At 40.7% G+C, this 72,089-nt stretch overlaps 1 long non-coding RNA gene and 5 pseudogenes across 1 annotated transcript; 1 reads left to right on the forward strand and 5 right to left on the reverse strand.

The window, feature by feature from the left end:
* Window positions 1-12,284: 12,284 nt before the first annotated feature.
* On the reverse strand, window positions 12,285-39,265 carry LOC140513488 (transcription initiation factor TFIID subunit 4 pseudogene; annotated as a pseudogene).
* Window positions 39,266-43,576: 4,311 nt separating this feature from the next.
* On the forward strand, window positions 43,577-50,324 carry LOC140517111 (uncharacterized). The gene is made up of 3 exons (XR_011971475.1): window positions 43,577-43,722; window positions 46,417-46,453; window positions 50,278-50,324. It is a non-coding gene; the product is annotated as an uncharacterized lncRNA (long non-coding RNA).
* Window positions 50,325-56,646: 6,322 nt separating this feature from the next.
* LOC140513565 (eukaryotic translation initiation factor 2-alpha kinase 1 pseudogene) lies at window positions 56,647-62,364 on the reverse strand (annotated as a pseudogene).
* A 447-nt stretch (window positions 62,365-62,811) lies between these two features.
* Window positions 62,812-64,727, reverse strand: LOC140513614 (pre-mRNA-splicing factor SLU7 pseudogene; annotated as a pseudogene).
* A 323-nt stretch (window positions 64,728-65,050) lies between these two features.
* Window positions 65,051-65,931, reverse strand: LOC140517110 (uncharacterized protein NKAPD1 pseudogene; annotated as a pseudogene).
* A 2,635-nt stretch (window positions 65,932-68,566) lies between these two features.
* LOC140513674 (uncharacterized) lies at window positions 68,567-69,311 on the reverse strand (annotated as a pseudogene).
* Window positions 69,312-72,089: the final 2,778 nt, after the last annotated feature.

The raw sequence follows: 72,089 nt of genomic DNA on the forward strand, positions 1-72,089 counted from the left end.
TTACTGCCTTATCTTCTTAAATTCTATAAGTTGTTATTGAATATTATTAAACATTTGATTCAAGTATTTAATTCAAATTCATTATTGATAGTAAACTGATAGGTACTTAGTACAGTATTATGCTGGGCCATTTTTGTTAAACCATAGTTATATCAATATTTGCATTTTTTTATTTCTTTTCATTAGTTGAAGCCATACCAATCTATGCAGAAACTGAAAATTGTTCATCTCGTCTGATTGTTCCCAAAGCTGCCATTTTCCAAACACAGACTTATTTGGCCAGTGGAAAGACCAAGACTTTTCATGAAATGGTTGCCAATGTTCAAGGAAACCATATTGCTTCTGGAAGCACAGATACATGGCATGACAAGACTCTGAAATTTTCATCTGTTATTCCATCCATCCTTGTTGTTGTTTATCAGAGTAGATTATTCTTTAGCTGTGAGTATAATTTTAAATGAGAATTAAAATAAATACATAGAATAGACTAATAAGTAAGGCTATATTAATGTAAATTTGTTCTGAAATTAGTTTCTGTGTAAAAGAAAACTTACTTTTGTTCCAATTTTACAGTAAATTATAAAGTGTACAGGTATGAATTTTACTATTAGGTGTTCACAGATTTTGAATTATAGGCAAAGGTGAAGGATAAGGGAGGTACTCAATAGGCATGTGGAAAACCAATGCATTTCAACTGATAATTTTCTATTGACTTAAAATCCATAACAAAGGTAAGAAGGAAAAAGTAAAGCTTACTCCCACCACACTTGGCTTAAGGAGGGAATAACATGAGCACTCAATTTGGTATGAAAATGTATCTTACAGTACAGGAAAGCAGGGGAGAAGGGGATAAGTGGAGTGTGGGGGGGGGGGATGAGAGAAGGGAAGGCAAATGAGAGGAGGGGGGTAATTAGAAGTAAACACTTTTGGTGAGGGATAAGGTCAAAAGAGAGAACAGAATAAATGGGGGGCAGGATAGGATGGAGGGAAATACAGTTAGTCTTTCATAAAATGACTATTATGAAAGTCTTTGGCAAAGCTACACATGTATAGTCTATGCTGAATTGCTTGCCTTCCCAGTGTGGATGGGTGGGGAGGGAGGAAGGGAGGGAAGTTGGAACTCAAAGTTTTAGGAACAAATGTTGAAAATTGTTTTTGCATGTAACTGGGAAATAAGAAATACAGGTAATGGGGTATAGAAATCTATCCTGCCCTACAAGAAAAGAGAGAAGATGGGGATAAGGGAAGCAAAGTTAATTTTTCCATTTACAATGAAACCCAGCAAGATCAGATAGAGAAATTCCATTAAAATATCTTCAAAATGTATAAAATATTAAGTAGTATACCTGCAAAGATTCACTCGACTATAAAACACTCTACAGAAATGAAGATAGAGAAACAATTGGAGAAATATGAATTTGTTGTGCACAGGCCAAGAAAATGTAATTTTGAAAAAGTTAACAGAATTCAAATTAATTGGCTCATTCCGTGCCATAACAATCAAATTATCCAAAGATAACTTTATAAAACTGAAGAAAAATTGAGAAAACTTACCTGGAGAAAGAAGTGGCAGTCTCAAACGGGGAAAAAGAAAATTAAGCTCCAATATCAGCTCTTGACTTAAAACATAAAACAAAAAAATAATCATAAAAATTATGTAATTCAAGATGAGAAAGAGGAAATTCAGAAACAGAACTCCACAACCCAATGTCTGATAAAGTGGGAAACACATTGCCTAGGAAAAAGCTCCCTATTTCATAAAAACTTCTGGGAAAACTACACAACAGTCTGGCAGAAATTAGGTGTAGAACAACATCTTAAACCACACACCTTAATATTAAAGAAGATAAAAAAATATCTAGAAGAGAAACAGATCTTACCTTTTAGAGCTTTAGGTAGGAGAAGGATTATTAACCAAACATGCAAATGAGGCAATTACATAGGATAAAATAAATAACTGAATACTTAAAACTGAAAAGCTTCTACACAGACAACGTTAAGATATCTAGGATAAGAAGGAAAGTGGTGGAATGGAGAAAAAATCTTTGCATCAAATTTTTCTAATAAGGGCTCGGTATCAAAAATGTATGAATAATTAACAAAAACACATAAGGTAAAGCCATTCCCCAATCAGTAGCATACGAACAGACAGTTCTCAAGGGAACTGCAATAAACACAACCACACAACCACAACGAAGAGTCTTCTGAATAAGCAAATAAGGACAAATAAGCAAAGCAAATGAACACACTAGCCATGTGTGATAGCCTCTGTGTCCTTTGGGGGTAAACCACCAAAAAAGAGAGAAGCAGACATGTTCATAAGTGTTCTCGATCCAATATTAATCATAGCCTTGTTCTGAGTTGTGATGTCTTCATGTTTTCCCAAGTTTCTCTGTATTCTTTACAATATTGAATCATTACATTCATATGCTACAAATTCTTCATACACTTCCCCATTGACAGCCTTTGTTTCAAAGGATCACAAGTTTGAGCTAAAATGGAAACCTGAGTCAATCTAGCCTAACTTCTTCGTGTAATAGAGAAGGACACTGGGGCTTGGTCATCATAATTATACAGGGTTGAATTGGCCCTTTGCCCCTCCCTTTTTCTGTTGTGATTCTTGACATTGTTATAGCAGGAATCATGGATACAATGAGAACTATGATTCCAGCTGAGGGCAATCTTTCTGCCAATGCACAATCATTGCAATCATTCTGCAAATAGCAGTCTGAGAGTTGCTTTAGAATGAAAAAGTTGTGACTTTCTCTGGGTTCCTCAGATCCTGGGGTATGAGATCAGACTTCAAGCCAAGTTGAGTTGGCTTCCAAAATGCCTCTCTAGCCATGAGAACAAGCTGAGTCTTGAATGGTCACAGAGTAGCTGTCTTTTTTTTTTCTGGGCCCACTTCTTTCACTCTGCATTACTTTATGCAAGTCTTCACATTCTTCTCTGAATTTTTCCTGTTCAGCATTTCTTAGGGTAAAGGAATATTCCACCACAGTCATGTTCCTCAAAGGTCTTTCATTATTCTCTTATTGATTGACATCTCCCTCCTTTCCCTTTCTTTGCTGGCACAAAGGTGTTAAGTAAATATTTGGATCTATGTGATCTTAGTCTCTGAGGCAACTCCCAGATTGATAGCTGTCCCACTCCCTGTTCACTTCATTATTTTGTTTCTTTTTATTTTTTATTCAGAACTTAAATACCAAAAAATGGGAAAATATGAATATTGGACATGATCAGATCTCTTAGTACAGCTTGGTCTTCTTTAAAAATATCCTAAATTCCACCTGTAGCTTTCACAGTGCCAGTGATTCTGCTTCTTACCAGTCTTCCTTCTCTTCTCCGTCATTTTTCTTTGAAAATTCCTCCATGACTTTTCTTTTTCACGTTGTCTCCTCTGTCACAAAACTCTCCCATTACCCCATCCCACTCTTCCCCCAAAGGGGAAGGCAAAAAGAAAAATCAGGACCTTAAAACACATGTAAATAATGAAGCCACACTAATTCCCTGCTTATCCCTGGCTGAAAAATGTCTGGCTTATTCTGCACCTTGCATTGATCAATGTGTCCAGAAGGGGGCAGCATGCTCCATCAGTCCTCGAATCCTAAAATCACAGTGATCTGAGCCTCTGAGCCTTTCAAAGTGATTTTCCCATATGTGTTTGTAGCAGTGCTTCTGGTTCTGGTCTCTTCACTCTGCATCATTTCACAAAGGTCATCTCAGGGTTTTCAGAATTGGCCCAGTTTGTCATTTCTAGGTGTACAAGTAGGATTTCATTCCATTTACATATCATCATTTGAGCAACCATTTTCCATGTGATGTATCCCCTTCAGTGCCTAAATTTGGGATACTACAAATAGAGCTGCTGTAAATGTTATTGGGGCAGCTGGGTGGCCAAGTGGCTAGAGCACTGCACTTCTTATTTCTTTCTTTGATTTCTCTGGGGCTTAGGACTAGTAGTAGTGCTGCTGGATACAGGGGTGTGCACTCTGGGGCATAGTTACAAATTGTTTTCCAGAATGACTGGCCCCAATCACACCCTGAGCAGTTCATTAGTGGACCTGCTTTCCAGTACCGGCTCCAACATTTCTCGTTTTCCTTTCTTATCTCTGTGTGTGTGTGTTAAGGGTTGTTTTAGTTTACACTTTTCTAACTATTAGTGATTTGGAGAATTTTTCAGACTAACCCCTACAGAATATAGACACCTCAGGTCACAGATATGAGGCTGCTCTGGGATAGTTGTCAAAGGCTGAAAAAGGTCAAAAGTTGGCTGGTGGAGAAACGCAGTCAGATGATCATCCTGTAGATCTTCCTCTCTCTGAGGGGAATTTCGCCTTTGCTTGGGCTGGTGTAGCGTGATCCCCATTTATGGTTGCATTGGCTCTTGCAAACAACCTATCACAGTATTTCAGATTCTCAAAAACCCCAAATTTCTAGACCTTTCTTTTTGTTTCATGTATAGTTTCCTTTCATGTCCACAGAAGCAATAAGATAGATTGTATCAAGTCTTCCTCTTGGAATCACTTGGTATGTTCCCATTCCAGTGGGATGCTCCCAGTAGGTTATAAGCTACTCCTTTTACCATTTTTTCAAAATATCCTTTTTTTGTGATTTCCACAGTGTCTTCTATTGAACAGATCTAGGGTCAAAAATAAAAACACTGGCAAATAGTTTTTACATTAAGAATAGCTGTAGCTGAGAATCCATGAGGATTTTGGCAGCAGAGTAGGGGATTCTTTGAAGGTACTACTCTGTGAGGAATTCAGTTCCTGCATTACTTTATTGCAGTTGAAGACATAATCAATCTATTGGAATCACACATTCATTTCTACTGTTTAAAGAAAATTAAAGTTTGAACATAATCAACAGATCTTTTAGAGCTATTTTTATTATTGCCCTCATTAACAAACATGAACACTTTCCTGTACAAAGAAGAACAGAAAACCAGGATTGTATCTAAAACACAAAACTAGGATTGTATCTAAAACTCCACCATGCACAATACTTATATTTTCTAGGCACATTTCTGACTTAACAAACAACCTCCAATACTAGCTTGCTCTGCTGTTTCCTCTTCTGAAATTCCTTCTCCTCTTGTCTGTTTTTTAATGATTCATCAATATTTTCTTTGTGAGAAATAATTTTTTGGAAGGGGAGAGAAGCTACAAGGCAACGAAAGACCAATTCTGGATGTTCGGGCAAACACTGAGGTTGGTGAATTTGCTTTTGGAAGATTGTGAGGATATATAATGGAGAGGCCTGACTGCCCACTTAAAGCAGGGCTCACCAAACCCTAGTGTTAGCACATGCTCGAAGGACTGATCTCCTCTTTTTCTGTCACAACTGTCCTTCCTTCTTCCCCCTGAGGTTCAAAGCCTTCTCTCACAAATGAGTGTGATCACCCAAAGCAGATCCACATATAATCCTCCTCTGAAAATCCATTTGTCACCCCTCATTTTTGTGCCAAGAGGTGAGAAACATCATTCTTCTGCAGAGAGAGGTTGGTCATTCGTTTCATCATGGTCCTTGATCATCCACAGATGATTTCCTTTCCAGTGTTGCATTCCTGGTTCTCCTCAGTTCACTCAGCCTCATCTTCTCTAAGTTATCCCAGATTGTTCAAAATACTCCCTCCTTCTGACATTTCTTATGGTACAAGAATAGTTAAGTATGCTCCTATACCATACTATCTTCAACCATTCACCAGTTAATGAATATCTACTTTGTTTCCAGGACTTTGTTACAACAAAACTTACATATTTTTTATGGGTGTTCCTATTATTTTTCTTTGATGTTTGGGGTCTGTGTCTAGTAGTGATCCTGCAGGGTCAGAACAGTGGCAGTTTGGGAGTGTGGAGGTTAATAATCCACACTTTTTAAAGAGTAGCTATTTCTACCTCCCAACCTACAGAGCACTTTGTCGTAATACCAGACTTAGCAGTATTTATTAGGAAGCTATCGTGTCATAGTGTATAGTCCTGGGGATACAAGCAAAGTCAAATCAGAGATGATTGATAGTCCTTGAATCCATCCATCTCAGCTTGCTTATCTGGGCCATGTGGACAGCTAGCTGCTCCTCAAGCAGGAGAAGCTACTTGTGCAGTATGACCTAAAGTGAGGACTCCCCTGTTATAGCTGTCCCTCACATTCTTTCCCTACTTATAGATTTACTTGTTTAAAAAGTCACAGATGGTGTCTTTGGGCTCGTTGATGTACACTCCAGCTTCCAGACTACTTCTTGATGACTGGGAAGGATTCAGCAGTTCACCCAGGTCCTAATCTCCTCTCCAAGGATACTGAACTGAGCCTTTTTTAAAAATATTTTTTATTTCATTAAATATTTCCCGTTCACATAAAATAGTGTTTCAACACTCATTTCTTTGTAAAATGAAATTCCTAAATACATTCCAATGACATGTAAAAATGTTTTAAGTCATCATTTAAAAAAATTTGAGTTTCAAATGCTGTCTGACTCCTTCACTTTCACCTTCTTCAAAAAGAAATCAATATAATATGGATTACACAGATGAAAAAATAAATTTGTTTTTCCATGCACATTTTTCATATTCTCTCCATTTCTCTTTCTTAGTACCCTGATAGAATCCTTGACTCTCAGGAATTAAGAGATGACTCTCACTCTGGAATTTTATTGGTTGGTGAATGAATGCTTCTGAGGAACTCCCACTTCCGAAAGCAGCTCAGTACCATCTCTGAAACTAGTCTGAGAATGTTGTCCGGTGCTTCTGCGGGTAGTAATCCTGGGGGGCTTTTTTGTTTGCTGAATGCCCAGCCTATCTCTTAAGTGAAAACTGCTCCTGGTTGGTTGTTTGTTGTCCTTCATCTTCGAAGAGGACCAAAATGACATCACCATGATAAAGTGAAATTTCAGTGTGTCCACCTGTGGCTAATCAGATCAATAGGAGCTCAGAATGATCTACCACAGGTTGGGCACAGAGAGTCCATGTGAATATTTGTGGTGGATATCCCAAATTTGCACATCCTACATTTACTTTGTACTGTCTCAATTCTGCTTTGTTCAAAGAGCACAGAACCCTTTCTGATGTGGGTCTGCCATGCTGAGTGGTCCTGTGCCAGTGTCTCCCATGTTGCACAGTCAAATCCAAAGTTCTTGAGAGAGACTTTGAGAGTGTCCTTGTGTTGTTTCTTCTGGCCACCATGTGATTGCCTGCCCCATGAGAGTTCTCCCTAAAAATAGCTTTTTTGGCAAGTGAACATTTTGTATTTGAACAACGTGGCCACCTCATCAGAGTTGTGCTCTCTGAAGCATAGTTTGAATGCTTGCCAGTATAACTCGAGCAAGGACATCAGTGTCTGGTACCTCATACTGCCAAGTGATCCTCAGAATCTTCCTAAGACAGTTGAAATGGAAACGATTCAGTTTCCTGGCATGGCACTGGTAGACTATCCATGTTTCACAAGAATATAACAATGAGGTCAGCACAATGGCTCTGTAGACCTTCAGTTTGGTCGTCAGTCTAATACCTCTTCTCTCTCAAACTTTTCTTCGGAGCCTCCCAAACACTGAGCTAGCTCTGGCAATATGTGCATCAACCTCATTGTCAACGTGCACATCCTTAGAAAGTACACTACCAAGGTAAGTGAACTTATCCACAGCATTCAAAACTTTTCCATTTGTTGTAACCGATGGTACCATGTATAGATGGTATGGTGGTGTCTGATGGAGCATCTGTGTTACCTTGGTGTTAATTATTAGGCCAAAATTAGCAGAGGCAGCAGAGAATTATCCATACTTTGCTGCATCTGACCTTCAGAGGCTGCACTGAGTGCGCAATCATCTGCAAAGGGAAAATCATGCCCCAACACTCCCTCCACTTTGGTCTTGGCTTGTAGCCTTTTTCAAATCGAAGAACTTGCTGTCAGTACAGCAGTTGACCTTGATGCTGTTTTCATCCTCATTGAAAGCATTTGTCTGCTCCTACAGAATGGAAAACAAACAAACAAAAATCAAAACAAATGAAAAACCTATCCCACCACTCAGTTTGACCTTGGAAATATTCTAGCACTCACATTCTACACTGCCCCTTTAAAAGGGGGATAGAGCTGTGGGCCTAGAGTCAGCATTACCCCAGTTCAAATATGACCTTGTACACTTACTAACTGTGTGACCCTGGGCAAGTCTCTTACTCTCTGCATGCCTCAGTTTCCTTATCTGAAAGCTGAAGAAAGGATTTGCTCTTACTTCCAAGTGTGGGAGTCAAATGAGATGATAATTGTAAAGTGTTTAGTGCAGGACTTGGCCAAGAGTAAGCCTTAATGTAAGTGTTAGCTATGACTACTCCTGAAAATAAACACGAATGTTACATCATGGCAAAAAAAAAAATCCCTACTTGAGAATTCATCTTTTAAGGCAGCCAATAAGACATCTAGACAGTTCCTCTGATCAGAGGGATCTGCTGTCTCTCTCACATCTCCCAGGAGATTAACCAGATTTCCCTGGTGGGCAATAGAAGTCCCTGGGAAGCAGCTAGATCTCTTAGGCGGACATCTAGATGTTCCTGGGAGGAAGCCAGATCTCTCAGGGTGCAGTCACACCTGCATCAGGCAAAAGCATTGTAGACCCAAGTCCAATCTTGGATAGATTGCTGGGCTGCAGTTGCGCTTTCTGGTTAAAAGAAACAGTTCCCATGGTGCTCTTCTCCCTTCAGCCAGGGCTGTATCTGGCATTGATGCACCTGTGTTGACTAATGGGGAGAAGAGCTGAGCTGCTGTGCCTAGGAGGTGTGGGGGCTGGGGCACTGAGGGAAGCAGGGCTCCTGCAGCTGAGGTGGGGGCAGGTGCGTACACTGCAAAGTAGTGAGTGATGGTTTGAATACAATTGTCTCTTTACCCTGCCTTACTCCTGATCATGCAGCGGTGGCTTCCCTCCTCCATAAAAGGAGGCATGTGTGTGTGTGTGTGTGTGTGTGTGTGTGTGTGTGTGTATCTGCCATGATTTTCTAGACCTTTTGTTCCCCATAGGGCTCAGGAGAATGCCCACTGGCTTCCCTGGAACACTGGCCTGGGGAGGACACGAAGCTGAAGTGGAGTGAACAGTGTGGTGGTTTGGAGGAGCCCGTGATGACTTTGGGACAGGCCGTATCCACATGAGCCAGCAGGCGCAGCGGTTGAAGCTCAACCCCTTGATGTAATTTTTTTACATTGTTGTACACATTTTGATTTAAAATTCTGAATTCCAAATTCTATCCCTCTTTTCCTTCCCCCCTCCCTTAAATGGTAAGCAACTATATATAGGTTATGCATGTGCAATTATGTAAACCATTTTCATATTAGTGACTTTGTACAAGAAGATGAGTAAAAGAAAAAATGAAAGTGAAAAAAAGCCTGCTTCAGTCTGCATTCAAACATTATCAATTCTTTCTCTGAAGGTCGATAGCATGCTTCATAATGAGTCCTTTGGAATTGTCTGGGATCTTTGTATTGCTGAGAAATAGCCAAGTCATTCACTGTTCTTCGCTGAACAATGTTGCTTTTACTGTGTACAGTGTTCTCCTGGTTCTGCTCACTTCACTTTGCATCAGTTCACGAATGTCTTTCTGGTTTTTCTGAAATTATCCTGCTTGCCATTTCTTATAGCATATTTAAACTACTGAAACCATCAATTAACTTGACTAGTCACTTTATCTAATTTTGAAATTCTTCCACATGAAAAGAAAATTGAATCAGTGTTCCTTAGACTCTCCAATGATGTTTCTCGTGTTTTGTTTAACACGGAGGGAATGGTCGGCCACAATTCAGGAAACATTCATTAAATGCCTGCAATGTACCAGACAAGGTGTATTGTCTTATCCCTTAAGTTCAAGGGATCCAAAGACAAACAGTCCCTGCCCAGAAGGCGCTTCTAGGCTACAGAGCAGAAACAACACATGCAAGAGAGAAAATAGCTGCCTAATAGCTCCTCCCCAGGCTGTTCTCCATCTGAGGTTTTTTCTAACATTCCTGCTTTCTGTGACCTCTCCCTCTCTCCCAACTTAGCTGGCTTCTACATATTCTCTTTCCTCTTTAGAAGGTAAGCTCCTTGTGGGCAGGGATTATCTTTTTATTTCTGCTTGGGTTTGTATTCTCTGCACTTAGAGAAGTGCCTGCCCCTGGGGAGTGCTTAAGGAAGGCTTGCTGTTGGAGTGACTGAGAAAAATTCAGAGAATGAGGGAAAGCTTTCAATTTAACTCCACAAATATTGACACTTACTGTGCAGCAAACAGAAAGACAAATGAAATGGGGGTAGTGGTCAACGTGGTGATGGTGACTTGTCTTGCTGGTTATATGCTCTCCCCTGTCCCTCTCTCCCTCCTTCTTCTTTTCTCTCACAGCTCTGCTAGCTTGCCTGGCCCAGGTGACTTGACTGGTCCCATCTCCACAGGATTGTCTTTCCAGATGCAGCTGTGAGGGTTGGGTTGGAAGGAGGATGGGGGGGGGGGGTATGTGGTGTGGGAAGGGGGTGCTGCCATTCCCGCTTACCTTCTGGTTGGTAGTTGGTCAGTGACTGTTGGTGGTGGTGGTGATGAAGAAATCTGCCTTCTTGTCTACAATGGCTTCTCCCCTGAATGACAGGGGAGCTGGCTGGAAGCAAGTCTGTTGTTGTGGGGAACACTGATTCCCAAGGCTTTTGGGCTCAGGGTTTCTAGCAGTTTTCCTTAGGGTTTGAGAAAGATAGTGGTGATTGTAGTGCAACTTGCCTAGAACATGCTGCTTACTGGGTCTCCCTCAGGGGACCCTGCCTTTTCTGCTAGATTGGATGGTGGACAGAAGGGTTTTGGAGAGACAGAAATAAGGAGAGATATCACAGCATGGGGATGACCTGTACGGTTGCCCAGAGCAACGAGATCAGGGACTAGGTGGTGGTTCATTTCAGCAACTTCAGATTGCCTTCTGGGGCCCAGGAGTGATTAGGATGCATCATCAGCTAATTTGCCTTTTTCCTCCTAGACAAGGCTATGGTCAGGGCAAGGTCACTGATTAGATGCTCTGCACTCCCCTTGATGGAGCAGCTAGTCCTAGGGCCAGCTTCCTGAATAGGACAGAGACATGGATGTACTTGGTGGTTACAGATTATTTTCAGAGAGGTCTTCTTCCAGAACTGGACTTGGAGATCAATTATCCATTCATGTCTGGTTGCTTGAACTGGTGAAAGTCTCAGATGGCCATTTTTTTTGGTTGTGTGGATTGTCTAGTAGTCAGGAGTGGGGAACCTGTGGGTGTTAGACCCCATGTGAATGCAAACTTCACATAACAAACCCTATTAATAAAAGGATTTGTTTCCTGAAGTTTGGATTCCCTCACAGGGCCAAACCTGAGAACCAAGGGGGCCACATGTGACCTCGAGGTTCAGGTTCCCCACCACTGTGTATCTTTTTGGTTTTGAAACCACATCAATGTGAGGAGAAATATTTCTGAATCCCACTAAACATTTTTGAACCAACTTACCTGTGCAGCTTTCTCCTACATTCTCCAGGAAAATTGAAGAACCGGTGTCTCATTCTCCCAGACTTTCTCAGGCGTTCTCCCTGCCCTTTTAATGTCTGCAACAGAATATTAAACATAAACATGGTCCATCCAGGCATCAGCTCTCCACTTACCTGTATTCTAGACTCACCAATATTGATCCTTGCTGCCCATTCTTTCCTTTCTCCTATGCCAGGACATGGGTTCTTTTCTAAATAGTTGATAACAGGACAATGTTCTAGAGCTTCAGTGTCTTCTTTCACTTTCTTCCTCAAAATCCCTATCTTCATCATCTTCATCTGTTAAAATGAGTTAAGATGAAATTGTCCTTTAATCATATCCACTTAACCTTTGTAAATTTTCTCACTGTTACAGAAAAGGACTTTCTCTCCTACTGAAGAGTTGATTTGTAAACCGGACTATAAATCTGTTGGCTTTGGAGAGGCGGCTGTTTTGTAAACCACATCCCATTTGCTCCTTACAAAAACAAACAATCAAAAGGTTTAATCTGCCAATTTATCAAAACCTCCCCAGGCGTCTCCACCCAAAATATTCTGATCCTTTCCATTTTATCTAAGGAACACTTCGTATGGCCGTGGTGAATGCCTGGTCCTTCTATCATTTTCTAAACAAAATACGAGGTTCCTAAGGCTGACCCGCCTTATTCTTTGTGTGCTCAGCAGTCCAGTGGTTCTGTCCCTGAACTAGGTCCCAGATAATCCACTTTCCTCTTCTTCCTAGGACCATTTCCTTCTACGACAGGGAAGTTGGCCTTCCTCTGCCTCTTCCGATCTAGCTCTGGTTACTGGGTCTCTGCATCCTGGTTCCAGTTCAATTGTTCTGGTCCAGACTTTGGCGCTCGCATGAATCTTTCTCTCTGTGGTTCATCTTTCCTCTGCTTTTCAATCTCCCCCATCTGTTCCCATAATTACAGCTGTGCACGGACGTCAATGGCCTGTTCGTATCTTTCATCGTCCACAGAAGATTCTTTGGTTGCGCACTTTCTGACTCTTTTTCGGCAAGGTTTTGGAGCCTCTGCTGGGTAGGGTGAGAGACGTCCTTTACTACGTCATGGTGGAGTTCTGTTATTCCGTACTTTTACCTATTTCCAGGAACTTTCTTTGTAAGGGTGCTGAAAGAGAAAGGTTCCATCCCGACAAGATCTCGTTTGTGTGCCCACGAATGGAGAATTTGTTGCCAATATCCTTGCACTTTCCTGGGATAAGTGGGCTCTTGCCAGTGAAATGACGTCATGAAAGTCTTCGTGGTACCTTTAAGAAGCACCTGCAGGTTCTTGGGGTGATTCTTTGGAGCCCGCGATGCAGAAACAGCAGAATGAGCTTTGGTGCCGGGTAGCCCAGGAGTTTTGACCACGGAGACGCTTTGAAGCCGATGGGGTTAGATTTGCAGAGCACCAGTGATCAGGAGAAGATGGTGCGGCTGTGGCGATGCTAAAGTAGGAGATGGTGTCCCAGGTGATCTGGGCAAGGCTCATCGCCGCCCAAGGACGCTGTGGTCTTCTGATAAAGCAGAGGTGGAGGTTGTCCTCTTTTGCCAAGGATGACTGGTGTGGGTTGCGTCAGTTGTAGGACTGGAGGCTGGAGAGAACTGGTGCCAGTGGCGGCCGGCTTCCCGGTGTGCCCTGAGCCTAGCCACTCGGCTCCACGGCACTCAGGGCAGTTGTGGCAGGTGCCGAAGGTTGTCATGTCTGACTTTGCTGGATAAAGGCTGCCGAATCTGGTCTTAACTCTCTCAAGGCAGATAAACTGCTCTTCAGGAAAGACACGAGGCAAAGTCAAGGTGAAGCCTTCAGGTGTCCATATAAGGTGCTGGTCAACTCTTTCGCTTTCATTTTTCCATCCAGCAAGTTCTGCCCTAAATCTTTGACCTTTGCTGCTGTCTCTGTAGGGCGATCCCCAAATGAGGCCAGCTGCATTAACGTCGAGAGATAATGCCGACATTTCCAGACATTTTGCATCCTTGCAGCGGCAGCAGCAGAGGCTGTTGTGGCTCCTTAGCCCTTGGCGGGGTTCCAGAGTGGAGAGAGAAAGCTGTTCCCAACGCAGCTGTCTTGTGCTCCAGCATCCAGAACTATGTGAGGCTGTACTCTGGTAACGTAGTTGGCTGCAGCGTCGTCTGTGCCTAGGACACTGGCTGCATTATGGTGGTTGCTGTTTCATGTCGTGCAAGAACGGGTGTTCCAGAAGCCTGCAGAGTTGAGAGCTGAACCGGAGGGGTCCTTGTGGGTGTCTCAGGGCGTGATGCCGTGATATTCCGAGGCTGAGACTGAGCACATGCCCTGTGCCTGCATCTGTGTGCCAAGCTGTCTTCGGAAAGCATTAACAACTGTCCATTTTCACTTCGAATGAGGAGCATACCTGGGGATAGCTGAAACTCTGGAATACTGGTAGGATTCTAAAATGGTGGAGTCAGACGAGGGGCTAAAAGTGTAGGAGTCAACATTCCTCCGATCCTACCTGTAGTGGATACCCTGGCAGCTTTTGTGTCACTCTATCGGCAGTGCCACTAGCATTGGGAGTGCCCGCTTTGCCAATGACCACCTTAGCCCCGGCACAGGCCTGGCCACGATTGAGTGCTCTCCAGTCCGACCTACAATCTGTTTTCCATGTAGGGCAGCATCTCTCTCTCTCTGTCTCTCTCTGTCTCTCTCTGTCTCTCTCTCTCTGTCTCTCTCTGTCTCTGTCTCTCTGTCTCTGTCTCTCTCTCTCTCTCTCTCTCTCTCTCTCTCTCTCTCTCTCTCTCTCTCTCTCTCTCTCTCTCTCCTCTCTATGTCTCCTGTCTCTGTCTGTTTCTGTCTCTCTCTGTCTCTCTGTCTTTGTCCCTGGGTCTTCCCTCTCAGTCTCTCACTCTTCTGGTTGTCGACTGAAACCAACCTTTCCTACCTCTGCAGGATCTTCCCGGGTACTTTTTATACTTTTATTTATTATTATACTTATATTTATTAATATACTTTTATATTTAATCTTTGTCTGTGAAGTTAGATCTCTGCTTGAACAGTATTTGGAAAGCTGACTCCAATCACCTTCCCCTTTTCAGGTTCCAAGGTAGCCCTTCAGCCTGTTGTCCAGTTTTCAGTTCCTCTATTTATAGGGAGAAAAGTACCGCCTACAAGGGTTATGTCATGGAAGGGTGGGGGACTCTTATCTAGCTAGGGGTTCAAGTAAAGTACATCAACTGGAACTCCCCTGCCCCCCACCCCATTCAACAACCAAAACAACAATGTGCTAGAAGGAAAATTGGCCTTGGCCAAAAGTACCTAAAGAAGCCTGGAAACAGAAAGGTCATAAGAGGCTAAAACTAGAAAATTTGAAAACCTGCTACCTAGTCTTATGAGTTAGAAGCAATTTCTTCAGGTGGGACTTCCCTAGATTAGTGAATTCAAAAGTCCTACAATTCCGAAGACGTTTTCATAGGCTGGCAGTTGAAGAAAGAGGGCTGGTGTGGGGGAAAGACAAGGCTGCTTTCACCTTCAATGCCCCAGAACCTAAGCTAATGGCCCTAAATTGGCAAGGCACTCTCCTTCCTCAAATTCCTCTTTCTTTCTCTTTGCATCTCTCCCCCCTCACAATCCCCATGAACACAGTGCAGTTAACAGTGTCTTATAAAATCATGAGGCAGGGAACCATCCTCAGATCTCTATCCCAAATAGTTTCTATCCCAAATAGTTGGCACTATAACTTAGAGAAAGCTGAGAGCATGGTCTTGAGATTTGTCCTTTCCTCCTCCCCTCCCAAACCTAATTGCCTGAACCTTGTTTAGTGCTCCCATTTTCACCTCTCCCCTCTGAGGTAGACTACCAGTCTGCTTGCCTCCAAGAGCTGCTCTTCCCCCACCCAGCCTCTATACAGCCAACCTAGAGTGATTCTGTTTGTGTTTCCCAATTGCTGACTCAGGTCATGTGTACAGCAATTGCCTCATGGAGTAATGATATACTTGAGGTGAAGAGCCTGCTATGAAAGCTGAGAGTGTAGGTGGTAGTAACACTCAGAAAGTTTCCCTTTTACCAGCCTAGAGAAGTTCTGGGTGCCTGGGTCTTCATAACCCAGAATGATAAAATGACAAAAAATAGTCCTTGAACACAAAGAACCTTTATTTTATGGGGGGGTGGGCATAGAATAGGTACATGGATAGGCTAAGACAATAAGCAAAAGAGCTCCAACAAGTCGGGAGGAGATGAAGAAGACTTGAAATAAAGTAAAAGATGGTGCTTGAATTAAGCCTTGAATGAAGGAAGATGAATAATCCTGATAGGTAGAAATGAATATTATGTTCTAGGCACAAAAGAGGGACAAAAAAAAAAGGAAAATGTAAATCAGGAAACAGCTGTCCAGTCTGGAGTCCCAGCATGAAACATTCCTTTCTGCCATGCTGGTCCCACTAGGCTTTGCTCTCTGCACTCATGCCTCTGCCCTCAGCTGGCACTGCTTTCAACCGACTCAAACTGGTGTAGACACTATATTAGTTGGAGGCCCTGGATGCACATCCCAGCTCTGCCACTTAGAGTCTGAATCACCTGTCTGCCCCTCAGTCTCTACATCTGTAAAGAAACAGGACTGTGTGACCCAGTCTCTTATGTGCCCTTCCAGGCCCAAATCCTATGATATTGTCAGCCACCCACATTAACCACAGGGCCCTCTCTGACCTGCAGGTGTGGAGGAGTGTTGCAGCTCTCCCTTATAGAACTTGCAGCAGAAGCACCGTTAAACCAGTGCCAAGCTCTTCTTTCTCTTTCACTGACATGAAGCCTCCTGTGAGGAGGGCTATAGACTTTTGTACCTTGATACACTCTCTCCTGCACTCCCTCCTCAGCTGCACAAAAGTTAGCAGCATATCTGATGTAGGAGAATACTTTGAATGGAGGAGCCAGTCCTAACAGTACATACCAGACCAACTTTTCAGTGTTTTTTTTTCTCTTCCTGCCCTCTATCCCCAAACCACCCACCCCACCTCCAAAAGCCCATATTGTTTCTCTACTTCATGTCACAACTGGGGTCAAAGTGACTAAGGGTTGGAAACAAAGGAACCTCTGTAAAGAATCAGAGTGAAAGCTAAACATACCTGTCCACTGATCTCCCTGAACCATATCCAGGCGGGAAAGAAGTAAAAAGAATAGAAAAAACAAGAGAGAAAGGCAGAAAAACCAAACAAAACCAAAACACTCACCAAGTTTAAATACCCAAGGAGGGACCAGAAAGTTGTAAAACAAATAACCTGAGTTGTGACACTGGGAACATCAGGTGAAGTAACAGCAGCCAGGTTCCAGGTTGGCTGTAGACCAACATTTTGGGTCAGCTCATTCCTTGTTGGTGTAGTTTTCTGTGTATTTCACATAGTCTTATTTCGTTATTGTCTTTAATAGTAGCATATTCTTTTGGTTCAATTTTCTTTACTCTTAAACACTTGTAAGAGTTTTACCAGATTATGTTGAATTCTTATAATCTTTTTGTCCAGACCTGTGATTTATTTGGTTTAGGGAACACCTTCTTCCCATCATTAATCAGCCAGTATGAAATGAAATGAGAAATTTCTGTGATGTCATGGTCCTCTTAGAAAATGAAGGATAAACACAACCTGTGAGTAGACTGAGCTGCCTAAATGGGGACCCTCTCCTCTCCTCCTTCTCCTCTCCTCCCTTCCCCTCCTCTCCCCTACTTTTCCCTTCTTTCTTGTCTCCCCTAAAACCTTAGGCCTCCATGCACTCTGAAGCCGAAGAACTGAACAAGGGTCCCTGCCCAACCTCCACTCAGTGGCTGGTTTTCGATCTTCATGGCTTAGAATGAATGTCAATAGAAAGAGTTTCTCTTGGAAACAACAATCCTGAGGTTCCTGCCCCTACCAGTGATATTTATCTATTTATTTCTTCTTTTCTATTAAAGGGGCCACCCCTGACTACCTGACTACCTTTTAAAGAGGCCTTTTTCACTGAATGGGCATTACCTCACTCTAAGTGAGGACCTGAAAAGTCCCTAGCCCACTGCATCCTGGACTGTCTCCAGTCACCCTGATGAATATCAGGCCACTGGATTGAGATGGCTCTGGAGGAGAAGTGAGGCTGGTGACCTGCACAGCCCTCCCTCACTCAAAACAAAGTCAAGTGCAAGTCCTGTCATCATTTCTCTGATGTCACGGTCTTCTTCAAAAATGATGGACATACACACAAAATCTCCCCCTCCCCCCCAACTCACCCCTAAGAGAATGTGAGCCACCTTGGTTTTATTCCCCATTCAATATAATACACCATACTCAAGTGACTGGGTTTTCTTTCTCTTTGTTTGTTTTTTTCATTTTAAACTTAAATACAAAATTGGAAGAGGAAAAATGGCATTGCCATGTACGCAGCAGAACATGAGAGGGTTCAGTATAAACTAATATATTTTAATTTCAAGAAAACCTGTCTAATAAATACTACACATTGTTTTCAAAGCTGCTCAACTTTTCTTTGGGTCCTTGTTGGTTTCCTTTTGTTCTCACTGTGCACTTTATTCTTTATTTCCCCTCCTCCCTTTCCCACTAAAGAAGTCTAAGATGAAGTCTGGACATATATATATATATATATGTATGTGTGTGTGTGTATTTCTATATATGTATGTATATATACACATACACACAAATATATATGTAAACATAAATGTATAAATATATGTGTGTATATATATATATGCACACACACTCAGAGGCATAAATAAATATTCATATACACAGGTAGACACTCATATACTTATATGTAAGAGAGTAGTACGTTTATTTCCACTTGTCATCTGTTTCTCTGAATGTCAGTAGCATCTTCTTTCCTAGGCCCTAGTCTTTCTACAGTTTTCCAAGTCAAAGAACTCATCATTTCCTACACTGACAGCCATAATGTCATCCAATCACATGCTATTGGAGAGACTGTTTATGGTATTTTTCCCCTCCAATTTTCTACTTTCCTACTATTCTTCCCTTCATAGATTTTATTTATACAAGGAAATTTTAACTTAAAATTATCAAGATTGGGGGGGGGGGGGAGGAGCCAAGAGGGCGGAGTACACAGACACACATACGCCAGCTCCGAACCCACAGCCCATAAAATATCTGTAAAAAAGAACTCCCAACAAATTCTGGAGCAGCAAAAGCCACAGAACAATGGAGCAGAGGAGATTTCTGTTCCAGAGAGCCCTGAAAAACCTATGAAAGGTCCGTGGCGCCCCAGACCCAGGGCCGAGCCCAGCCCTGCCTTGGCCCCGCGGCAGCGAGAGGAGCAGATCCCAGCAGGCTTCAGGGACAGAATCTCCTGCGGCCGAGAGAGTCCCTCCACACACAAGTGACAAGGGTCGGTGAGAGAGTCTTTTTGGGTGGCTGACAGGGTAGTGGGGTGTCCCTGTGGCTCGGGCCCCCTTGAGAGGCAGCAGCGGGGGTGGCAGCAGACTGGGGCTCCCCAAGCAGGCAGGAGCCCGGATCCATTGTGGAAGGTCTCTGCATAAACCCCCTGAGGAAACTGAGCCCCGTGAGGCAGCCCTGCCCCCACCTGAGCACCTGAACTTAATCTCACACTGAATAGCAGCCCTGCCCCCACCCAAAGCCCTGACGCTGGGAAGCAGCATCTGAATCTCAGACCCCAAGTTCTGGCTGGGCGGATCTGGAAAGAAAACTCAAAAGTCAAGTCACTGGCTGGGAAAATGCCCAGAAAAGGGAAAAAAAAAAATAAGACTATAGAAGGCTACTTTCTTGGTGAACAGATAATTCCTCCCTTCCTTTCTGATGAGGAAGAACAATGCTTACCATCAGGCAAAGACACAGAAGTCAAGGCTTCTGTATCCCACATATCCAAAATAAATATACCATGGGCTCAGGCCATGGAAGAGCTAAAAAAGAATTTTGAAAATCAAGTTAGAGAGGTGGAGGAAAAACTGGGAAGAGAAATGAGAGAGATGCAAGTAAAGTGTGAAAAACAGGTCAACACCTTGCTAAAGGAGACCCAAAAAAATGCTGAAGAAAACAACACCTTGAAAAATAGGCTAACTCAATTGGCAAAAGAGGGTCAAAAAGCCAATGAGGAGAAGAATGCTTTCAAAAGCAGAATTAGCCAAATGGAAAAGGAGGTTCAAAAGCTCACTGAAGAAGATAGTTCTTTCAAAATTAGAATGGAAGAGATGGAGGCTAATGACTATGAGAAACCAAGAAATCACAAAACAAAACCAAAAAAATGAGAAAATGGAAGATAATGTGAAATATCTCATTGGAAAAACAACTGACCTGGAAAATAGATCCAGGAGAGACAATTTAAAAATTATGGGTCTACCTGAAAGCCATGATCCAAAAAAAGAGCCTACACATCATCTTTCATGAAATTATCAAGGAAAACTGCCCTGATATTCTAGAACCAGAGGGCAAAATAAATATTGAGAGAATCCACAGATCCCCTCCTGAAAGAGATCCAAAAAGAGAAACTCCTAGGAACATTGTGGCCAAATTCCAGAGTTCCCAGGTCAAGGAGAAAATATTGCAGGCAGCTAGAAAGAAACAATTCAAGTATTGTGGAAATACAATCAGGATAACACAAGATCTCGCAGTTTCTACATTAAGGGATCAAAGGGCATGGAATAGGATATTCCAGAAGTCAAAGGAACTAGGACTAAAACCAAGAATCACCTACCCAGCAAAACTGAGTATAATACTTCAGGGAAAAAATGGTCTTTCAATGAAATAGAGGACTTTCAAGCATTCTTGATGAAAAGACCAGAGCTGAAAAGAAAATTTGACCTTCAAACACAAGAATGAAGAGAAGCATGAAAAGGTGAACAGCAAAGAGAAGTCATAAGGGACTTACTAAAGTTGAACTGTTTACATTCCTACATGGAAAGACAATATTTGTAATTCTTGAAACTTTTTAGTATCTGGGTAGTGGGTGGGATTACACACACATACACACACACATGCACACACACAGAGAGACAGAATGCACAGAGTGAATTGAAGAGGATGGGATCATATCTTAAAAAAATGAAATCAAGCAGTGAGAGAGAAATATATTGGGAGGAGAGAGGGAGAAATGGAATGGGGCAAATTATCTCTCATAAAAGAGGCAAGCAAAAGACTTATTAGTGGAGAGATAAAGAGGGGAGGTGAGAGAAAAACATGAAGTTTACTCTCATCACATTCCACTAAAGGAAGGAATAAAATGCACACTCATTTTGGTATGAAAACCTATCTTACAATATAGGAAAGTGGGGGATAAGGAGATAAGCAGGGTGGGGAGGATGATGGAAGGGAGGGCATTGGGAGGAGGGAGCAATTTGAGGTCAACACTCATGGGGAGGGCCAGGATCAAAAGAGAGGATAGAAAGAATGGGGGGCAGGATAGGATGGAGGGAAATATAGTTAGTCTTATACAACACGACTATTATGGAAGTCATTTGCAAAACTACACAGATATGGCCTATATTGAATTGCTTGCCTTCCAAAGAGAAGGGTTGGGGAGGGAGGGATGAAGAGAAGTTGGAACTCAAAGTTTTAGGAACAACTGTCGAATACTGTTCTTGCTACTAGGAAATAAGAAATACAGGTAAAGGGGTATAGAAAGTTACTTGGCCCTACAGGACAAAAGAGAAGAAGGAGACAAGGGCAGAGAGGGATGATAGAAGAGAGGGCAGATTGGTGATAGGGGCAATTACAATGCTCGGTGTTTTGGGGTGGGGGGAGGGGACAAAAGGGGAGAAAATTTGGAACCCCAAATTTTGTGAAAATGAATGTTAAAAGTTAAATAAATAAATTTAAAAATTATCAAGATTATCCTTTTACACTTAAATAATGTTCTCCCTTACAATATACTTTTTAAGTTTGATACTGCTCAATGTATTTCCTTTTTCATCTTTTTTCCTGGTTTCTTTGATGTTCCTGACCTTTTGTTATTCTGAATGAACTTTGTTATTTTTTTCTAACTCAGTATAATAATTGTTCTAAGTAATTTAATTTTGATGACAATGAATAGTTTATTTAGAGAAAGTTCTCATTTTAAACATTATTTTGGTTTTACCTACCTATAAATAATAAATAGTACTCCAATTATTTAGATCTGAATGTATTTGTACAAAATGTATTTTGAGTTTGTCCTCATATAGTTCTTGTGTCTGTTTTGTGCGGATACACTCAGGTATTTTATTCTGTCTTGGTATTTTAAATGGTTTCAGCCTCCACCCTCCATCCTCTACCATTCACGTCAGGTCCCACGCATCCAGGGCAACTGAAAAAACTGAGAAGATGGGGAGTATTTTAAGATCTGTGTTTCAAGGCCATTGTTAAGACTCGGTGCAGGCCATGGCTAATGTGGAATTTTTTCCTGTGACTTGATCTGTGTAATCTATATTAAACTACTTATCTTCTCAAACAGGGGGAGAGATGAGGGAGGAAAGAATTTGGAATTCAATATTTTAAAAAATGAATATTAAAACATTTTAACATGTATTGGGAAAATTTTAATGAAATAAATAAATACATTTAAGGAAAAAAGACTCAGTGCACTGTCATAGGGAAGGCAATTTGGACCCAAGAAAAGTGCCAGAAAGGAGTCTGGAAATGGGAATGTCCATCCATATGCACTAAGTTCACCATTCTTCCTTGTTAAACAAAGCAAGTCTGCAAATGGGAAAAGAATATTTGGGCAGCTGAATTAAGGGAGTCCCTGGTTTAGGGGATGGGACACAAATAACTTCTGATTGAGAAGCAGCTAGTTGTCCCCATGGCCCATAAACAAAAGCTCAGCTGGATGTATTCAACGACTGTCAGTCATCTCTGTTTTGACTTTGCTTGTAAACCCAGGACTAATCACTACTACACAGGAGACTCCTAATTAACACTGCTAAGTCTGGTATGAGGCAGAAAGTCCTGCAGGTTGGGAAAAGGGAAAGAGCTACTCTTTAAAAACCATGGACCTGTCCTTTGTGTCCACAGTGTGCAGGGGAACTGGACAAGCACCCAGTGATCATTGGAAAAAGAAATGACCAACCACTCCAGTGTTTTTGCTAAGAAAACTCCATGGAAAGAGTGTTCCATGAAGACATGAAGAGTCAGGCATGACTGAGTGAATAAACATGACTGAGTGAATTCAGTAAAATACTGAATGGGGAAATTCTACTTACATGCTGTGCTACTTCTGGATTCTGCTCTGCTCTTCAGGGAATGTATTGCTCACTGCTCTGCTGGACAGATTGTCAGACGTTTCCCTTGCTAGGTACGTATTTTGCCAGATTTCTCTCCATTGGCTGTTTACCTTGTACTGGACACTGCTCCTCTTCCAACTTGTGGCTCTGCTGAAATGTTTCACTGTCTCTCCTTACTCCTGAGAGTGCTGAAAGCTGCTATGCTCCTAATTCAAAGTCAGAAGCTATTTAATGGCACTCACCTTGGATCAACAAAATGTTGTCCTTGTTTCATTCCATCTGAAGTAGGGGTTCTTAACCTGGAATCCATGAGAGATTTCTCAGAGTTTCTGTAATTACATGGGAAAACTAAAACTCATATACTTCTATTCCAGTATAATTGGAGTGTAATTCTGTGTATTTTATTTTATGCACTTAAAAGTATTATTTTCAGCAGGAGTCTATTGGCTTTACCAGACTGCCAGAGGGGTCCATGATACAAAAGTTAAAAGTCCCTGATTTTTGATTCCAGCTGAAATTCAATCCTATGAGCAAGAGTTTTCCAGTCAGTACTCCCTCTCCAACTGGCAGCATGAGAATAATTGGGAGAGTGTATCCCTGAGTGTTTGGAAGGAGAGGAAAGCGTCCATTTCTCCTTGCCATTTGTCTTACTACTCTCTTTAATTAAATTTGTTTGTTTTGACTTAGTGTGCACTCTGATTTTGTATGATCAAAACAAACATCTGATGGGAGTTCACGATCTGTAGCTTTGAATAGATACTTACCCAAAGAGTTCCTTGAACCTGGGCATAGCTTTCATTGGCAGCAAGGGGGAGAGGGGTGCTAGTCAGGAAACCAAAGACAAATGAACTGACACCCAGCAATCAGAGGTCAGACTAGCCCCTGCCCTCAGGAGAGATGTGTAGGTGCATACAGAATCAGTGCCAGGTGGAAAGTATCTGGAAGGATCAGGAACTAGGGTGCTCTGGCCCAGCCTCCCAAGACCCCCATAGGGGTCAGAGACAGGCTTGACCTGACTGCAGGGTCAGTATTCTTTCCATCTGATTATCCTGCCTTCCTGAGTCTGGAGGGAAGGAACAAGCATTTTTTAAGCTCTTGCTGCGTTTCAGGTACTGCAATAAGCACCTTCCCTACACTATCCCCCAATTGTCCAACAGTAGAATTTTTTTCTTGTTATTCGGTTGTTTATAATCGTTTCTGATTCTTCGTGACGCCATTTGAGTTTTCTTGGGAAAAATACTGGAGTGGTTTGCCATTTCCTTCCCCACTTCATGTTGTGGATGAGGAACTGAGGCCAGCAAGGTTAGGTAACTTGCCCAGGGTCACATCACTAATAAGTGTCTGATACGAGATTTGAACTCAGGGAAATGAGTCTTCCTGACTCCAGGCTCAGCATTCTATCTACTGTACTGTATCATCTACCCCCTAGAGTAGAATGGATTGCTTCAAAAAGTCAAGTACAGGAGCATCTATTAGGCATTTACTCTATGTCGGGAAGCACGCTAAGGGCTGTGAATACAAATACACAAAAAAGAAACATCCTTTACCTTCAAGTCGCTTACATTCCAATAAGGGAAGACAAGGCATAAAAGGAATTGAAAGGAAAGGCAGAAGGAGAACTAAAGGAACCCACACTGGGAAAGTCCAGAGAGTTAGAAGCAGAGCCAGGAGAGGAGATGAAAGATGGCTAAGCTGGGTCCTTTCATGAAATGGAGATTCTGAGAGGAGCTCACAGATGGGAGAAGGGGGCTGCAGAGTAGAGAGATGTTCTGAGGTGAAAAAGCACAAGGGACACCAGGATGTTTGGGGGTGAGAAAGCCACAGGCCCTGAGGAAACTTCCTGAGTGAGAAGACAGTTTAGGCATGGGATCAACTACAGAAGGTCAGAAGTAAAGGCAGGAAAAGAAATGAAGGATGGCTAAAAGTAGACCCCATTACATGAGGTCTCTAAGCAGAATCAGTATAAACTCCTGCTGACACTGCTGAGGGGAAGCCTTTTCAAGTTGAGTTGGACCAAGTTCTTCATGAATCTGTGAGGGTTTCTAGATAGCAACATAAATATATAGACCATGTTAAGAAACAAACAAGAATTAAATTAGTGACTCCTCCCCCTCCAGCCTTCTTGGCATTAAAAGACTGAGCCCTTAAAGGCCAGCTCTCTTTTCTCTCACAGAGAATGGGCAAACCCCAGTTGGTATCTAGGTCCCCCTATGGCCATATGTCCTGTGAGTGTTCCATTTTTGTCCTAAGCCTGTAATAAGTGTAGAGTTTTTACCCTCAATCCCTGTTTTCCTCATGGATCCAGGCTGGGGACACTCTAAAATGACCCAGTAGGAAATTTCCAGCATTGCTGATGGTGAACAAATGGAAACATTACAAGAGGCAAGGGTAGTATTTGAAGTCAGGTCTCCCAAAAGGTTAGAAGTCAGTTTATGCCTGATCTCAGCTCTCACCATAATGTTAACCCCATTTCTGGTGTTCCCTTTGAGACCTTGGGCAAGTTTCTTACCTCCCTAAGCCTCAGTTCCCCAACTGTAAAATGGGAAGATTCAATTAGATGGCCCCTGATGTCTCAGTTACAGAATCTGTGATCCTATGGTCATAACTTTGATGTTCTCTTTCTGGGCCTCAGTTTCCTTATCTGTAAAATATGGATTATATGATTTTTAAAGTCTCTTTTAGCTGAAACCCTGGTTCTGTCAATGAAATTTATCTACTTCCCAGTTTTCCCTAAGGTGATCCCACTCATCTGGGAAACCATCCTGAGGGTCTTTATGAGAGGAACATTGAATCAGAAGAGATCTGAGAAGACAGACTTTAGAATAGTTTGGGGGAGAATTTGGGAAGTATCTAATCTAACCCTTTTATGTAACACAGAAGGAAATGAAGGCCCAGAAAGGTTTAGTGGTTAGCCAGGTAGCTCTGTGGGAAGGAGAGAATATGGAAGAACTTATCACTTTTGACATGGGGAAGCTGAGCAGGGGAAGAGTGAAGAGACTTGGTGAGTCATTGCAGGCTAAGCCTCCTGAAACTTTGCCAAGGATTTTAGAGTCATCTCCCCTGTCCTGGAGACACAATGCTTAAACAGGTTAACTTGTAAAGTTCAGATCTTTCCTACTTCTTTTTCCTCTTTCTACAGCTGACTTAGCCTTGGAGTTTCAAAGAAGAGAGGAGAGTCACAGCATGTTTTCTCTGAGTTTCTGGGCTTCAGCTCTGCTGACTTTACTCAACTTCTGGGCCTGGTCTGGTGAGTCTTGAGGGGACTAAGCCGTGTCAGAGACCAGGATAGAGGATGAAACTCAGAAGGAGAAAACAAAGGAAGGAGCAAGAAAGGGTGGGGCTGGGCCTGACTTCTCTCTTGGGCTGGAGCTGGCCAACATATGTCCAACCTTTGAAAGCACTGAAAAAGTAAAGTAATTTAGGTAGAATTGTCATTTTTATTATATTAGCTCAGACTACCCATGAGCAATTGATATTTTTCCAATTGTTAATCTGAATTTCTTTGTGTGAAGGTGCTTTGTACTTGTGTTAATACAGTTTCTGGGTTTCTCTTGGCAAGTAGACTCCCAAATATTTTATAATGTCTATGGTTATTTTTTGGAGCAATATTTCTATTTATTTAGTATTTTATTTTCCCCCAGTTACATGTAAAAACAATTTTTAACATTTCTTTTTAAGACTTTTAGTTCCAAATTCTCTCCCTTCCTTCCTCCTCCTCCTGCCTCATTGAGAAGGCAAGCAATTTGATATAGGTTATACAGGTGCTACACATGTTGTAAAAGAAAACATAGAACAAAAAAAATCGGGAAAAATAAGTAAAAAAAGTATTCTTAAATTCCTATTCAGACACCACCAATTCTTTCTCTGAGAATGGGTAGCAGTTTTTACTATTCTGTTCTCTTTCTCCTTTCACCCTGTCCTTCCTCAAAAGTACTTGATGTTTAATTAGCCTTCCCCTAATCTCCCTTCCCTTTCATCACCATTCCTTTCTCTTATCCCCTTCCCCTTCCCATAAAGATTTCTGTATGCAGTTGAGTATATGTGTCATTGCCTCTTTGAGCCAGTTTTGGTGAGAGTAAGGTTCACTCGCTGCCTTTCACTCTAAGAACTTTTTCTTGCTTCTTTTATGTGAGATAATTTACTCTATTCTACCTCTTCTGTTCCATTTCTCCTGGTACATTCCTCTCTCACCCCTTAATTTTATTTTTATACATTATCCTTTCAAGTTCAACTCATACCTGTGTCCTCTGTCTATGTATACTCAGTCTTCTTACTGTCCTAAGAATGAGAAAGTTCTTATGAGTTACAAGTATCGTCTTCCCATGTAGGAATATAAACAGTTTATACTTATTAAGTCCCTAATGATTTCTTACATTTTATTAGTTTTTTATAAAGTTATGTCGAGGAGGGTGACGGTAGGTGTGTGCGCGCCCTATTGCCTATTTCAACTAAGCTCTCTATTCTTAATTTACTACTAAATCCTCCTTCATATTTCTTAGTTTTCATAAGATAATTCGTTTTCTAGTTCAGAAAATGTAGCCCATTGCTTTCCTCTTCATATGCTACACCTTAACCTAATGTTTTTATGATTGTAGATCTTGCTTACTTTTTGTCCCTGTTGGGGTTAGCTGACGATGGCGGTATATAGGCTGTATTGGCAAGAAGAGGTGAGGTTTATCGATTATAGAACAGGCTCCTCTAGGTGGGTTTAGGGCACTTGAGTTTTAAGCATTGGCTAGTAGTTCTCTGGCGAATAATTTTGTTACTTAATTATCATGGTTTAAGGTTAAGCATAGTGGGGTATCTAATCCCAGTTTGTCTCTTAGCTGTAGTGTGTTCAGCAGAATTAAAGCTACTTTAGTCATGTATTTTGATGTTAACTAGAGCGTATTACAGTTTAGTTAGAAATTAACTTTATTATAGGTTTTAGCTTAAACACGCTTTACGCCGTTTGTCTGTTAATTTGGGTTAATCGTATGACCGCGGTGGCTGGCACGAGATTTACCAACCCTAATTAATTATGATTTAGTCAAACTTTCGTTTATGGCTTAATATTAGTCACTGCTGTATCCCCTGGGTGTGTGGTTAAGTAAGGCGTTGTGGGCTACTTGTAGTGTGCCTGATACCCGCTGCTGTTGATTTGTTTTAATTTTGAGGGCATTCTCACCGGACTGCGGAAACTTGCATGTGTGTGTCTAATTGTAATTAACAGTAAGGCGAGGACCAAACCTATATGTTTATGGGACTATATTAAAGTCCATCTAAGCATTTTCAGTGCTTTGCTTTGGATTAAGATACATTAACTGTTAGTGTTTTAGGGTTTTTGCTGAGTTTTTGTATATTTTGTTAGTATTATATTTGGTAGCAATAGTATGGGAAGTGGATTTAGGTTGTAGTCTGTATTTTTAGTGTTTGTGTGGGAGTATAAAATTTAATACTGGGATCTTATAGTAATTTAAAATAATGTTAACATAAAATATAAGTTTTATTAAATATTAAAATGCTATAGTACCTACCGTTTGGATAGTATAATGCTTAACTAAAGATTTGTTATCCTGTTTGGGGGTTTGACGGAAAAAAGTAAGTTCTTTGGTGATAAGGGGGTAGGGGGTTTAGCTATGAAGATTAAGCCTGTATGTCGAAAAACTGAAGCATTTTTAGGGGTTGTGGTATCTTCATGTCTTACGATCATTGACTTTCTGTCTTTGTGCAGTTGATTTAATTATCCTCTGAAGCTTATCAAAGGAGTCTAAGTATTTCGTTTCTTTATTTGTGTTATATATGTCTTTCGAGCATTGAGTTTCTAACGGTATTGTCAAGTGTTATTCGACTTGCACTTGAAACGGATGTCATGTTGATGCTATTGTCTCTCTTGCTATGTCTGTCTAATCTGATTAACTGCACTCTGTAAGCTCCAGCACGTTGATAAACCTCCCCCAAAACAATCCTGTTTACATTTTTATGCTTCTCTTCAATCTTGTATTTGAAAGTCAAATTTTCTATTCGGTTCTGTTCTTTACTTCAAGAATGTTTGAAGATATTCTATTTCATTAAATGTCCTTTTCCCCCTCCCCCTGAAGGATAATGCTCAGTTTTTCTGGGTAAGTTGATTCTTGGTTCTAATACTCACCCTTTGCCTTCTGGAATATCATATCCTAACCCATTCTGATCTTTTAATGTGGAAGCTGCTAAATCTTGTGTTATCCTGACTGTGACTCCACAATACCTGAATTGTTTCACTGGCTGCTTGCAATATTTTCTCCTTGACTTGGAGGCTCTGAAATTTGGCTATAATCTTCCTGGGAGTTTTCATTTGGGGGTTTCTTTCTGGAGGTGATTTAGATTCTTTCAATTTCTATTTTACCACTCATTCTCAAATATCATGGGAATTTTCCTTCATAATTTCTTCAAAGATGATGTATAAGCTCTTTTTTTAAATCATGACTTTTAGGTAGTTCAATAATTTCTTAAATTATCTCTCCTGGATCTATTTTCCAGGTCAGTTGTTTCTCTAAGGAGATATTTTACACTGCCTTCTATTTTTCCATTGTTTAGGTTCTTTTATGGTTTCTTGATTTCTCATAAAGTCATTAGCTTCAACTTGCCCAATTCTACTTAAGGAGTTGTGGTTTGTTTGGTTTTTAAGTGAATTTTTGTACCTCTTTTACCATTTGGCCTAGTCTGATTTTTTTAAGGCCTTACTTTATTCAGTCTTTTTTTGTTTCTCCTTTACCAAGCTGTTGACTCTTTATTCATGATTTTCTTGCAACACTCTCATTTCTCTTCCCAATTTTCTCTACCTGTCTCACTTAATTTTCAAAATCCTTTCTGAGCTCTTTCATGGCCTGAGACTAATTCATATTTGTCTTGCAGCTTTGAATGTAGAAGTTTTGGCTTTTTTTATCTTCTTCTGAATGTGTGTTTTGATCTTCTTTGTAATTTTCAATGTTCAGGGTTATTTTTTCTGCTGTTTACTTATTTTATCAGCCTATGACTTAGCTTTTAACTCTTCATTAAAGGAGGGCTCTTCTTCCAGAGTGGAGGGCTCACTCTCCCAAGCTTCAGGGGTTTTGTGCAGCTGTTTTTAGAGACATTTCTGGGGATCTGTAAGTTTTCAGTTATTCCAAGGTGATGTGATCCAAAGAGGTTTGATTACTACTCTTCTGGCCTGTGCTCTTGTCCGCGAGTGACTGCAGGCACTCTTTTCTGCCATGGAACTGTGAAGAGGGTCTCCATTCAACTGTGGTCTCACACTCTGGTGTGCTAGTGCTCCTCCTCACCCTGGAAATGCTATCCAGGACTGTGATCCAGATCTAAGTATGGAGAAAGCAACAGAGTCCTGCCTTAGTGCTTGAAAAGAGATCCCTGTAATCTACTGACCACTTGTTCAACCTCCCTACCATCTGTAGAATGAGAGCACTGGAAGGAGCTGCTAATGCTATGGATACTATGGCTTCCAAGGCCTGCTCTTGGTTTGCTGGACCTGGGGCTCTGCTGGCACAGCCTGTGCTACACTTTCACCCAGGTGCAACAGACCTTTCCTGCTAATCTTCTAAGTTGTCTTTGGCTAGAAAAATTACTTGACCCCATCCTTCTGTGGGTTCTGCTGCTTCAAGAATTGTTTTACGGAATTATTTAAAGGTGTTTGCAGGGTTTTGGGGAGAGCTCAGGAGAACTGCTGCCTTTTCTCTGCCATCTTCTGCCTACAATTGTTTTAAATGGAATTTCTCTTTCTATTTCTTGCTGCTGAGCTTTGTTGGTAATATAGAGAAATACCGATGAGTTGTGTGGGTTTGTTTTATATCCTGAAGCTTTGCTTAAGTTGCCAATGATTTTGAACAGTTTTTTAGCTGATTGTCTAGGATTCTTTATGTATACTATCTGCAAAGAATGATAGTTTTGTTTCCTCATGGCCTATTCTAATTATTTCCATTTTTCTTGACTTGTTAAAGCTAACATTTCTAGTGTAATATTGAATAACAGTGGTGATAATGGGCATTCTTGTTTCACTCTGATCTTATTGGAAAGGCTTGTAGCTTATCTCAATTACATATAATGTTTGCTGATAGTTTTAGATAGATACTACCTATCATTTTTTAAAAATGCTATTTATTCCTATGATCTCTAGTGTTTTTAATAGGAATGGGTGCTGTATTTTGTTAAAAACCTTTTCCTGCATCTATTGAGGTAATCATATGACTGCTATTAGTTTTGTTATGGATATGGTGAATTAGACTGATAGTTTTCCTAATATTAAGCCAGCACTGCATTCCTGGTATAAATCCCACCTGGTTGTAGTGCATTATCCTTGTGATAAGTTGCTGTAATCCCTTTGCTAATATTTTATGTAATTTTTTTGCATCAATACTTATTAGGGAAATTGGTCTATACTTTTCTTTCTCTGTTTTGGCTTTTCCTAACGTGGGTATCAGCACCATAGTTGTGACATAAAAGGAATTTAGTAGAACTCCTTCTTTGCCCTTTTTGCTAAATAGTTTATGTAGTACTGGAATTAATTTTTCTCTAATACATGGAGAAATGAGACAAATTTGAAAAATAAGAACAATTCCCCAATTGATAAATGGTTAAAGGATATGAGTAAATACTTTTCAGAAGAAGAAACCAAGGCTATCTATAGCTATATGAAAAAAATGCTCTAAATTTCTATTGATTAGAAAAATGCAACTCTGAGGTACCATGTCACACATATCAGATTGACTACTATTTCAGAAAAGGAAAATGAGAAATGTTGGAGGGGATGTGAGAAAATTGGGACATAAAATAGCTGTTGTTGGGGTTGTGAACTGATCCAATCATTCCAGAGAATAATTTGAAATTATGCCCAAAGAACTATAAAACTGTACATGTCTTTTGATCTAGAAAGAGCACTACTATGTCTATTTCTCAAAGAAATAAAAAACAAAAAGGAAAAGACTCTTTATGTACAAAAATATTTTTAGCAGACCCAGGGCACAGACTGTATCAGTGCCAGAGTCATCCCCACTGTGGCAGGGCCAAGCAGGAAGCCTTGTACAGTCTGAGGCAGTGGGTGCACTGTGGAATCTCAGGCATGTCAGCCCAGTTCAGGAGTCCAGCAGAACTGAGTGAGTGAGGGCCATGGAACCCCAGTTATTTGCAGTGTCTGCTCCTGAGACTATCAGCCCACAGATTAAATGTCTATAAGTCACCCACTTGAACTTCTGGGAGCTAAGATGGTGGAGTGATTGGTAAATGCTCTCCCCCTCCCCTTCTTGATCTTGAAAGACCCACACAATATTTCCCCAGGAATAATCCTGGAAAAGTTGAATCAGCTGAAGGAGTAAATAATCTCTTAGCATATGAGGCTAGAAAAATTGCTAAGGAGGGTCCCTCTTGCTGTGGCTGAGGGGAACCAGTACAGGACTGGAGATGTCCCAGACAGCACCACCTAAGCAAACTGGGAGGAGACACGGAGCTTCAGGGGAGTGGAGCCTGCCAACACCAAGACCCCAGGGTTACCTCAGCACCCCAGGGGAATCAGGAAGACACTAGCACAGATGGGATCACTACTGCTGAGCTTGCCTATGCACTGGCTCAGTGGAAGAGACCTGCTGTAGCCAGAACACCACTCCCCCCAATTTAACTTAGCTAGCTCCAGGGCAGCTCTGGAGAAACACAGAAAGACTTCAACTGGCCTCTGCTTTCTCAAACCAGCCAGCTCAGCACCAGGTAGGCTGCAACATTTTAGCTTCTAGCTGAAAAAACTAGAGGACACAACACACAAAGCTTCAAGTTCAAGGCACAAGAACTGAGGGACAGAACCCCTTGTGCCCCAGAGGCAGAGATCTACTTTAAAAGCCAGGAAAAGGATGATCATCATGAGTAAGAAGCAAAGCAGAAAAGAAAAGACCATAGAATCTTTCTATGGGGACAAAGACCAAAATACAAATACCAGAGGTCAGCATTGAGACTGTACACCCATCTGAAGCTTCAGAAAGGAATATGAACTGGTCACAAGCCCAAAGAGGATTCTTTGAAGAGCTAAAGAAGGATTTTAATGCCAAGTTACAAAAGTGGAAGAAAAGCTGGTCAATGATTTTAAAAATATGAAAAAAGCAATCACAGAGGAATTTAAAAGGAAAATTGGACAAATGGAAAAGGAAGTACAAAAACTAACTGGAGAAAATAACTCCTTAAAAGGAACAATTTGACAAATGGAAAAGGAGATGCAAAAGTTAACTGAAGAAAACAATTTGATAAAAATTAGAATTGGGCAAGTAGAAACTAATGACTGTGTGAGATATCAAGAATCAGTCAAACAGAATCTAAAGAATGAAAAGATAGAAGAAAATTTAACACATCTAATTGGAAAAACAACTGACCTGGAAAATACATCCTGGAGAGAAAAATCTAAGAGTTATTGGTCTACCAGAAAGCCATAATGAAAAAAGGAGACTGGACAATATCTTCCAAGAAATCATCAAGGAAAGTTTCCCAGAAGTCCTAGATCCAGAGGGCAAAATAGTCATCAAAAGAATCCACTGAAAGGGATCCCAAACTAAAAACACCAAGGAATATCATTGCCAAATTCCAGAGCTATCAAGTGAAGGAGAAAATCCTATAGGCAGCCAGAAAGAAACAATTCAATATTGAGGAGCTACAGTCAGGATCACACAGGACCTGGCAGCTTTGACATTACATGATATACTGTAAGGCAAAGGACTGGGACTACAAACAAAGATCAATTACCCAACAAAACTGAGCATAATATTTCAGGCAAGAAGATGGACATTCAATGAAATAAGGGGTTTCTGGACCTTCCTGATGAAAAGGCCAGAGCTCAATAGAAAATTCAGTCTTAAAACAACGTCACAAGAGAGGCATAAAAAGGTAAACAGGGAGAAAAATTTGTTATTCAATATGGGCAACTGTTTACTTCCCTACAGGAGAAGATGATACTTGTTAATCTTGAGAAGTATATATTTATTATGATTTATAAGAGGGATATACATAGATAGAGGGAGGAGGTATAAGGTAAATGATGTCATGGTAAAAATGTGATTTAAGGGTGCAAAGGGGTTGTAATGGGAGATGTGAAAAGGAGGAGGCAGAGAAAGGTAAATTACATCCCAGAAAGAAGCACAAAATATTTTGCAGTAGAGGGAAAGAGGGGAGGGAGATGAGCATTGTCTGAGAGGTACACTTATCTGATTTGGTTCAAAGAGGGAACAACAAACTGAAGTAAGTATAGAAATATAACTAGATCTATAAGCAGTAGTAAGGGAAGGGCAAAGAAAAGGGAGGGGAGACCAAAAGGGAGGGAAGAAGTAGTAAGGGAAAAAGGGATTAAAAGGCAGGGGGCAGAAAGAAGGGAGGGAAGACTGAAGGAGGCAGTGGTCAAAAATTAAAACTCTCTTGTGGAATGGAAGGGAGAACTAAAAGCACAAACAGGGGGAAAGAGGAAAAAGACACAGATAGTAATCAAAACTGTGAATGTGAATTGGATGAACTCTCCCATAAAATGGAGACAGAAAGCAAAAAGGATTAAAACCCACAATCCAACAATATATTGTTTACAAGAAACACATTTGAAATGGGGGCATACACACAGGGTAAAGGTAAAAGGTTGGAGCAGAATGTATTGTGCTTCAGCTGATGTAAAAAAAGCAGAGGTAGCAATCCCAATCTCAGACAAAGCAAAAGCAGAAATAGATCTAATCAAAAGAGATAAGGAAGGAAACTATATCCTGCTAAAATACACCATAGACAATGAAGGTATTTCATTACTAAACATACGTGCTCCAAGTGGTAGGGCATCCAAATTCTTAGAGGAGAAGTTGAGGGAGTTGCAGGAAGAAATAGACAGAAAACCTATACTAGTGGGGGACCTCCACCTCCACCTCTCTGAACTTGATAAATCTAACCTCAAAATAAACAAGAAAGAAGTTAAGGAGGTAAATAAAACTCTGGATAAGGTAGATATGGTAGATCTCTGGAGAAAATTTAATGGGGCTAGAAAGCAATATACTTTTTCTCAGTGGTACATGGAACATATACAAAAATTGACCATACACTGGAGCATAAAACCCTCACAATACAGTCCAGAAAGGCACAGATAGTGAATGCATCCTTCTCAGATCATAATGCAATAAAATATATTCAATAAAAGATTAGGGAAAGAGAGACTAAAAATTAATTGGAAACGAAATAATCGGATCCTAAAGAATGAGTGGGTTAAACAACAAATCATAGAAACAATCAACAACTTCACTCAAGAGAATGACAATAATGGGACAAATAACCAAATCTTAAGGGATACTGCGAAAGTATTTCTTAGGGGATGGTATATCTTTGACTGCCAACATGAATAAAATAAAGAAAGAGGAGATAAATTAATTGGGCATGCAGCTGAAAAAACTAGAAAAATAACAAATTGAAAATCCACAAGTAAATACCAAATTAGAAATACTGAAAACCAAAGGAGAGATGAATAAAATTGAAATTAAGAACACTATTGAACCAATAAATAAAACTGAGTTGATTTTATTTAAAAATTTATATGATTTTAAAATATAAAAAATTTTACATACATAAATATAAAATTTATATTTTGTATAAATAAAATATATAAAAATAAAATATAAAAAATTTTAAAATAAAATTGATAGACCTCTTGTCAGTTTGATTTAAAAAAAAGAAAGAAGAAAACCAAATTATCAATATCAAAAATGAAAAGGCTGAACTAACCTCCAATGAGGAGGAACTTAAAACAATAACTAGAAATTACTTTGCCAACTTTATGCCCATAAATTTGACAATCTAAATGAGATGGATGATTATTCTAAAAAATATAAATGACCCAGATTAACAGAAGATGTAGTTGAATACTTAAATAACCCCATCTCAGAAAAATAAATTGACCAAGCCATCAATGAACTCCCTAAGAAAAATCTCCAGGACCAGATGGATTTACAAGTGAATTCTTTCAAACATTTAAAGAACAGTTAATTGCAGCAGTATATAGACTATGTAGGACAACTGGGGAAGAAAGAGTCCTACTAAATTCTTTTCATGATACAAATGTGGTTCCAATACCTCAACCAGGAAGAACCAAAACAGAGAAAGAAAATTATAGACCAATTTTTCTAATGGGTATAGATGCAAAAATTTTAAGTAAGATTTTAGCAAAAAGAAGACAGCAACTTATCATGAGAATAATACATTATGATCAGGTAGGATTTATAACAGGAATTCAGGGCTGGTTCAGTATTAGGAAAACTGTTAGCATGATTGATCATATCAACAACAAAACTACCAGAAACCACATGATTATCTCAATAGATGCAGAAAAAAACCTTTGACAATATACAACACCCATTCCTATTGAAAACACTGGAGAGCATAAGAACTTTCCATAAAATAATAAGCAGTATCTACCTAAAACCTTCAGCAAGCATTATATGTAATGGGGACAATCTAGATGCATTTCCAATAAAATCAGGGGTGAAAAAAAGATATTCAATATGGTACTAGAAATGTTAGCTGTAGCAATAAGAGAAGAAAAAGAAATGGAAGGAATTAGAATAGGCAAAAAAGAAGCTAAGTCATTACTTCTTGCAGATGATATGATGATATCCTTAGAGAATCCTGGGGAATCAAATAAAAAACTACTTGAAATAATAAGCAACTTTTGCAATGTTGCAGGTTACAAAATAAACCCACATAAATCATCTACATTTCTATATATTACTAACACAGTCCAACAGCAAAAGATAGAAAAAGAAATCCCATTTAAAGCTAAGGTACACACTATAAAATATCTGCGAGTCTACCTGCCAAAACAAACCCAGGAACTATATGAACACAATTACAAAACACTTTTCGCACAAATAAAGTCAGATCTAAGAAGTGGAAAAACATGTGTTGCTTGTGGGTAGACTGAGCTAATATAATAAAAATGACAATTCCACTTAAATTAATTTACTTATTCAGTGCCATACCAATCAAACTGCCAGATGTATATTTTCCAGAGCTGGAAAAAAATAATATCAGAATTCATCTGGAAGAACAAAAAGATTCAGAATATCAAGGGAACTAATGAAGAGAAATGCTAGGGAAGGTGGTGTAGCCCTACCAGATCTCCAATTATATTATAAAGCAGCAATCATCAAAACCGCTTGGTACTGGCTAAGAAACAGAGGGGTAGACCAGTGGAATAGAGTAGGTACTCAAGTCACAGTAGTCAATGAATATAGCAATCTACTGTTTGATAAACCCAAGCTTCTGGGATAAGAACTCACTGTTTGACAAAAATTGCTGGGAAAACTGAATAACAGTGTTGCAGAAACTGGGCGTAGACCAATGCCTGACACTATACACAAGAATAAAGTCCAAATGGGTACATGATCTAGGTATAAAAATTGATACTGTAAACAAATTAGGGGAGCAAGGAAGAGTGTATTTGTTAGATTTTAGGAGAATGGAGAAATTTTTGACCAAACGAGACAGAAAACATTATGAAGGCAAAATGGATAATTTTGATTACATTAAATTGTAAAGTTTTTACACAAACAAACCCAATTCAACCAAGATTACGAAGGTAGCAGAAAACTTGGAAAGAATTTTTGCAACTAGTGTCTATGATAAAGGCCTCATTCCTAAAATATATAGAGAACTGAGTCAAATGTACAAGAATACAAGTCACTCCCCAATTGGGAAATAGTCAAAGGACATGAACAGGCAGTTTTTAGAGGAAGAAATTAAAGCCATCTATAATCATATGAAAAAACACTCTAAAGCACTATTGATTAGAGAGATGCAAGTCAAAACAACTCTGAGGTACCACATCACACCTATCAGATTGGCTAGCATGACAAAACAGGAAGATGATAAATATTGGAGAAGATGTGGGAGAGATGGAACACTAATTCATTGTTGGTGGACCTGTGAGCTGATCCAACCATTCTGGAGAGCAATTTGAAACTATGCCCTTAGGGCTACAAAAGTGTGCATACCATTTGACCCAGCAATATCGCTTCTAGGACAGTATCCCAAAGAGATCATAAAAATGGGAAAGGGTCCCATATGTGCAAATATATTTATTCCATCTCTCCTTGTGGTGGCCAAAAACTGGAAATCAAAGGGATGTCCATCAACTGGGGAATGGCTGAACAAGTTGTGGTACATGAATGTAATGGAATATTATTGTGCCATAAGAAATGATGAACAGGAAGACTTCAGGGAGGCCTGGAAATACTTATATGAACTAATGCTGAATGAAAAGAACAGAACCAGGAGAACTTTGTACACAGTAACAACCACAGTGTGGGAGGAATTTCTCTGGTAGACTTAGTCTTTCATAGCACTGCAAGGATCTAAAAAATTCTCAATGGACTTTTGAGGCAAAACACCTTCCACATCCAGAGAAAGAACTATGAAATTGGATTGCAGAATGAAGCAGACCATTTTCTTTTGTACAAAAGAATAATGAATGAACAATATTATAAAGTTAGCAGTAAGACACAACTGAAATGACAATCTTATTTCAAATACTTGATACAATGGGAATGTGTTTGGATTGCCATTACAATTACAAGGGAGCTACTATCAATCAAAAAAAATTATATCAGTTCTTTTAGTGCAGGAGAAGAATTAGAAATTGAAGGTATGTCCATCAATTGGGGAATTGCTGAACAAGTTATGGTATAGGACTATAACGGAATTCCATTGTGTGATGAGAAATGACTAGTAGGATGATTTTAGAAAAAGTTCAAAAGATTTATAGGAACTGATGCAAAGTGGAATGTGCAGAACCAGAATAATGTTATACTCAATAATAGCAATGTTGTAACAATGGTCAACTGTGAAAGACTTAGCTACTTTGACCAATACACAGATCCAAGACAATTCCAAAGGACTCACCTCCACAGAGAGAAGTGATGAACCCTGAGTACAGACTGAAGAATATGTAATTCCATTTTCTTTCTAAATTCTCATTTTTTCTTTTATTTTCCAACATGGCATATATATGGAAATATGTTCTACATGACTCCACATGTATAATGAGAATCATATAATTTGCTTCTCAATGGGTGGAGGAGAGGAGGGAGGAAGGGAGAGAATTTGAAATTCAAAATTTTGAAAAATGAATGGTAAAAATAAAAGAAAGGCCTGCTTGCTTACATCTTTTTTCCTTTTATTATGACTCCAGTAGCTGATTATAAGATAGTTTTGCCACTCCAGGCCAACCTCTGCTCCAGCACTCAGCACAATGTCTGGAATATAGTAGGTATTTAATAAATACTGATTGATTAGTTGATTCTTCTAGCTATGTAACTATGGTTAATTCACTTTCCTTCTCTGTGTTTCAGTTTTCTCATCTCTAAAGTGAGGGTAATAATAAAATCCCTACTTCATACCATTGATGAGAGGGAAGCTCTTTGCAAACTTTAAGCACCATAGGAATGTGATCTATGAATAAATTTTAATTCCTACTTCTCATAGGTCCCTTGGTGTAGTGGATAGAGCCTGCTGGAACTGGAATCAGGAACATCTGGATTCAAATTCTGCCTTTGATATTTAGGAGCACTGGTTGCTAGAGGGAGTTTACATACCAGGAGTTTCTTCTCCTGAAGCAGATTCTTCATGTATGTTTCTTAGGAACCTTACAATTATGAAATTCTATGACTCTATAATGTTCTGTGCTATTAATGGAAGAAATACAAATTTGTAGGTTGCTAGGTCTAGTAGGGAGCTAGGGTTATCACTTTGAGCAAGTCATTTTCTCAGTGGGCCTTGGTTTCCTGCTCTGGAAAGTTAGGGAGTTGGATCTATAGAGTGTCTATGAATTGTAACATTATGTTCCAGAGGAACTTTAGGCCTGATATTCCATTTCCTAAGGCCTCTTCCAGCCTGACTTTCCACATTGTAAGGCCCCGTTCAACTCAGATATTCTGTTCTATGGCTGCTCCCAACTGAGACATTCTGTGTTCTATGACTTCTTCCAGACCTGAAATTCTGTGTTCTAGGGACCTTTCAAATCTCTGACCTTCTGTGGCTCAAATATTTAACCATTGGGAAGGATTTGTAAGTATTCTTTGTTTACTTAGTAGTGACTTTAGTTTGCAGACCATCAGGAGGCATCTTAGTAACCATGTGGTCCAAGTATAGAAAGAGACAGAAAAAGGGAGAAGGCAAGTCTAGGCTGCCAGAGGTCATCCCAGTTCAAAGGCTGAAAGAAGGATCTCTGTGGAAATCATTTCCCTCTTGTGATGGCTCTAACTACAGAAGAAAGCAGGACAAGTTTGTCAACTTTCCTTGTACATCATAGAGGGAGAGCTTATGTCCAGCCTCAGGCAGCTCCAAACCCAGGCCTCAAAGAATCACCAAATCCTTTTCTCTGTAAGGGATCTAATATTAAAACTGGCAAAGTCTCTGAGACAGAACTGACAATTCTGATGGGCCTGCCATGGAAGCAAAGAATTTTAGGTTTATCTGATGCTCTTAGAATTAGTGTTATAGCCAGAATACACATTAGAGCATAGAATGCCAGAGCTGGAAGAAACATGAAGGGAGGACATGAAAGTTCAGAACTAGACAGGAATTTAAGAGGGCCTGAACCAAATGTATCCATTTCATAGATGATAACACAAAACCTCAGAGCAGGTACTTAACCAAAGCATGAGATCATAGAGTTAGAACTGAGAAGCATTTTTTGCAAATGAGCAATATAGCCCAGAGGCCTAAATAGGTATGATGACTTGCCCCAGGTGACCATGACAGTAGATGGCACCACTGAGACTCAAACCCAGGCCCCTTTTCTCTTTAAAACTAGCCCTCTTTCCTCTTTTCCATACTGCTGACCTGGTCAGTGGTTGGAGACTCCAGACTTTAACCCTAGTCTCCTGATTCCTCAGGCAAAGCTCTCAGCGGTTCTACAGCCACCTCTAAAATGAAATAGAAAACCATGCCCCTCTTCTTCCCCACCCTCTGTTCTCCAAGCTAATCTCCCTTGGATTTTGTTTTTTCTCAGATACTCAGAACGTGTCCATAGAGCAGCCCTCAAGCATTGTGACAGCGACCATTGGAGGTTCAGCAGTACTGGAATGCAGATCAAAAATTGACCTCCCTCCAGGGCCAACAAAGTGGTTTAAGGGGACTGGGCCTAATAGGGAGCTCATCTACAGTGACACAGGGTCTTACTCCCGGGTCCAAAAGGTGAATAAGACAAACCATATCTTGGACATCTGCATCAGCAACATCACTAGCCAGGATGAAGGAATCTACTACTGTATCAAGTTCAAAAAAAACCCTGAAAGTGCATTCGCCTCTGGGGGTGGGACCCTCCTCATTATAGGTAAGTACAAACCAGAGAAAGGCAAAGGAGTACAGGTAAAGAGCAACAGATCTGGACTAGGAGACCAATATCCCAAACCTAGCTCTGCCATCTTCTACCTGTATAACTCTGGGAAAGGGTGAGAGAGAGGCAACTAATATCTAGGAAGAGCCTACTATGTTCTAGACAATGTGCTAAATGCTTTATAAATATCATCTCATTTGATTCTCACAACACACCCGGGATACAGCTACTATTATGGCCCTCATTTTAGAGATGAGAAAACTGAGGTAGATCAAGATTAAGTGACTTACCCAGGGTCACACAGCTAGTAAGTCTCAGCTGGATTTGAATTTAGTCCCTCTTGACTCCAAGTCCAGCACTTTATCTACTGCATTACCTAGATTGTGTAGTGGACAAAGGGTGTTGCCACTGGATTCAAGACTTGGATTCAGATTCTACTTCTGATACATCTTAGCTCTGTGAACCTGTGCAAGTTTCTCTACCTCCATGTGCTTCGGGTAACAGGACTTAGCACACTAGTAAATCTTAGTCTACTAAGTTAAAGGATGGTTGGAGGAGGGAATTCACACACCAGGAATCATCTATCCTGACACAGATCCTTCCTGTATTCTTGTTAGGACTCTTCCAGTATTGAAGTTCTGTGACTCTTAAGACACTTCATCCTTTCTGGGCCTCAGTTTGCTGATCTGTAAAATGAAGGGGTGTACCAGATCACCTCTAAGATCCCTTACTACTCTGAATCCTATGGTCTCCTGTGATCTATGAGTTCTTCTGCTCCACAGATTCCAGATCCCAGCTTCCCTTCCTGGGAATTCTACTTCCTGTCACTACCCAGTCATTCAGTCAGCAAGCACTTATGAAGCACTTACTGAGTGTGTGGCATGTAGTGGACACTGGGGATACTTTGAAAGGCTAAAACACCAGCCCCTAGCCTCAAGGAGTTCACATTCTAATGAGGAGACAGCCCACAAACAATTATGCATATACAAGATCTACATATCCTTGTATAAATGGGAAGTAGAGCCATGAGCAATGGGAAGACAGGGAAAGGTCTCCTGAAGAAGATGAGATTGGAGTTGAGTCCACGGAAGCCATGTAGGGTTGTTCTAGGAATCACTCTGCTTTCTGTACCATCTATTCTAGGGTTGGGGATGGGGGTGGGTGCAGTTGGCTTCCCACCCTCTCTGGCAAGGAGCTCTTCTAGATATTTCTTGCTGTCCCTTTAGCTTCCTAGCTGTCCCTTCTGGATCCTGGGAAAAGGTCAAAGAATCATGGAAGCTAAGACACCTTCAAGTCATCTGGTCAAACGCCAGTCTTACAGATAAACATCCTCTGCACCAGCACCTAACAAATGGTCTGGTTGTCCCTTTACTCTTTTTAAAAATGTTATCTCCTATTTTTGCATCATTTCTCCTCCCCTCCCAAAGAGCCACTCTTTAAAATAAAGAAGAAAAAGAATCAAGATGAAGCAACATAACTGTGTCCCACCCCCATGAACCCCAACTTCTGCACAGAAAGGAGGTGCCTCCTCATGTCTCTGCTTTGGGACCAATCTTAGTCGTTACGATTTCACCACATTCAGTTTAGTGGTTTTTCTTCCTGTTCTTCTTTCTATATTTATTGTGATTGTTGTGTAAAAAAAACATTGTTTTATCAGCTCTTCTTTCATCACATCCTGTAGATGTTCCCATGCTTTCTGGCTCCATCACAGTCATCATTTCTTTTTTTAAAGTTAATTTATGTGTTTTCAGTTTTCAACAGTCACTTCCATAAGTTTTAAGTTTTCTCTCCCTCCCTCCCAAGATGGCATGCAATCTTATATGGGTTCTACACATATATTCTTATTAAACACATTTTCACATTAGTCATGTTGCATAGAGTTAAAATGAATGGTAGAAACCATGAGAAAAAGCAAAGCAAAACATGACACAAGAGACAAGACAAGAGTCTGCTTCATTCTGCATTCCTATTCGATTGTTCTTTCTCTGGATGTGGATGGCATTTGGCATTAACAGTCCTTTGGGAATGTTTTAGGTCCTTGCATTGCTGTGAAAAGCTAAGTGTATCAGAAACAGTGATGAACACTGTGGCTGTTACTGTGTATGATGTTCTCCTGGTTCTGAACTTTTTGGTTGCTACGTCCACCCCCTGAAATGACTTTAAATATAATTTGCACTTAATGTTCTACATAAATGTTGTTGCTTCCTCTAACAAAATTTAGGCTTCTTGAAGGTAGAGACTATTTTGGTTTTAATCTTTGTATTCTGAGGTAAGAGCCTAACAGAATAGGCACTGAATGAATGAATGAATCCATACAGCCTAAAATAGACCTAAGAGGTCTGGGTTTCCAAAAGTATCCACAGTACCTTAAATGTATTTCATTTCTTCATTTCTCACTAGGCTGCATGGGATCAATCTAAACACACACACACACACACACACACACACACACACACACACACTCACATCTCCCCTCTGCCCCCTCCACTGCTAATCATGGTCTTCACTCATTGGAAGGTAATTACCTTGAGGGCAGGGACTTCCTTTTTTTATTGAACGTGCATCCACAGTGCCAGGCACGTAGGAGGCACTTCACAAATGCTTGACGACTGACTGACTATTCTCTGCCTCCCACTGCAGCACAAAGCCAAAGTTCATCGGCTATCTTCATAGCTGTTACAGCTGAATCCGTGTCCCTCATCCTCATCCTCTCAGTCCTCTGCTGCTACTTCAAGAAATGGAAAGGTGACAACTGATTTTTTAGGTCCCCAGAAGGTTTGATGTTGGGGATGAAAGGTTGTGAGTGAGGTAGAGGTGAGAGGGAGAACACAGCACTGCTGAACATGGAGTGACTCCTCTCATCTGGGAAAATCCACTAATTTTTGGGAGATGATTCTGTGCATGTAGGAACTGTGAGGGTTTTCTTCTACTAAGCCAGAGCAGCACCTTCTCTGTTGTTTACAGCTCTGGGGCCCAATTTACTAGCCCAGGTTAGGAATTGGCAGAGAGAGGGTGCCAACCCAGGTTTTCCAAATGTCAAGGACAACTCTCTATCCATTAGACCACCTGGACACCTACCATCTCATTGTGGTGCTGTGGAAGATGCCAGATTTGTAGTCAGAAGACATGGATTTGGAGGGAGGGAGGGAGAAAAATTTGGAACTCAAAATCTTGTAAAAATGAATGCTAAAAATTATGACTACATATAATTGGGGGGAAATAGCATTTAAAAAAAGAAGGCATGGTTTCAAAGTCCAGCTCTGCAACTTGCTATGTGTGTGACCTTGAATAAATGCCTGAATCTCTCTCTGCCTCCATACCCTCATCTGTAAAATGAGGAGACCAAACAACTTTAAAGCTTCCTTCCAGCTGTAAAGCTGTGATAGCCTCTAAGCATCACAGAAGCAGAAGTTCATTGACAACATCCCAGTGAGAGGAGAATTGTGCAAAGATTATCCCCATTTTACAGATGAGAAAAGTGAGGCCCTCTGACAGGCTGCCTTGTCCACAATGGCCTAAATAATAAATGTCCAAGATGGGATTACAGCTTAGGTCATTGGGACTAACAGGTTGTCAGCATTCTAGCTACTCTGTCCCACTGTGTCTAGATAAAGTTACCTAGAACTTATAATGTCAACTTGCAGGGACGCATAGAACATAAAATGGAAGAGTTGGAAACAGTCTACAGATCATCTAGGCAAACTTCCTCATTTTTTTTTTAAAAGGAAGCTAAGGCCCTGTTTACAGCCCTAAAATTCAACCCCAGGTCTTCTGATTCTTGTCTATATTACTCTTTCTTTTCTCCTACATATTAGTTTTCTAAAGGAAGGCAGGTGTCTATGAGGCAGCTGGATAGTACAGTGGATAACCCTCTGAATTCAGAGTCAGGAAGACCTGTGTTTTAACCCAGCATCAGACATTTAGTAGCTGTGTGACCCTGGGCAAGTCACTTAATACTTCCTGCCCTCAGTTTCCTCATCTATAAAGTGAGAATTATAAAAGCACCTACTTCCCAAGGTATGTTGTAAAATCAAATGAGATAATATTTGTAAAGTGCTCTGCAAACCTTAAAATGCTATTATTATGCAGTAGTTGTGGGGAAATCCCACTGTGTTTTATTTCTTAGTTTCCAACCCCCAAGATATATGTAAACCTGTGGAATTGGCATACAAGCATAGTTCTAAAGTAGAAAAGAGTTATGGAGAATAGTGTGGCCTAGGCTGGATGGGAAGGATATATAGTCAGAGAACTCATCCTAGTCCTGGAGGTGGAAGATCACTGGGTGAATGTATGTATAGGAGCCTAGGGGTATATTTGGAATTTTTCTACTACCAGCTAGGGTTGCAGCCTCCCAGGGTCCCTACCCATGATTCTCTTTAGGAGGAGTACTAGAATGCAGGGTGCTCCAAAGCTTGGGCCCAGCCTCTACCATCACACTTTTCCATTCCCCAAAGGGTTCTACAGCAAAGCTGACACTGGCTTGGGCCAAAAACCTAATCTTGTGCCTTTTCCTTTTCTCTGCCCAGGGCCAATCCCATGTTTGGACAGGTTTGTATGTCCTCCCTCTGGATGATGCCCCAGCCAAAACAGAATTTGCTTTCTCCTTCAAGTACCTGACTTCTTTCCAGGAGCAAGTTTCTGCCACTGGGCCTAGATAATTTCCTAATACATTTTTCTAAATCCTTGACCCAAAGCCTCAACACCCCCAGCATGCTCACAAGCTCCTTTATGCTAGGTCCTCAGAAGGCCCAACCCTACCTCACAACGATGCAGATGGGGAATTCCTACCTTCTCATTGTGTCTCCTCATTCTCAAGAAAAGAAACCAAACGTTTCCTTTTCACTTAAGCCATGATGGGAAGTCATCTGTCCCTGCAACAAAAGAGCAAAAAAACAAAACATCCCCAGTTTAAAATATGAAACATTCTTGGATGAGAAGAAATAACAAGTGGTAGTCAAAGAATGATAATGGGCATAAAAAACATGTATTCTAATCCCCCAGTCACTGACTGACTGTGTGGTCTTTACCCTTCTCTGAGTCTGAGTCTCTTCCTCTGTAAAATCAGGATGCTGTCCTCCATAGGACCTTCCAGCTCTGACATTCTATGACCTGTGCTGAAAGTTCCTCCCAACTGTGATAACCTATGTCTGTTTCCTAATCTTTTCTGTTGTGATGATTGTGCCCATGCTATAGAGGAAGAAACTGCAACCTGAGAAATTAAGTGACATGTTCAAGCTACTAGGGCAATTCAGTGGCAGAGTTGGGAATACAACCCAGGTCTCCTCACTCTGGGGCTCTTGTCACTGTACTTTACTGCTTCACAAACCACGAGTTGGTGCAAAAATGCCTTCCCTGGTCCCCACCACCCCCAGAAGTGACAGATCAGGGAAATTAACTTTATTTTGGACTTGGCTGCATCTTCTTTCTTCTTTACTTTAGGTCAGAATCCTCAAAGAAGAATCAACCACAGAGAGAGGTAAGGACTGGACTGGGATGCCCCATGAAAGGCAGGGATGGAGTCAGTCATTAAGCAACTGTTGAGCACCTGCTTTGAACACAATCCTGCACTAAGTATTCTTGGGGGAGAGAAAAGACATAGTCTGTCCCCTCAGGGAGTTTTTAAGTCCAATCAGGAAGAAAAAGAGGAACATACATGAATACTGATCTATGTAAGATTTACAATATTTGTGAAGCAACAGACTTCAGAAGTTAAGGAGTTTAACTCCAGATGAAACTAGGGCCAGGTAAAGTGAAGTCAGGGAAATCTTCCCGGAGGAGGCAGAATATCAGAGAGGAAAAATGCAATTAGTCTGAAGGAACATGTTCCTGGGTCTCCTATAAAGAATGTGTCATAGGCCAATACATCACAGACTAGGCTAATATGTGTATGTGTATATGGACCTCACAGCTAGGAGAAACCTTAGAGCACAGACTATCAGACTAAGAGGGTCCTTAGTGGTCACTCAGTTCAACAGGCTCATTTTTCAGATGAAAGAACTAAGGGCCAGAAGGAGATGACTTGCCCAAGGCTCCACCACCTACTAGATGATTTCTATGGTCCCTTCCAGCCCTACTTCTATGAGTCTGTGATATTACCTGGATACCTAATGAGTTCATGTCCATTCATCCTCCTATCTATATATCTATTTATCTATCTTTATAGATATCTATATAGATTATCTATTGAAATCTATCAATATCCATATCTTTCCCCACAAGTCTGTCTCCAGATGCAGCCATATCCCTTCCCTCAAAAACCCATAACCTCCAGAAAAACCTGAAAATAATAATAGCTCACATTTAAGTATTAATTGATTCTGATCAGTTCTTGATACTACATGACCACTTAGTTATTAAAATGGACTTGACTATTCAGCACTTAGTAACCTCTCATTATATATAGCGATTTTCATGCTGGAAACATCCACTGAATTGGGAGTCAGTAGACCTGGATTTAAATATAAGTTCTCCACTGATTTGGTGTATGACTTTTTTGAAGTCCTTTCCCCTTCATGTGCTTCCACTCATCCAGTCAAATGTCCCCTTTTTACAAAAAAGAAAAAAGCATAAAATATCAGAGCCATAGGTAATCTTGTTGTTTTGTGGATTACTCCTATTAGATTCTTTGTGAACCCATTTGGGGTTTTCTTGGCAAAGAGACTTGGAGTGATTTGCCACTTCATTCTCCAGTTCATTTGACAGATGAGGCAATTGAGGCAGACAGAGTTAAGTGACTTGCTCAGGGTCACACAGCTGGTATCTGAGCTCAGATTTGAATTCAAGTTCATCACTCTATCTACTGTGTCACTTAGTTGCCCTTAGAGGTAACTTTAAAGACCATCTATTCTAACACCTTTTTATTCATTCATTCATTCAATTATCTGTTCATTTACTTATTTATTCTTTTGTTTATTTACCTATCAATTGATTGATTTTTTATTTTTGTAGATGAGGAAATTAGGTCATAGGGAGGGACAGTGATTGCCCAAGTTCATGCTGTGCAGCAGTGGCAGAGCCAGGACTTGAAACCAGATCTCCAGATTACCAATCCACATTTTATTCTACTCTACCAAGGGGCCCATCTTGCTTTCTCCTACCCAGTCTGCCGCCTCTCTTCTTTCTTCCTCCTTCCTCCCCGCCTCTTCTTCCTTCCTCCCTGTTTCATTACTTAATTACAGCTTGTTTCATTATTTCTTGTGCCTCCACTTAGCTCCCTTCAGGGCAGAGTTCAGATGGAAATAGTCAATATCAGCGATCCCAGTTGCATCAATGACCTCAGTTAACACCCAATAGGAATCCACAGGAATCTCATGTTTACCTTTCAATGAGAGCCCTACTCAACAGGACTGATGAGTAAATGCAGCTCAAAGGGTCTGAAAAGTTACCCACCCAGGTCTCTGTATCAATAAAACTCATGGATATCCTGGTCTCTGATCCAGTTCCAGGATAACACCCATGGCTACAGAGAAATCCAGCTCCTTCCACTAAAGTGGAAACTTTCATGTTATTTCAGTGACATTCTCCAATAGCCTTAATAAAGTACTTGGAATATTTTTTGAGGAACCTGGAAAGTTTGGTCATTGGGAATGGCTTTTACACAGTCACTATCATTGGGCTCTGAAAGCCTGGAGCACCACAGATCATAGGATTTAGAGCTGGAAATGATCTTAGATCACCTAATTCCACCATCTCATTTTCTAAAGCCCCAAATTGATGCCAGGAAAGAAAAAATGACTTACTCAAGGTCATACAGGTGGTGGGTGAGTTTTTGTAGTCCTTTATAACCTTAATCTTTCAGTCCATCAAAAGTGACTCTCTGTCTTACATTCCATAGGCCAGCCAAACTACCCTTCTTGTAGCTTTGCTCACATGGGGCTCCATCTGTCTCCATCCCTTAGAACTGACCACCCCACAAGACTGGAATGTACTCTCTCATCATCCTTCACTTTGTAGAAACTTCCTATCTTTAAGAGATTCTGCTCGAGCACCACCTTCTACACTGAGTCTTTCTTGATTCCCCTTGCACTCCCTCTCCTATTACCTTGAATTTATTTTGCATTTATCATGCATATGTGTGGGTGTGATGATATACTGACATGGTGTCTCCTCTAATAGAATGAAAGCTCTTGAGAGCAGGGACTGCTTCCTTTTGGTCTTTATATTCCCCATAATTGGCACAGAGTTTGGCACAATGGGCCAAACTTAACAATCACTTGTTGATTAATTATATGATGCCTCAAAGAGTGAATATTAATTAATTCATCCTTAGTGAATAGTAATTAGTTCACCTTTAGAAGGGGACCATGGGCCCTACCATGGCACTCGTTCCATAGAATTAGAGCCCAGAGAAGTTGTGACTTGTGACCTTGGGCAAAACAGTCCACCTCCATGGGCCTCAATTTCTTCACCTGTAAGAAAAGAGGCTTGAACTATGTGACTTCTGAGACCCTGCCAGCTCAAATTGTTATGATCTGTGATCTTAGGGGATGACTAAGTCACACAAAAAGGTAGAGTCAAGGTCCTGGTCCCAGCCTTCCTAAGGACCAGACAGGAACCTGCCCTAGGGTTTAGCACTTTGACATTGGGTGAAGAAATCCAAAGTAGTTTGTGTCTCCCAGTTAGAGGTAGAAAAGCCTGGGTCCCTAACAGATGGAGGGTGGGGGCAGGGAGGAGAAGAGCAAAGGTCAAGAAGAAATGGTCAAGAAGAAGAAGTTGCAAAGGGAAGACTTGGCAAAAGGAGTGAAGGAGATTCAAGGGATTTCCAGGTCATCTATGATCTTCCCTTGGTGGTAGGAGTGTGGGCTGAGAGACTATTCACGGTTCATAACCTTCCTAGTGTGAATGCCAATGTTGGAGCAACAAGAGTCAGAGAAAGAGAAGGTTTTCCTTTGTGATTCTTCTGAAACTGGGAATTCTTTGACTCTTCTTCCCACCTGGGCCCACAGACTTATAGGACGTAAATCCCAGGATGCCCAGAGCCAGACGAGATCTAACATTGTGGCAAAGTGGAAAGAACACTGACTTTGGAGTCAAGAGACCTGGGTTCAGTCCTACCTTTGATAATCAATATGTATGTGATGTTGGATGAGTCTTTTCAATTTTCTAATTGGAGACCATCTCTTCCAATGTCCTAGGTCATCGAACGAGGCATCCCTGAGAGAAAGGCATCATGCTTTGTTTTTTAATGTACACTTACATCCCTTATCCATGTAGATTTTGGCTTCACCAATAAGATGCACCTAATTCCTCCTCCCTTCTCCCAAACCTCCTTACCAAAGTCTTTTTTCTTTACCATTCCAGTCAACAGAAAACAATGAGATGGTCTACACTGAACTCCAACCCATTGGGAAAAATCATGAATCTGACTATGCCACTCTTCATGTTCAGTAATTGGACCTGGAAGAAAGAGTTCCAAGTAGGATGGATGGAGCAACTTCTATGGAATCCCTAGGACTCCCCAGTACCAGTCAGAAAGAGGGAACGTGGAGATTCTTTCAGGAACCTAAAAATAAATACATGGGGATCAATATGAAATAAGACACTCATTGCAATAGGAGGACCTGTATATGTACCCAGGTCTGCCAATTACTTGGTTATGGAGTATCTCTTCCTTTCTCTGATTCTAATTTCCTTATCTCTGAAATAAGTATAGCAATCCCAAATTTCTTACCTTACAAACCTCAAGTGAGATAATAGAAGCAAAAGCTTTTCTAAGTATAAAATCCTATATAAATATAGGCTTTCCCTTCTGAATAAATGCATTACTGCTGAGCTGGGAGAAGCCCCCCAACTTCCAGCAGCACTGAATTGATACACCACTAATTCAGTTGGGGTGCCAGGTGTCCTCAGATGTTTTTGGCCTTGATATAGAACAGTGGTGTCCCAACTCACCACCGATCCACAGGTAAGAACCTCTACTGCTTGCGTATTCACTTAATTATAAAATTTAACCTTATGTTTGTTTTATTTTCTTCATATTTACTTAGTCACATATTTCAAAATATATTTTTCATATGATTCAGGGCACACTGGGGAGTTGACGCCTCTAACTTCAGATCTTAAAATGACACAAAAAACTCTACAGGAGAAAGAGAAATACTTGGTAGAGATCATCAGAATAGAGACAACAGGGAAATTCTTAGCTCAGTAATGAATTTGTCAATCTAGCCCCAGGTTGAGTTATTGAGGATAAGTGATCCATAGGCCAACAGGGAAGTCCCGAGATAACGTACAAAACTATCAATAATAAAATCCTACATGGCAGCAATTGAATCCTTAACAAGAATCCTAAATATATAAAACACTCCAGGGGCAGCCAAGTATAGTGGATAGAGAGGTTACTTCAGACCTGGAAAATCCTGAGTTCAAGTGCTGTCTCCACCACATATTGCCTCTGTGTCCCTGGCCAGCTCACCTAATTTCAAAGTGCCCTTGGCCATTTCTCTTATCTGCTTCATTTAGCCTGCTCATTTTCATCTGCCTCAGCCAAGGGAATTCCTCACAAGAACAAAAAATCATAAGCCCTGTTAAAAAAGTAAACAAACAGAGTATACAAGAAATGCCTTAGACTGGCACTGGGTTACCTTTCTTATACCCAGGTGGGCCTTTCTAGATGGCATCCACACGGAATGTGAGGGAGTTCAGGGAAGGACTACAAAGCCAGGTCTTTGCTACTGAGGACACTACCTGGTCAGAGCAGCTCTAGGTCAGTAAGCAAGGCCAGGAAGGGGTACCATAGCTCCTCTGGGAGGGAGGAAAAGTAGGAGTAGAAGCATCCAGCCCCTTCTCCCTTCACAAGTTTTGTATAAGAACAGCTGCCTGCTGCTTCCTGTTACATTAGGTTCTGTCACTCTGGTCCACCGTCTTCGCAGACAGATCATGCCATTGAAAGTTCTTCTTATAGACATTGGGTCCGAAGGGAGGGTGACCCCCATTAAATTAGTAAAGGTATCTTCTGCCTCATGGACCCCTGAGGTATCCATGAATAGATTTCAGAGGGGCTGTGAACTTAGATAAGAAGAAAAAAACCCAACCCTACATGTTTATTTTAATATAACTGGTTTCTATAAAGATTCTTTCACCTAGCAGTACCACTACTAGGTCTGTATCCCAAAAGAGATAAAAAACAAAAAAATGAAAAGGGACTATATATACTACAATATTTATAGCAGCTCTTCTAGGGCAAAGAATTAGAATTGAGGGGATGCCCATCAACTGGGTAATGGCTGAAGAAGCTGTAGTATACGATTGTGATGGAATACTGTTTTGTTATAAGAAACGAGCAGGATACTCTCAATTAACTTGGAAAGACTTACATGATCTGATACAAAATGAAATGTACTCTGTACAAAATAACAATATTCGAAGATGGTCAGCTGTTAATGAGTTAGCTCTTCTCAGCAATACAATGATTCAAGATAGCTGTGAATGATTTATGTTGAAAAATGCAATCCATTACCAGAGAAAGAACTGATGGTATCTGCATACAGTTTGAAGTATACTTATTTTTTAACTTTCTTTATTTTTCTTGAGATTTTTTTTGACTGGCTACTTTGGTTATTAAAGAAATAGTTTGCATTACTACACAGGTGTAACCTGTATGGAAATGTTTGCTTTCCCACAGGGGGGTGAGAGGTAGGAAACAAGGAAGGGAGAGAATTTGGAACTCAAAGTTTAAAAAATGAAAGTTAAAAATTGTTTTTACATGTAACCTGGGGGGAAATAAAATGCTAAATAAAAAAGAAAAAATATAACTGGTTTCCTTTGTAACCCTACATATTTTATTTCGAAACCACTATTCTTAGGAAGCCTACATGCCTAAAATAAAATACATGAGTATTATAAAGCAAACTATTATTTTGAGGAGTCCATAGGTTTCTCCAGATTGCCAAAAGTGCCCATAACACAAAAAAAGACTAAGAATCTCTGGACTACAGTCATGAATTGAGATAATCCTGCCCTGTGTTTCTGCTATATGAGCACATATAGACAGAAGGCATGGATGTCAGTTTAATATGAAGGGAGGATATCTAAAAAAATAAAATTAAGTGCTGAAAGAGAGGACTGTACTGAAATAAAGGAAAAGGAAGAGATAAAATGGGGTAAATTATCTCACATAAAAGAGGTAAGGAAAAGCTTTCTTAGTGGAGTGAAAGAAGGAGGAGTGAATCTTACTTTAGCCAGAATTGGCTCAAAGAAGGAATAACATACACTTTCATTTGGGAAGAGAAATCTATCTTACCCTACGGAAAAGTAGGAGGGGAAGGGAATGAGAAAAGAGGGGTAGTGCTAAAAGGGAGGGCATGTTGGAGGAGGGTTAGTCAGAAACAAAATGCTTTTGAGAAGGGAGAGGGTGATAGGAGAGAGAGAAGAGAATAAATTGGGGGGAGAATAGTATGGAGGAAAAAACAGTTAGCACTAGTAACTGTGAAAAGAATTTGAAACAAGTTTCCCTTGTAAAGTCTCATTCGTCAAACATAAAGAGAACTGAGTCAAATATATAAAAATAAGGGCCATTTCCCAATTGATAAATGATCCAAATATAGGAGCGGTCTTCATATACAAAGTAATCAAAGCTACCTATAACCACATGAAAAAACAATGTTCTAATGTAGTACTGATTGGAGAAATACAAATTAAAACTATTCTGAGGTACTACTTCATATCTATTAGATTAGTTAGTAGGACAGAAAAGGAAAATGATCAATATTGGAGAAGACATCGGGAAAAATGATTTAGCTATTCTGTAGAGCAATTTGGAGCTCTGCCCAAAGAGCTATAAAACCATGGGTAGCCTTTGATCTAGCAACAATACTAATAGGTCTGTATCCCAAAAGAAATAAAAAACAAAAAGGGAAAAGGACACATGTACAAAAATATATACGTATATATACATGAATATATAATGTATATATGTATAAAATATCTGTTTTCTGGTGGCAAAGAATTGGAAACTGAGGGGATGCCCATCAATTGGGGAACAATTGAACAAATTATGGTATGTGATTATGACAGAATATTAACTATTGTGCTATAAAAAATGATGAAGAGGATGCTCTCAGAGAAACGTAGAAAGATTACTATGAGCTGATGCAAAGTGTAATATCCTGTGTACAAAGTAATAGTATTTTGTAAAATTATCATCTCTGAATAACTTGGCTATTCTCATCAATATAATGATCCAAGAGAGTTCTGAATGAATTACCATGAAAAATATTATTCATCCTTGGAGAAAAATTGATTGTGTCTGAGGACAGATTGAAGTATACTACTGTTACTTTATTTTCCTTGAGGTTTTATTTGCTATTTTTACATTTTTTGGGTCTATGTTTTCTTTCACAACATGACAATTGTGGAAATGTTTTGAGTAATTGTATATGTATAACATGTTGAGTTGTTTGCCTTCTCAAAAAGGGTGAGGTTGGGAAGGGAGGAAGGGAGAGAATTTGGAGCTCAAAATATTGAAACAAACGATGAAAATTTTTGCACGTAACTGAGGAAAAATGAAATACTAAGAAAAATTTTTAAAAATTTCAGTCTGGTATCTAGGGGTGGGGAACCTTGGGCCCACAAGGTCACATGTGGTCCTCTAGGTCCTCAAGTGTTGCCCCTTGACTGAATCCAAATTTCACAGAACAAATCCCTTTAATGAAAGGATTTGTTCTGTAAAACCTGGACTCAGTGAAAAGGTCTCATCCAAGTACCTAGAAGGCCTCACATGACCTTGCATCTGCAGGTTCTCCACCCTGTCATCCATTTTAGTTTTATGAGTAAATTTATTCTTCAAGCTACAATTTTTCCTCACTATCCTTCTCACTCTATTCACCCCATTTCTTGTCACTCCTCTGCTTTACTTCTTCCCAGTACCTTGCCCTCCTTAACCTACCCATCCCCTTGCAAATCCGTCTCTTATCCTCCCCACACCCTATTCCCTTGTATCTTACTTATTTCTGATTTTAGAAGACATGTCTACAATGATATAGATAGAGTTATCTATTTCTATCCAGCCAGCTAGCCATCCATCCACCCATCCACTCATCCATCTATCCATCTATCTCCCTTTTAACCCATTGCCTATAGGAGTAAGATTCCAGCACTACCTCCCTTCCCCGACTAGTTTCTTCTGTATCAATATTTCCTTTTATGCCTCATTTATATGAGACAACTCTCTTTTTTATCTTTTCTGCACAGTTTATATATATATATATATGTGTGTGTATTATATATATAATATACATATACATATACATATTTATATATATACATATACATATATATATATTTAAGATTCAAGCCATCATACCCAGCTCAGGGTGTATTCACTGAATGAACATTGCATCACTCAAAGTGAGAACCTAAAAAGACCTTAACTTAAGAGGCCCAAGGTCTCTCAATGCATGCTGGGCCATCTCCATTCTCCCTGATCAAAATCAGGCCACTGGACTCAATTGGTTCTGGAGAAGAAAGTGAGGCTTCTGATTTTGCACAGCTCTCCCTCCCTCAAATCAATGTCAATTGCAAGTCATGTCTTCATCTTCCTGGAATCGTGGTCCTCTTTGAGAATGAAGGACAAAGCACACACACAATTTAGCCTTTAAGACTTCATCCCATCCTCACTTGGTCTACAAAATGAAAGTTTCTCAGCCTGAGGTTGCCTCTCAATCCAGCTGCCCCCAGGTACTGTTGTTTTTATATTCTGCAGAGTCAGCCTGGAAGTGTTTTCACTTCACTCAGATTGAATGTCTGTCCCTGGAGGTGGGGATCCTTCTTGGGGACTTCTCAAATTGTCTTAGGAGGGCGACTGTGTTACTCCATATTTATTTCTCCTGCTCTGAGGCAATGCTCTGCATTTTTTGCAGGAAATTTGGAGAGCTGAGACTTTTCTAACCTACTGTACTATTTTCCTAGAATCCTCTCTTTAAGTGATTGTTTCATAAGTATTTACAAGGTGAAGAGATTTTTCTTTGAGCCCACAAATTAAATTTCATGCCTTCCAGTGATTCCATTCCACTGGGGGCAACAAATGGGAGAAGAGGTAGAGTCTTGAGAAAACTTCTACACAAGGGAATACAGAGTACATACTAAACAATTACAAGAAAGAGACTCTGGCTTTTATTCCCCGATCCTAATGTAGGCACATAGTAGTCAATCAACAAGCATTTAAGAGGTTCTGTGTGCCAGGCACTGGGCTGCTTGCTGAATTGTCAGAGAATGACTTTTGCCTGGAAGGAATGATCCCTGTTAATGAAGGAGCTCACCTTTAAGCTAGTGATAGGAATGGAACTTGTAACTTCATTGGCATCAGGAACTCCTGGGTGACCAAGAGCCTCCTATTAATGCAAATTGATATTTCCCTTCCCCTCTCACCCCCAAATTTCCTATTTGTTCAGAGTCCTGAGAAATGACTTGGCCAGGGTCACACAAATAGTCTGTGTCAGAGACCAGGTTTCTCCCTCCCCCCCCCCTTTTTTTTTTTTTTTTTTTTTTTACAGATTTTACACCTTGATTTTAATGCTATTCTCTACATACAGATTAAGAAAATTAAAACCTGTACAGAAAAGGATGGCCCCACTCATACACAAATTTGTAAAACGTATTTGTATTTCAATAGATCCAACAAAATTAACAACAAATACTTCTTAAAAATTTACTGTGTCCATTCTTGAGTACCTAAAGATCAAGGTCAGGCTGGAGAGACCTCACTTTCTTTCACATCTTCCTTTACACCTTTTTCCAGAGAAAGGAGTCTTATAGTTTCCTTGAGTTTTTCAATTTCTTTTTCTTGTTCAACTACTTTCTTCTGTAGAACATAATTCATATTTCCAGAATTTTTAAAGTTCACTTTCCAGTAGCTGTCCAGCAGATGGTTGCTGTGAAGAATTACTCCTCGTTAATTGCTCTATGTACTTGGCTTGTATTGGACATCTTTGGCTAAGTGATTCTGGGATCTGAGCATTTCTTAAGCCTATTAAAACTTGTGCTCTTTCCATTTCTGTTCCAAATGGCTGAAAGAGCTCTAGAAGAATCACGCCCAAACTATACATGTCTGACTTGGCATCATATTCAGATCCTTGCAGTGTTCTGGTGAAGCATACAGACTAGTACCCACTCCTGATGACACATATGTCAGTCTTTTTCCATTTCTACTGGTCTATTCTGTATCTTTCTGAATGATGTCTCTCCAAGCTAGACCAAAATCTCCTATTCTTACCGGATGGTCATGGCCTTGAAGAAAGATATTTCTGGGCTTGAGATCTCTGTGTACCATTCCCATGTTATGTATATAATACACACCTTCCAAAAGCTCTTGAAAAATTTTTGTTGCAACATTGCCCATAACATAAGGACAGGAAGGTTCATCTATGGATGATCCCTTATTTTTATTTCGATCAGTAATCTAGTCCCAAAAAGAGATTTCACATAGTTGCATCTGAATATGGAGTATGAGGTGTACTTCAACTCAGTCTGCCCAAGCAAGGCTAAGTTTTCTTCAGAAGGCTCCTCAGTGGATGTAAAATTCTCCTCCAGGTATGAATTATTCTCTTGCAGTATATGATGCTTAACAAGTGATCTAGAAGATGTATTAACTAAGCAATTTTCTTGTGATTCATATTCATTGGCATCTCTTATGATCAAGTTATTATAGTTTACTAACTTGTTATTCTGATTGTCAACCCAAGTTTCTGCAAAGGGCTTTTCTTTTTCTGAGTCCAAATCAGCAAAAATAATGGATGAGCTACTACTTTCACCTCTTTGAACATGACACTGATCTCTGTCCTCTGTATCATCAGATACCACCTGGAGAGACGGCAACCTGACAACAGGAAGTCTCTTATCTTGTGGTGGAGCTGAATGAACATATTCTATCCAAGCTGTGTGATAGCCTACAATGTTAGGATGTTGCAGACCCACCAGCACCTTAATCTCCCAAAGTACCTTCATACAATCCTTTTTAGTAGCTTTCTTAATCAGAATTTTTTAAATTTAATTTTTAATTTAATTTAATTTAATTTTAATTTTTTAATTGCATAAATTGCCTATCTAATTTGTTTTTGACCTTACATACTTTCCCATACCTGCCCTTTTCTAGGACAGCAATTTCCTCAGACTCATTAAGATAACGAGAAGTCTGTGCTTCAAAGATGACTTCTTTTGCTCTGACTTTATGGACATGAGGGTATCCTTCATGCTGAGCCTCAAGAACTCTCTGCTTAGCTATTCTCATTAATTCAGTAATTGCTTTGTTTTGATGCAGTCTCAAAGAACTAAATTCTTCACTGCAGATGAAGGAAGACAACAGTCCCATTTTGGTAAAAGTCTGACAAAATAATGTGAACACTTGTCTTGAATGATAGGGGTCTGGTTTATGTACATGGCTCAAGTGCTCTAACAAAGCAACATGTTACAGTTGGTTTGCAACTACAGAGGGAAAAGTCAAGTTTGGTAGAGGTCCTCTCACAGCCTGGAGTTCTGAAGGAACATCAGATTTAGTTAATAGACCCTGCTGGCAGGCCCCAGTCTGGCCATCACAAATGCCATTTTCAAAATCTATGTCATCAGTTCCAAAGTGCTCAATCTTTCAATTTGAAAGTGTCAACCTCCACCCTCCGTCATTCATTTCAGGTACCATGCATCAGCTCAACTCAACAAGTTACTTAGAGTTCCCCCAGTTCAAAGAGGTCATCTCTTTAAGGCCCTTCCTCTCCTCCCCACCCCCACCCCAAACTACACATCATCTTACAGCTGCAGAGACTGAGGACCTGAGAGGGGAAGGGATTCACCTTAGGGAACACAATAAGGAAACTGAAGCCCTGGCATCTTCTGTCCTATCTTCTGATGTCATTTGAGTTCAGGAAGTGGAATCACTTTCAAGTTTTGATTTTGAAAAAAAACTACAGTGACCAAACTGGCTTCTGGTCAAGGCATCCCCTTTCATAGCCATTCAAATGCCTTTTTGTCTTTATCCACATCTTCAGAATGTGTTTCCTGAATTATCCATTTGCCTGCCTGTCTCATTTCCTACCTTGAAACCTAAGCTCTTTGAATGAAATTGTAGTTTTAATGTCTGAGACTCTGTCAGCATCTAGCAGAGCCTTGCATGAGATAGAGATGAATAAATGTCTGTAGCTGTTTGTTGAAGGTTCTGAATGCGTGTCTTTGTGAAGGACAATTTTGTAATATCATGTGACACTGAACTCCTCAGATCCCCTACCTGACTCAGAGACACACTGGACCTGTGGCAGTGGAAAGAGAGCTGGATATAGTGTCAGGAAGACCCTGGTTCTTACTAGCTGTGTGACCATGGGCAAGTTATTGAACTCCTCTGAGCCTCATTTTCCCCATCTGTAAATGTTGGGATGAATAATCCCTGAGAGAAGGCATGTGGCATAGTGGGTAGAGAGCCAGCTTCTGAATTAGGAAGACCCTGCTTCAAGTCCTGTTTCAACAATTTAATGCCTGTGTGACCTTGGCTAAGCCACTGATGTTTTCTGTGATCCAGGCCTCTTTTTAAGAATCTCTGTTGCAGAGAAGGTGTGCATCTGCTTGGACAGAAGGAAGTTCTTCAGTCTGAGCCCCCAAACCTGAAGAGATCACAGGTTGTCTTTATCAAAACCCAGTAGTGTCTAATACATCACAAGGTGGTTGTGAGAACCCACGAGAAAAAGTGGGTAAAGTGTTTGACAGACTTTAACTTGTTTTATATGTTTTTATCATTGTTTTTCTTCATGAGTTTCTCAAGATCAGACACTGCTATTCTGAGGAAGCATGGAGCAACAAGCTGAGGGAACCTTCTTTATGGAAATCACTTTCCCCTCCTTCGCTCCTTGCTATTGAACACATGAAATTTTAGCTTTCTCAATTTGACTTCCTAAATATCTCTTATGATGTGCTGGGTTATGGGGAAATACAGATGAATACAATGGGTCCCTCTAAGCTATTAAAGGTTAATTTGGGAATTTCTCTTTCGCAAGATACTGAGCTATTAAGAAAGCAAATAATTAAAAACACATAAATGCAAGGTCCTTGGTCCCTGGGATTACATTGGTGTAGAAATCTAGCAAGAAAAATTCTCTAAACCAAAGTTAATAAAACTTCATTCTGATAGCTATCACTTATATAAGTTAAGGTTTGCATTTGATTATCATGACGACCCTGGAGCTACATGTCATAATTTTCTTCATTTTAGAAGAGGAAACTGAAGCAGATAGAGGTTAAATCATTCATCCACATTCCCATAGCTAGAAGTGTCTCAGGTGTGTCGGTAACCCAAGTTCACAATCTTACCTGCAAGCCACCTCCATGGCTCCCTAGATGAAAGTTTGTGAGGTAAAAAGTTCATTAGGTGAAACTGCCTGAGACTCTGAGTGAAGTGAAAGTGGAGGTGAAATTTCTTGTGGCTTAGATGGCTTCCTGACAGAGCTGCTCCTTGGCCTAGAGTGTGTTGATTTCGTGGAGTGTGCCTGGAGGTGTCTACAATTCACTCAGACCAAACCTCAGATCCTGAAGATCCTGGCTTTTCTGAGATCCTCTCACATTTTCTTAGGAGGACAACTGCTTTATGCCCCTTTATTTTTGCTGCTCTACAATCATTTTGTGGTGATTTTCTGTCTGTTTGTGAAGGAAATAGCTGGAAAATTCTGACCCACTCCACTATTTTTCCAGAATGCATTCCTCTTAATAAATGCTTGTTGATTTAAACTGGAGATTGATTGAAATGGAAAGATCCAGCCCTAGCAAGGTTGTTTCAAGGAATTTTGAGTGTCTACCCTGGAGATGAGAAGACTTGGGGGAGAGATAGCAAAAGAGCTGGCTTCAGATACTGGAAGGGCAGTCATCCATTAGAATGGGCTCTCCTCTGCTTGGCCACAAGAGAAAGGACATCATATATGTTGACCCGAGTTGTTAAGTTGTAAACATGTTAGTGCTTTGTTCATGGTAGGTCCTCCATGATTATCCATCAGTTCAGTATTACTACATTGTCCTTAAGAAACATAGATGACTCTGGCCATTTACCAAGATATTATCTGTCACCAGAGGGTACAGTTTCAGGGGGGTTGGTTTAGACTTCATTCCTTTATTTTCAGTGTCCTCCCTTCAGGAGAGTGGGATCATCTCCTCTGAAAAGTTGTTGCAGAGAGCTCTACCTATTGGTCAAGGAATGGTCAGAATTCAGGATTTCTGACTGCAATTATAAGGCTACTACCACAAAGGTTAAAACCATTCACCTCAGGATCATGGTTTGATCACCTTATTCACGTGAAAAATGACAGAAAAGAAATACATCTGGGGCCTTGAAATCCAGACTCACCCAGAAAATTCCAAGTTCTGCCCACCTGTGACCAGCCAGAATAACACTTATAAGCCAAGGGAGAGAAATCCCTTTGATATTCATTCCTCACTCTAAGTCTGAGAGAAAAATCTTTTAGGATGACAAGAAGACAGTCAAGTTAAGGCAACAAAATTTATTAGTAGGCTATTATATCATTTTATAAGGACTTATAGATAGGAACAAAGGAAAAAACAGAGATGACAATCCTAGCTCCATCCAGCTCAGCTTGCTTTTATAGGTCACAAGGACAGTTGCCTCTCAATCAGGTAAAGCTCCTTGTGACTTCTCACCTTAGACTGGGGACTCCCCTGATCTAGAATCTAACAGTCTTCCCCCACATACAATTCTTGCTTTTATGAAATGCAATACAACAGGGAATCCTTTAGGTACATTGTCAAAGCAAGGTGAAGGATCGTATTAGAGTGCCTTTCATGTCAAGGTGTCCACATTCCTCAAATAACCCAAGATAACATTCCGCACATTACTAACAATTTGTCATTTAACATAGGCAATCAGACATCTAGAAACCTGAAACTCTTGGATCTGGTATTTGGTATGTCAGTCAGACCTCTGAGAATGTCAATCTGGGGAACAGGCAGCTGTCCTTGGGGGGCAGCCAGATCTCCAGATCTTCATGGGGGGCAATGAGATGTGTCTGGGGGTCAGAAGATGTCCCTTGTGGTCAGCCAGGTTTCCCATAGGGTCAGTCAGATTGCCCCATCGGGCAGGAAGATGTCCCTGGGGGAATAAGGTCCCGGGGCGGGGGTAGGGGGGAGGGGACAGTTAGGTGTCTATCAGGAAGAAGCAATGTAGATTCAAGTCCAGCAGTCCTCATGAATACATCCATGAAATTCAGTTCTTGTTGGTTCAGAGCAGAGTACAATTCATATTACTGTTATCTACCCCCTCCCCCTCCACCAATCATGGTGGTAGTTTTGGGTCTTGAAGCTCCTGACTGATGTGGAGATAAGGTCAGCAGTTATACCTGAAAGGTAGGGACCTGAGACAACAAGGGCTGCAGGTCTGATGGCTGGTGGGGGTGAGGCTGTTGGAGGCATGGCTGCTGCAGATGTTAACTCTGAAAAATAAAATAAAACACAAATACCAAAGAGCTCATAAAGATTATGGGCAAAAAGCCTTTTTTTTTTTTCTGTTGGAGGATGGAAACTACGCACGAGATCCTGATTCTCCTCTAAGACTGAGAAGACCCAAGGCAGCCAGGCTAAGCCTTGATACATATAGTTGTGGCTGGACAGAGAGTCAGGCGATGGAGTACAGCAGCAACAATGAGACAAGTTTGCCTAGGGACAAAAACTCTATTCACAGCAGGGTTTCATGACAGGAATGTGGTTGCTGCAGGTGTTTGTTTTTGCTTGTTTATTTTATGAAGGACGTCCAGAAATTTATGTCGACACCAAGAAAAACAAACGAGGATTTTTCAATCTTTGTTTACCAAGAGATATATATAAACAAGTTGAATGTCCTGAATCTGCTTCGAAGTCATATCATTGATGTCCAAGGAAAGAAATCATGGGGTCATCTGGCCTCTGGTGTTACATCCTTATACCTCCATTTCCTCTCCTGTAGGCTCGAGGGCTTCATGCATATATTGTAGGGCCTCTTCCTCTCATCTGTTTGCATGATCTCCTTGACATGTACAAGGTGAATCTCCTCTTCATTTAATGTCTTTTTCAATTTTTCATGTTTCTCCTTTTCGTCACCCTCCCTGTCTGAACAACTCTACTGGGATTTCCCTTTTGCTCTCCTCCCCTTTCAGTTTCTCTTGGTGAGGCTCCATTAGACTTTTTGTTCTGCTTGCTTGCTCTTTTCCCATGGCATCATCAGGAATAGATTCCTCTCCCTTGGTGATTTCCTTCCCCATTTTCTAGTACAGTAAGAAAACCTGACAAAGGATGGCCAGCACTTGTACCCTGATCTACATTCTGTCCAATAGGATTCCCAGATATGTATCTGATTGTTGATATTGACAACCTTCTCATACTTAGAGAAGGCCATAGCTCATTCTTGTCCCTTGATGATTGTTCCATGTCTTAAATATTCCACATAGTCTTCTATTTGAGCTAATAGTAATTGAGATGAGAGAGCATCCAGGTGTTCTTCACCTCCATACTTGTCTAGGATGCTTTCTTTCTGTTGTTCTTTGAAATCTGCTTTCTTGACTTTAAATGATTTAGATAGCAACTCCACTTTTGTTGGATCTGCTTGGAGATTAACTTTAGACCCTTTGTCATAAGCCTCCCAGGCCAACACCTGTGTTTGTGCCATTGAAATTGTATCTCCAGTGTATGGACTGCAGTTGTCTCCTGAATACCTAACTTCATCAGGATTCTTTCCTGAATAGGCATAGGGATTCTCTCGCATTGCTCTGGTTTGGGGATCATAGGAGGCAGAATTGGGATCTATATTTCACAAGTATTTATCAATGACTTCTAGAATCCTGAGGTTGCAGACTGAAATGCATCTTTTAGAGTAAAAACTTTGTCTATGCATATCAATGCCATCTACATACTTATCTTCAGCCTCATTTTCCCTGTTATGGTCTCTTTCCATCTGAGAATTTGGTTCTTCTCCCCACTGATGTTTGGAGGAGTTCACTTGTTCCATTGACTTTCCTGAGACTAATTCTTTCAGTAGCTTCTGAGTTTTGAGTGTGCATTTAGCCAGTCCATTTAACCTTGGCATATTCTTCCACAATCTTTCTATATTCCTCTGACTTGTAGCTGTTCCACTGATACCTTTTACCACCATTGTCAAACATAAGCTAAGGTTCAGTATGTCCATCTGGGGCTATTTTGGTTCCTGTGAACTTGATACCAACGTGTCTAGATCTCTCAAAGCAGTCTTTTTTTGGAGTCCATCATAGCTCCACAACTATTAGATGCTTTTTTGCAGTATTTTGTAGTTGCCATATTCTCTTGCATGCCCCTCTTTTGGCATTCTACAGATGAACTACACAGTTTTTGTTTCTTAGGCTGGGGTCTCGGATACTTTAGTGTGGGTATTTTTGTTGGGTCTATGTCCCATGGCACAAAGGAGATGTGAGGAATATGAGAATTGACAGTTTTTCCTTCTTCACCAACTTCAGTTGGTGGATTACCCAGCTTTCCCTATTCTCCTGACTCTTTCTCCAGTCTTCCCTTGTCATTTTCCTTGGTTGTTCCAAACCCAAGTCACTTGATCCCCCGGGGGTGCCAGAGTTTACTGCTTCTGCAACAGCAGCCAAATTGGTCCTGTCACTGAGAGGCGCCCCTGTGACTGGGCAAGGGAAGATCCTAGAAGAATGAGCCATCATCTGATCCAGACAGAGACACACATTTATGGTAGCAGAGCCTTGTTTACTGAAGTGTTTGTCCAAGCTTAGGGACAACGTAGGCTGGCTGAGCTGGGAGTGAGTGCACATTTTGATGCCAGGGACACATACTCCAGTTAGGCTGGATCTTAAGCAGGTTCCAGCCCAACCATGGAGTACCACAGCCTCCCTTTAACCTAAGCCCAGTTTCTTTGCCCTTTTTTCTCTTCAAGAAACCTTCATCACAAAAACTAACAACAGCATCCCCACTAGCAATAAAAGGGGATCAAGTTTAACAGGCTCAAATAGGATTCAGATGGCACAAGGCAGCTCTCACCACTTGCGCCACTTGTTCTACCAAGAGAGGGTCCCTGCCACCCCCATCGAGTCTAAGAGGTCACCTGGGAAACCTGGAGGGTGAAGCCTCCCTCCATTTAATCCTCCTCAGAGCTCTCACCTGTCTTTTCATCAGAGGCCACCTTCCAGTTCTTCCGCTTGCTGGCCCTCTCTTGAACCTCACTCTTCCTCTTTGTTGGGATGATTTGATCCTTCTGATCCCTTTTCCTTTTGGTTTTCTTGGGATCTTTTTGCTTACTTTCCCCAGAACTACTAGATGCTGAATCATCTGGGTGAGAAGAATCACTTTCTGACTCTGAGAAAGAAGCAGGTTTTTTGGGAGCCTTTTCCCTTGATTTTTTCTTTTGCTTATGTGATTGTTTCTCCTTCCTAGCACTGGAAACCTGAGTTTCTCCTGAGTATTCGCTTGAGGAACCTGCAGCTCTGTCTGTGGCTTCCTTTTTGCTTTTCTTTTGTTTTTTGTGTGACCTGTTTTTTTGCTTTTTTTGTGAGATTTCTTTGACTTCTTACGTTTATGGGATTCATGAGTAGATGGCTTATCCTGGGGAGGTGTATTTCTTCCATTAATAGCATCTTGCTGATCACTGTCTGTCTCAAATTCCTTGGGATATAGTTCTTTATATCCATTGTGACCCCATCTGTCTGGCATATTGGCCTCGTAATTATATAGCTTTCGGTTCCAGGATGGAGCCCTAAGCAAATCGTCTTCCAATGTCCTGGGAATTTCTTGCTTTGTCCTCCAGTAAACTCGATGACTTTCTTCATCGAAACCCTCACTTCGCATTCGTCCTGAGCTCCTGGGAAATATTCTCCTCTGTGTTCCCCCATAAGCATCTTCCATCTGTTTCTCCAGTTCTCTTGTCTTCCACATATCTGTCTCTTCCTGAATCTTATTGTGAGCATCTGTGTGCCGAATGACATTTCTCAGAAGGACTTTCCCCAGAGGGATCCGGGACATTCTTTGACAGTGACCTCTGGCATCTGGGGGCAGACAGGGTTGGGGAGAGCCTTGGGCCACCTTCTAGTCCTCCACAGAAGTCACCCTTATAATCTCTTTAAAAAAAATATTCTGAAGCTTCACTCCTTCATTCATGCATTTATTGCCTAGGAGGAGACACTGAACTCAACACTAAGGAGAGATAGCTCCCTCCTCCAAAAATCCCTACTCCTTTAACCAGTTCGTTCCCTTAGGAGTTTGCCTTCCCTCCCTATATAGGAATAGTACTCCCCACAAAGGACTAGGTCATGAAAGGTGAGGTCTGTCATCTAAGTACTCTGACAAAATAGCTGTGAACTCGGACTTGAATTGGAACCCCTCCTACCAAACCCAGTGATTGAAACAATAATTTGCTAGAAGGAAAGTTGACCTTGGCCAACAGAACCTAAAGAAGACTGGTAACTGGAAGACCATGAGAGGCTAAAACTATAAAGTGCAGAGAAGGTGCTAACTCATCTTAGAAGTTAGAAAAAACTTCATCATATGGGAAACCCTAGATCAGTGAATTCATCCCTAGATTTTTTTTTTAAATTTTATTAACTAATTTATCCTCAATTTGCAATTTTCACTTCTATAAAAATTTTGAGTTTTAAATTTTCTCTGTTTCCCTCTCCTCCTCCCCTTGAAGATGGTGTGCAACCTGATACAGGCTCTGCATATAAATTCTTATTAAATATGTTTTCACATTGGTCATATTGTTTAGAAGAATTAGCATGAATGTGAGGAATCATAAGAAAGAAAAAACAAACCAAACCAAAAAGGGGAGCAAATAATATGCTTTGACCTGCAGACTACATAATTCTTTTTCTGCCCTCTCTACGATTCTGAAGTTTCATTTTGAAAGGCTGGCAGCTGAAGGAAGAGGTCTGGTGTGGGGAAAAGACAAGGTTTCCTTCAGCTTCGATGCCACCCGCTCCTAAGTGGATGACCGCGAGAAGCACCCTCTCTCCTGAAATTCCTCTTCTCTTTGCATTTACCTCCATCTAACCCCTAAGAGAATGGGAGTAACTGTGGTCGTGCTCCCAATTCGATAGAATACACAGCACTTACATGACTGGTTCATTGATGTGATTTGGTTTTGGTTTGGGGGTTTTTGGTAACATACTAAAGATTTTGAACTTAAATGTAAAATGAGGGAAAAAATATCACCATATAGACAGCAGACTGTCTCTCAAAATATCTCTCAAAACATCAGCCTGATTTTACCTGAGGTCAGCTAGATGTCCCTTGGGGGAATAAGGTACCCGGAGGAGGGGCGGTTAGAGTTCTATCAGGAAGAAGCAATGTAGATCCAAGCACAGTAGTTCTCTTGGATAAAGGCATGCAATGCAGCTCTGGGTGGTTTAAAATGATGTTTCCATGGCAATATGAGGAATGGGTCTGGGGGCAGCAGTGGCTGGTGTGTCATCACATGGACATGCCTGCTGTTCCAGTGGGGTAGTGAGTAACGTAGGAGGAAGTTAGGCTACTGAGAGTTGGAGGGGGAGGCAGTGGCTAGGTAGGGGCAGTGGGTCTGCTGTTCAGGGAGGTCTGTGAGTGGGTCTGTGGCCCTATGGTGTGGTAAGCCAGATTATGTGGTTAAATTAGGACATCCATGCATTCAGTGAAACTCATGAGCAAATTAAAATATTGGGGCTGGGGGCAGCTTCATTAGGATTCCATCACCTATCCCAGAATAGGGGATCTTTTCTAAATAATTGATAAAAACACTCAACTATTCTTGGCTAAATACTGTCTGTTTCTCCTTGAGGCAAGAGTTTGTTTTAGGACAAAAGGAAAGAAAAGTTTTGGGGAGTGACAGGAGCATTTCCTCCCCTGATGAAAACAAGGATTTCTTTTTAAGCTATTAAAATCTTTACTGAAAACAAGATTTTCTCATGCACTAATTTTACCAGGAAAAAATAAAGCAACTAGAAACATTTGCTAATGTCACACTGGTTTATTAAGAGATCAATAGAGTATGTAGAAGAGAGATTCAATCAATTCCAGATCTCAGATGTCATTATCAAATGAAGAAGTATTGACCCCCAGAAAAGGGGTATTTTAGAATACTAAATGCAGGAAGTCTTAAGAGCATGGCAAGAAAATCCTGACCAAGCTAAAGACAGATTGGCTTCAGTTTCCTTATCTGTAGAAAGGCATAGGAATAGTTGATCTCTAAAGTTGTTTCCATTTTTTCATCTATTGCAATCTTCTGACCAAGCTCCTTAACCTGTTCCTCCAGGCCCTAACCATTTTTAATTTAAGTGCTATCCCTGATTATAGACTATCCAGGCAGTTTTCCTTGGTAATTTCTTGAAAGATGTTGGGGGTGGGGGAGAAAGCCAGTAGGGTCAAGCGACTTGCCCAGAGACACACAGCTAGTGTCAAGTGTCTGAGGCAAAATTTGAACTCAAGTCCTCTTGAGTCCTGGGCTAATGCTCTATCCACTATGTCACCAATCTGCCCCTCCTTTTTTTAAAAACAACATCTGAGACTTTATTTACAGAAACAATAACAGCTTAGCTCAGGTGAGTTACTTTTTTCAAATGAGTCTTCATTTCTAGGTTGACAGAAATTGGGCACACTGGACATGGAATGACAGTCTATCCCAGTCTTACTTGGACCTTTCTTTGTGCCTCTTCTTAGACCTGGCTCCAGAATGCTCTTCATGGTGTTTCAAGCTTTGGCTTCTGTCCCAATGTCTGAGCTTTTCCTTCCTTCTTTTTCCTTCTTGCTAGAGATCTTTCAGACTTCTTGATTCATGGCTAATCCTTCCTTGAAAGCCTCCTTTGTGGTCTCTGCTTTCTCAAGTGGACCTCGGGGAAGTGCAGGGGAGCCATAGAAGTATTTATGACTTTGTTGACACTCTGAACTGAAGCCCTTCTCAAGGCTTAGAGTGGCAGATTTCCCAAAGGCAACACCTTCCTTTCCCTTTCTGGTCTAGTGCTGAGATGCTATGGATGATAATGCAGACATTTCCTGCTTTTCCACAGTCTCTCTAACATCTTTTTTTTTTCTTCCTTTCCCTCCCATTTTTAAAATATTTTTTCATAGGCATGGCATCTTCTGGAGGATTCAGATGAACTAGGAGGTGGGATTTTTACCCCACAGTCCTTCCCCAGGAGCATTCTGGTTGCATCATCCAGATTCCTGGAATCCTTGGGGGCCTATAATTAGCCATATGGTCCATTTATATAGTTCTTCCTTTTATCTTGATCCTATTAAAATTGTCAGTCACCACAATTGTGCTTCTCTGATCCTCAAAGCAAGGAAATCAATCCTTTGGATTTACCAGTGTTCTTATCTAGTACAAGAGCTTTGCTGGGATAAGTGTGGTAGGGACATCTCTGCATACTCATCATCCAGATCTACCACATAGGACATTCGACCTGGCAGAAACAACTCATTTATTTCATAAGCTTTATTCTTGAAGAGGCTATGGAAAACCTTGTGGCCCAAACGTGTCTTAAATTCAATCTTACTCTCAGGATCTTCATCTTTCCTTGTTTCCTCTTGTGGATTCTTCATCATTTCCTCTTCTTCTTTCTCTTTTCGGGACATCTCAGCTTGAAAGTTCTGGAGAAGAGTGAAATTCAAGCCTTTCACCAAATGAGTGTGCTCCATGTCATCACTCAAGAATCTGGACTCTTGGATCATCTGTGTCCTCTTTTCTGCAGAGGATTTGTCAGCCTCAGCAGTAGTTCGCAGCGATGTCCTTCAAATCTGTTTCTTCATAATCTTTGCTCATACCAACTCTCTAATCTTTGGTACTGCTCCTGGTAGCACAAGGAAGCCAAGCTTGCATTCTCTCCATTTGGATAGGAAAAGTACCTCCCTATAGAGGACTAACTATGGAAGGGTGAGGTCTCTTCTATAAATACTCAGGAAAAGTAAGTGTGAAACTCAAAGTTCAATTGGAATCTCAACCACCCATCAAGTGAAAAAACCAAATGGCTGCAAGATATGTTGACACTGGCCAAAAGAACCTAAATCTCCCTGGCAACATGAAGGCTATGAGAGGTTAAAACTATGAAGTGCAAAGAAGGTATTAACTCATCTTGCTAATTAGAAGGAATTTCCTTAATCTGGGATTTCCCTAGATCAGTGAATTAACAAGTCCAGTCCCCTTCCCTTTTCTGAAGCCTTGTTTTTACCAGGCTGACAACTGAATGAAGAGAACTGGTGTGGGGAAAAGACAAAGCTTCCTCCAGCTTCAATGCCAGGGTACCCCAAACTCAAGGGCCTCAGATGGAGAGGCACTCAGGCACTCTCAGTCCTGAAATTCCTCTTTTCTTATCTTTGCATTTCATCCAAGGTGGGCAGGAATATGTCCCTGGAGGGCATAAGGTGACTGGGGTGGAGGAAGGAGCAATGTAGATCCAAGCCCAACAGTTCTCTTGGATATATCCCTGCAATACAATTCTTCTTGGTTAAAAGCAGGGAATGATTCAGATGACTGTTCTTCCCTGCTAACCAATGGTGTCGACAGTGTCTGGTCTTGATGATCCTGTGACTGATGTTGAGCTGAGGTCAGCTGTTGTCCCTGAAAGGTGGGGGCCTGAGACACCAAGAGCTGCAGGACTGATGGATGGTTAGGATGAGTCTCCGGGGGGTAGTTTGGCTGGGGGCTTAGATGCTGGGAGCAGTTCAGTTGATGGTGTAGCTGTGCCACTGATGTGGCGGCTGCCCTGCACACCTAAAAAGCAGTGAGTGATCCTTTGAGCATAACTGTTCCACTGTCCAGCCTTGCTCCTGAATATCCATAAAAAGAGTTTTATGTATGTTCTCTGGCCCTTGTGTTCCTGCAGTGTTCGGGAAGATGCCCACTGGCTGGAGCTTCCCTGTTCCATTGGCCTGGAGAGGACACAAGGTTAAAGCTCAGTTGATTGTCTCATAGTTTGGGAGGAGTCAAAGTGATGGCTTTGAGAAATGCCATATCCACATAAGCTAGCAGCCTCAGGGTTGAAATTGCACTCCTCCTCTCAAAGCAGCAGCCACTCCTTGGGTCAGCTTCCCAACTAGGCTCACTTGTCCAGGGAGGGCACCTGCATTCATTGGGTGTTGTAAGTTCTTGCTTCCAGAATTGGACCTGGAGATATATCTTCTTGGCACATCCATCTTATCATTCGTAGTCAATGTGGTCTAGGTATCCATTGAAAGACACCAGATGAGTGTAGTGGGGATATCTGTGTCTGCGTACTCATCATACAGATCTACTACTTGGGCGATGTGGCCTGGCAAAAACAGCTAAATGACTGAACAACCAACCTAAAGAAATATAGAGGAATTGTTATGTTACTTAGAAAGTTATATAGGTACCCATTTCACATTGTGACTTTACCTATTGATGTTCAATATATCGTGGGATGAGTGAAGTGGAAAGAAATAGAAAAACATTGTACACAGTAACATCAACATTGTTTAATAAGTTGATAGACTTATCTCTTCTCAGCTATACAATGATCTAAGACAATTCCAAAAGACTCATGATGGAAAAAGCTATCCACATTCAGAAACAGAACTATGGAGTTGGAATGCAGATCAAAGCATACCATTTTTCCTTTTTTTTAATCTTTCTCGTGGTTTTTCCTTTTCGTTGTTATTCTTCTTTACAACATGACTAATGTGGAAGTATATTTAGCATGACTATATCAGATTGCATGCTGTCTTGGGCAGGGAGAAAGGGAAGAATGGGGAGAAAATTTAAAATTCATAATCTTATAAAAGTGAAAAACGAAATAAATATAAATAATTTTGGAGGGAAATAAAGAAAGAAAACAGGAAAAAAAATGCCATTTGTGTTAGCCAGCCCAGGGGCTGCAAACAGGCTCCACTAACCCAGCCCTCACAAAGAAGACCTGGTGTCTGACACAAACTGTGTGACCCAGGCCAAGTCATTTATCAGGACTCTGAAAAATAATGTAAGATAGGAAATTTGGGGTTCAGAGGGAAAGGGATAACTGATAGAGCAAATTTCCTCACCCGGGAGTTCCTGGTGCCAGTGAAGTCACAGGTCCCGTTCCTATTTCTAGGTTAAAGTCAAGCTCCTTAGCAATAGGGATCATTCCTTCAAGGCAAAAGCTATTCACTGAACCCCCTACTGGGGTTAACCCAAGCTTTGGCACACAAAGAGCACT

This window comes from Notamacropus eugenii, chromosome 1 (assembly GCF_028372415.1).
Source record: "Notamacropus eugenii isolate mMacEug1 chromosome 1, mMacEug1.pri_v2, whole genome shotgun sequence".
Classification (NCBI taxonomy): domain Eukaryota; kingdom Metazoa; phylum Chordata; class Mammalia; order Diprotodontia; family Macropodidae; genus Notamacropus; species Notamacropus eugenii.